Here is a 72,089-nt window from a genome sequence, read left to right on the forward strand (position 1 = left end):
CTTGTTATTTTTCACATCCCTCGCCAAGTGCAGTTCTGTCTGTGACTTTGCTTTCCTGATCCCATCTCTGCACGTCCAGGCAGTATCTCTGTATTCTTCTGGACTGACGCGTCCTTGTTTCCACTACCTGTGCATGTCCTTCTTGCCCCTCAGTCTGAAGAGCAGACCCTCGCCAAGCCAGGCCAGCTTCCTGCCTCCCCTACTTGTTTTCCTATATTGGAGGACTGAGGGCTCGTGCACTCTCACAAAGGAGTCCTTAAGGAGTTGCGAGCTCTGCTGCACTCCTTTTGTCTGCAAGGATGGCTTCCCAGAGGCTCTCACCCAGTAATCCCTTAAAAAGCCTTCAGTATGCTCTCCTGAAGTTCAGGGTTCTGAACTTCAGGGTTCTTTTTGCTGGGCCTGTCGCCCTCAAGATCTCAAACTGCACCCCAGCGCGTGGTCTCTGCAGCCCGGGATAGCTCCAGTCTTCACCTCTTGAATGAGCTCCTCTGCACTGGTGAGCACCACGTCCAGAAACACACCTCCTCTGGTCCTTCTGCCTAATACCTGCATCAGGAAGTTATCCCTACCATGCCTGGGAGTCGCTGGGATTGCTTGCAGCTTGCCTGAGTTGAGTATCCGTGGCTGACAACCGTGACCCTGCCAGAAATCGGCCCGGGAAAGTCATCGGTCTGGTCGGTGAACAGCAAGTTCTTAGCTTCAGTAGGATTCTGTAGCAAGGTTGGTAGCAGGTTGGTAGCAAGGGGGAAAAAGCTAGGGAAAGGTATTTAGGCTGTGAGCCAGCCTCCCTCTTTCAAAATCCAAAAGGAGAAGAACAAGTCAACAGACACTCAGAATGTAGTAAGATTTGGCCAGTTGTTTATTTTTGTTAATTTCTGCCTGATGGAAAGGGAGAATGGAGTACTGATGGACCGTTGGCCAAATAGGAGCCAGCAGATGGCATTCTGGCTTGATTGGGTCATGGTGTGGTGAGCAGGACTAGGGAAGTGATCCTGCGTCAATGGTGTGTGAGGAGCAGTCCCGGCTCCGTCCTCGTAGGAGAGATGTTGCCGTCCTCTCAGGAGCTTGGCTGCTGTTCATTGGGCTCTTGACAGCGTGCCCAGGTCTCTGCTGTACTGGAGAGCCCAGACCTGGGTGAAGGTCTCACCGGGGCTGAGCGGGGGGGAACGGAGCGATGACATGGAGCTGCTCCGAGCCCTTCTCCTGACACGGTGCAGGGAAGTGATGTCCGTCGAGCTGACGAGGAAGAGCCTCGGCGGCGCCTCGGCCTTCTCCCCCGCCAGCGCTTCCCCGTCCCCGCGCTGTCCCCAGGTGAGCTCGGGCCGCTCGCTCAGCCGCAGGGCTCGTCGCGGCCGCGGGGCCCGTCGCGGCCCCGCTCGTGGTCCCCGGAGCCCCACCCCCGCTCTCGGACCAGCCTCAGCCAGTCCTCGTCGTCCTCGGCATCCCCGCGGCGATCGCGGTCCCCGGAGCCCCACTGCCGCTCTCGGACCAACCTCGGCCAGTCCTCGGCGTCGTCGGCATCCCGTTGGTGCCAGTAGAGGCCGCGGACGAGCCACAAGGGGCGTCTGGAGGGGCTGCGCTGCGCGCGGCGGGGCGAGACGCTGCGGGAGCGGTGCGGGGATCTTTCCCGCGGGGATCTTTCCCGCTGCCGTCGGCTCCTCCGGAGCCTTCTCCGCGGCCGGCGGGCGGTGGCGGCCGCTGGAGGAGGTGGGGCCGGTGGCGGGATGCTCACGAGCGCGCCGACGAGCTGGCGGCACACTGGGCACTCGACCCCGTCGGCGGGCCAGTGGTCGGCGCAAGTGCCGCAGAAGCTGTGCCCGCAGGGGAAGGCGCGGGTCGGGGCTTGCGGTGGGCCGAGGCAGAGGGGGCACGTCTCCTCCTCCCGGGCCTCAGCCGGCCGCGCCTGTGCCTCCCGGCTGCCGCTGGCATCCGCCTCCTGGCTCATGCTCACGGCTGCCCTGGCACGGAGGTGCTTGGAGGAATGAGTCGCTGGAGGCTGCCTCCGGCCCCCGGCACCTCTCGTGTGGTGTGTGTGTCCCACCAGTGATGGACACCTCGTGTGCCTCTGGCAGGACGTCTGGAGTTCCTTCAGCTGGATCCTCGGTGACTCGGAATCCGCTCGCAGGACTCTTGACGGCTCACGTAAGGCTGGCAAGGTCTCGACGTCTCGTGTTCCAGCAGGAAGACGTTGACGCCTCGAAAGTCCCCAGCAGGACTGACTGAAGGTGGGCTGGGCGCTTCAGGCACTTCTAGGCGCCTGCCCTACTGTGAGGTCACGGGGTGACTGTGACGCTCGGGTGACATCACAAGGCACGCAGCTAGATGGACATTTGCTTCCCGGTAGTTGTGGCTTTAACAGCTCTGCTGTTTGCTTGCCAGTGTCCACCCAAGGACTTTCATGGGGCTCGCTTGGTACAAATAGTACAAACGGTACATGTACAAACTACATTTGAGTTCTGTCCATTTACTTTGACCCTGTACTACGGAAAGACACATTTGCTGTAGTCTGGTTGCTCGGTTTCAGTATATTTCACAGGATCAGAGAACTGTCTGGGGTTGGAAGGACTTCCAGAGATCATCAAGTCCAACCCCCCTGTCAAAGCAGGTTCCCTACACCAGGTCACACGGGTAGGCATCCAGGCGGGTCTTGAATATCTCTAGAGAAGTAGACTCAACAACCCCCCTGGGCAGCCTGTTCCAGTGCTCCGTCACCCTCACCGTAAAGAAGATCTTGCGCGCATCCGTGCGGAACTTCCTATGCCGTCCGGTTTCTGGCTGTTTCCCCTTGTCCTGTCTCCACACACTGCTGAGAAGAGCCTGGCCTCACCACTTTGCCCCCCACACCTCAGATATTTGTAGACCTGGACCAGGTCCCCTCTCAGTCTTCTTTTCTTCAGGCTAAACAGAGCCAGTTCACTTAGCCTTTCTTCTTAGGGGAGATGCTCCCGGCCCTTTGCCATCTTTGTGGCTCTCCGCTGGACTCCTTCCAAGAGATCCCTGTCTTTCTTGTACCGGGGAGCCCAGAACAGGGCATGGTACTCCAGATGATGCCTTAGCAGGGCAGGGCAGAGTAGAAGGGGAGGATCACCTCCCTCAGCCTGCTGGCCACGCTCTTTTTAATGCACCCCAGAATGCCACTGGCCTTTTTGGCCACGAGGGCACATTGCTGGCTCGTGGCCAACCTGTCGTCCACCAGGACGCCCAGCTCCCTCTCTGCAAAGCTCCTCTCCAGTAGGTCATCCCCCAGCCTGTACTGGTGCGTGCAGTTATTCCTCGCTAGGTGCAAGACTCTACGCTTGCTTTTGTTAAACCTCATCCGGTTTCTTACTGCCCAGCTCTCCAGCCTGTCCAGGTCTCGCTGAATGGCAGCACTGCCTTCAGGCGTGTCAGCCAATCCTCCCAACTTCGTATCGTAGGCAGACTTACTGAGGGTGGCCACTATCCCCTTGTCAAGGTCACTGATGAAGATGCTGAACAAGACCAGACCCAGCACCGACCCCTGGGGAGCGCCGCTAGTCACAGGTCTCCAACCGGACTCTGCACCGCCAGCGACAACCCTCTGCACTCTGCCGGTCACTAACTTCCAGGGTCTGGGATTCCTGAGGGAGAGCTCTTTCACTGAAGACAGAAGCAAATAAGGCGTTCAGTATCTCCGCCATCTCAGCATCCCCCGTGACCAGAACATCCCCCGCACTTAGTAGTGGACCCGCATTCCCCCTAGTCTTCCTTTTACTGTTAACATACTTAGAAAAGCCTTTTTTATTATCCTTTATCACTTTTGCCAGATTCAAATGCAGGTGGGCTTTAGCCTTCCTCATCGCACCCCTGCAGGCCCTGACGACGTTTCTATATTCTTCCCAAGTGCTCAGGCCCTTTTTCCACACTTCATGGACCTTCTTCTTTTCTCTGAGTGTGTGCATGAGCTCCTTGCTCGTCCACGCGGGTCTCCTGCCACCCTTTCCCAATTTCTTGCTCACGGGGACGCACCAATCCTGAGCTTGGAAGAGGAGCTGTTTAAATGCTGACCAGCTCCCACAGGCCCCCTTGCCTTCTAACAGCCGAGCCCGCGGGATGGCTCCAAGTAGGTCCCGGAAGAGATCAAGGTTGGCTCTCCTAAAGTCCAGGCAGCAATCCTACTTTTTGCTGTGCTTCTTCCACTCAGGATCTTGAACTCCACCACCTCGTGGTCACTACAACCCAAGCTGCCCCCGACCTTTACTTCCTTCACAAGTCCTTCCTTTTTTAGTGAGAATAAGGTCCAGTAACACACCTCCCCTCGTCGATTTCTCCACCACCTGCAGCAGAAAGTGGTCTTCAATGCATTGCAAGAACCGTCTGGACCGTGCGTGCCTGGCCATGTTGCTCATCCAGCAAATATCTGGAAAGCTGAAGTCCCCCGTAAGCACCGGCGCCTGGGATCGTGACGCTACTTCCAGTTCCTTACGGAAGGCCTCATCAACCTCCTCCTCCTGACCAGGGGGCCTGGAGTACGCACCCACAACAGTGTCACCCTTACCAGCCTGCCCCCTGATTCGCACCCACAAGCTCCCCACTGCTACGTCGCTCTCCCCCAGGTGGAGTTCAATACATTCTAGCTGCTCTCTCACATAAAGAGCAACTCCACTGCCCTGCCTTGCCAGCCGATCTTTCCTAAAGAGCACACCGCCCTCCGTGACAACATTCCAGTCCTGCGAGCTGCCCCACCATGTCTCTGTGATCGCAATGAGATCACGGCCTTGCGACCGCATGCACATCTCCGGCTCTGCCTGTTTATTTCCCATGCTGCGCGCGTTAGTGTACAGACTAACTTTAGGGAAGTAGCATTCCCCTGCCCCTCTCCATCCCTTTGAACTCCACCCTCTTCGCCCATCAAGCTCTGTTCTGAGCTTCAAACTAGCCACTCAACCCTAGTGGCCCTCATTTTGTCCCCTTCCCCCTGCACAACTAGTTTAAAGAGCTTGCACTGAGTCCCGACAGTTCCTCGGCTAGGAACCTCTTACCCCTTGGAGACAGGCTACTTCCATCTGCAGCCGTCGTGCCGGGTGCCAAGTAAATTGCCCCATGGTCAATAAAACCCAAATGCCTGTGTTTGCACCGACTCCTAAGCCATTTATTTGAGGTGGGTTCTTTGGATCCTCTCAGTACCCTTCGCTGCCACTGATGGTAAAGAAGAGAAAGCCCACCTGCACACCTGTTCCTTCAACTTCCCACCCTGGTCCCCTGAAGTCTTTCTCAATAGTCCTCGGGGACCGATATCTGCAGCATATTTTGCTGTATCAGATCTGGCATTTCCTTTCAAGGCCTGGAGTCTTCCCTCCATGTTTATCCTGCAGTGTGGTGGCATCTGGGTTTCTACATTGTTTGCTTTTTGGCAGTCTTTATACTGCTCTGCTCTGCTCCTGGCTGGAAAAACACCAGGGTTGTTACGACTTCATACGGCTGCATCACAAAGCTGTGATCGGCCTAAAGCGTCCAAGAGACCATTTTTAATGCCCGTGTTCCAGTTCTGCCATTAAAAGTCCTAGGACTCCTATTTCAAACAGTAGCAACTCTTAGACTACTAAATCTACTTCAAGGGAGATCGTCCCCACCTGTTTGAAAAGCACAAGCTCAGAGCTGGCCTGAGAAGGAGAGCCCCAGCGGCCCCATCTCTGGAGGTGGAGCTGAAGAAAGCTTCCCCAGAGGCAGCAATGCAGCTCAGCCCGGGCAGGCCACTGCAGCCTGGCAGGAGCAGGGCTGTCTGCAGCAGCTCCGGAGGAGGACACTCAGCGGCGCCCGTGGCTACCCTGCTCCCGAAGCACCTTAGCAAAGCTCCTCCCCGGGCTGCCAGTGGCTGTATTTCAGCTCTCCAGAGGAAACAGAAACAACTCTGCCACCAATTTCAGAATTCCCCGTCATTTATGGATGTACGTACTGAGTACCTCAGCCTTCCCCACGTCTGCTGTGGCCAGTTCTCCTTTCTCATTCTTCAGAGCTGGTAAGCTCTCTTTGCCCTGTCTCTTCTGACCACTGCATTTCTAGAATTCCTTCTTGTTATTTTTCACATCCCTTGCCAAGTGCAGTTCTGTCTGTGACTTTGCTTTCCTGATCCCATCTCTGCACGTCCAGGCAGTATCTCTGTATTCTTCTGGACTGACGCGTCCTTGTTTCCACTACCTGTGCATGTCCTTCTTGCCCCTCAGTCTGAAGAGCAGACCCTCGCCAAGCCAGGCCAGCTTCCTGCCTCCCCTACTTGTTTTCCTATATTGGAGGACTGAGGGCTCGTGCACTCTCACAAAGGAGTCCTTAAGGAGTTGCGAGCTCTGCTGCACTCCTTTTGTCTGCAAGGATGGCTTCCCAGAGGTTCTCACCCAGTAATCCCTTAAAAAGCCTTCAGTATGCTCTCCTGAAGTTCAGGGTTCTGAACTTCAGGGTTCTTTTTGCTGAGCCCGCGGGATGGCTCCAAGTAGGTCCCGGAAGAGATCAAGGTTGGCTCTCCTAAAGTCCAGGCAGCAATCCTACTTTTTGCTTTGCTTCTTCCACTCAGGATCTTGAACTCCACCACCTCGTGGTCACTACAAACCAAGCTGCCCCCGACCTTTACTTCCTTCACAAGTCCTTCCTTTTTTAGTGAGAATAAGGTCCAGTAACACACCTCCCCTCGTCGATTTCTCCACCACCTGCAGCAGAAAGTGGTCTTTAATGCATTGCAAGAACCGTCTGGACCGTGCGTGCCTGGCCATGTTGCTCATCCAGCAAATATCTGGAAAGCTGAAGTCCCCCGTAAGCACCGGTGCCTGGGATCGTGATGCTACTTCCAGTTCCTTACGGAAGGCCCCATCAACCTCCTCCTCCTGACACCCACAGCAGTGTCCCCTTTGCCAGCCTGGCCCTTGATTGTCACCCACAAGCTCTCGACTTCTACATCACTCTCCCCCAGGTGGAGTTCAATACATTCTAGCTGCTCTCTCACATAAAGCGCAACTCCACCACCCCACCAACCAACCAACCAACCAACCAACCAACCAACCAACCAACCAACGAGTTCTTAATCCACTGAACAGTGCATCCTTCTAATTCATACTTCTCCAATTTAGAGAAAGCAGATAAATATGAGGGATAGGAAAAGAGCAAGAATTAGGTAAATCATGGATAGCCAACACCAAGGGTCCAGCAGTGTCCCATTGCGCGCCATTCTGACAGGACAATGTAGGGCACAGGGGGAGGCAGCAGCAGAATGGCCAGTCTTTGGCAGCAAGCAGATAAACAGTGGGCAACCAACAGCAGGCCTGGGAGAATCAGGCAGCAGGCAAGTATCACGCCGCAAGACATCTGATACTGGGAACATGCTTCCTTAGTTGTAAAGGGCCTTTTTTTATCCCCTTCTTCTACCAGGGAGGCATTCCTGGGCACTTACAGGCAGCACCTGTGGGCGTGCAGGTACTCTGGATGGTTATGCACAGAAAGCTGCTTATCCGTCATTTAGCAGCTGCTCAAGGTTGCTTATCTCTCCTGGCCCTTGACCTTCAAGTATGCAGAAAGAAGATATATTGGACTTGCCAAAACTTGTCTGAACTTGTCCATCTGCTGAATTTGTCCAACAGCAAGCTTCGAGTCAAAGGTGCAGTAATAGTCTCTTGCACACAACAAGAATTATAAATATATAACTGTATTACACATAACATGACTGACAAAACTTTTGACAATTGGAAGAAGCTGAATGGAAGCTAAAGTACATTTTTAGAGTAGTATTTAGTATCAACCGCAAAATGAATTCAATTGATTAACTTCCTCAAAAAGTTAATTCATTGCTCTTTAAGAGCACAAGCCAGAATTTAAAAAAGAAAAAAAAAAATCAGCCAGTGATGCAGTCTGATTTTAACTGCACATGCAATCAGATATCATATTTAAATATTTTATTTAAAATTTAAAATTTTTTTTCAGTATGCAATGCTCACAAAAGGAAACTTGGTTCATTTGTGCTGAGCAAGAAATTACAGCTTTCATTTTTGTCTCACTCATTTATTCTCATACCAAATGGTCACATGTGTGAAACAGAGACAACAGTGAGTATGAAGTACCGAATGTCACTAAGGTGTTCTTGAAATTCACTAGAAAACACACATTTTAAAATGGAAACATTCTTCCTTGCATAGAAAAACTATTAACACTAAAGAACTGTCCAGACCACACCTTCCAACAGTGACATAACAGAAGTCTATATAAATCAATTAGAGAGAGGAAGTGTCATGACAGATAAAATTTGATGTGCGCCATCGTTTAATATGATGGGTATTTCACACCAAGAGTGTCAGGTAACAAAATAAATAAATAAATAAATAGGTCATCCTTCACATTAACATGAAGAACTCACTGCCGAACAATACCAAGTAAATAAATAATTAAATAAATATTAGAAGCTCAACAGCTTTACAGTCAGACTAATCAAAATCATGTTAACATAGATTCTGACAGGATGTGTGAGGATAGAAAATGTAAGCAAAGGGAGAAAACTGCTCAGTACTACTACCAATGCCAGGAATATCATCAGGAATATTAAGATCTAGGATTATTATCATTGTTCAACAAAGCAAGTGCACTCAAAATATTTTAAAATAATTTAATCTTAATTTAGTTTGCCATAGCTTAGTAATAATATACAGTACAGGCAATGTAAAATGTAAATCAAGGTTATCATAAATAGGAATTCATCACTTTGCCTTCAAATTTATGGAGGTATCATGTTTTGTTGCATATTACTGAAGTTGTACATATTTTAATGTTCATTTAACTAAAACAATTCTAGCACAACTCATGTAGAAAACTATCATTTTACTATATTAAAAGATGTAGCAGAAGATGGTTCATCTGAACCATCTGAACTGTATCTTTTCCATAGAAAGTTTTCATTTTCTTTCCAAAGAGAATTTTCACACACCTGTGTCTTTCCTGTCAGTGGTGGATGAGGTGCTCTTTCACATAGGTCCTCTATAACTGTCATGTCTGTGAGCTTTCTAAGGCTCTCTTCATTTTGCTCATTCAGCATGTCCCAGAAATCTTTTGGTCTATCCTTTGATTTTTCTATTTGCTCCAAAGGGATTCTCTGCGGTGACTCTGTAGGTTTTTTCCCACCATTTCTGAAGAGAACATTGAGAATAGAGGTATCTCCAAGTAAGTCCACAAAAGACTTCTTGTCAGTCTTAGCTCTTTTCTCCCTGTTTTCTGACAGAGACGGTGATCTTTTTCTTGGCATTTCTGCTACTTCTGGGTCCTGCTGTCCTTCAGAGCTTTTTACAGACAGGACCTCAATTATTTCTGATTTACTGTTTAATGAACCAGATGCCACAAAATCCTTGAATGCCTGATTGTTACTCCTCTCAGTATGCTGAGTTGCAGCAGTAGGTGACTGTTTATATTTTGCATCAACACACATAGTATCTTGCAAGCATGAGTTATTGCGAAGTTGCTCTATTTCACAGCTTTGCTGATTCTGCAGTTTTGTAGTTCCACTTGGAAGAAATTCTTCATCTGATGAAGGTCCAGACTTGCATCTTCCAGAAATAACAACACATTTTCTTTTCCTTGATTTTCTTGCAGCTGCATCTTCTTCTTCATAGTTGTGTGCAACCTGTGCTGGTACATCCACTGGAAACAAGGACTCAATTTCTGGATGCTTTGAAACATAAAATTCCCTCAGCAACTTCCGCCGTGATTCTGATGTAGCTTTTGCAATATGTTCCGCAAGTTCTTTCATTGATCCCATTTTAAAGTGGGATACAATTTCCTCAAATTGTCTCCTGTAATGAATCAGAACGGAAAAATGCTTTATTCTGAAACCATAAAGTAGGTGCAAAAGAAGCTTTTAAACAATTAATTACACTGTTCTACTTCACATACCCCAAGAAGTAATCGCTGAAAGGTAACTTCTTTATTTAGGAACCATATTTGTTTTTATTAGTGAATAAATAATAATGTCCTTAGAAGAACTAATTCTGAAACCCAAGATCTCAAGTGATTTCCTGAGCTCATGCTCTGAAGACACATCAGCTTTCAGTGTAGGTTAGACTACATGCCAAAGAGCCAGAATTCAGAAGGTATTCATGTGCTGAAAGGATTTAGAAAAACAGTTGGATTTCTAGGGGGAGGGGAAGAGGGCAGTATAGCTATTAAAAACTTACTGAATAAGAGCTTGGTGAATACCATCAAAGGAGGCAGAAACTGTCTCTGCCATTCTTTCTAACTAACTAAGGAGTGCTAAGAAGCCTCTCTAACTAAAGATCACCCTAATCAAGCTCAATCATAGTCTAGGGTCAAGACACTTGGCTTGAAGGCTGAAGGTGTGCATTTGTGCGTCCTTGTCAGAGACAGGATATGAAATACTGCCTTTCCTCTAAAAGGGCTCCAGTAGGCTAAGGACAATGAGATGTAATTATCCTTAGCCCCAAATAATGCTCTAGTGACTGGCTCCCACTACCTCTTTAAGCACAACCACTAACCACTGTATGCAGTTTCCCAATCAATCTTTACAGCTACAGCAGACCAAGCTGAGGAATCCTGTCATCTTAATTCATCATACAGAGGACTTTAAAGTATTACAGTGTTTAACTGCAACCAGGTACTAACATCTGACTCAACATTTAAGCAAGAATGTGTTTAGGCTTCCTGCTAGATTTGACTAATAAAGTAAGTCTATTCATTGCCTTTGAAAATTGTATCTCAATAAACAACGATAACAATGATTACAGTTTTGAATATTTTTAGCCGGAAGAGTTAATCTCTGCCTACCTCTTACATGTTTAAAATTTTCAGTACCTAAATAAGTCTGACACTTTATCAGTAATGGTTTTGGTAGCTATAATCAGTTTGCTAACAGGAAGAAAGTTGAACAACATTATCTGGATATTGACTATCATGAAGTAATTTTCTTGTCAAAAAGACAATTGAAAAATATGTATAAGATCTCAATTCCACAGGTTAGTCTGTAGGACAGCAGTTTTTTCCTTTTTCCACATATTACCTGGTTGTTGTTCTTGAATTCAATATATGCACCAGAAATTAAACATTATTATTATTAATAGCAACTGCCTGGAGAAAAAGGAAAAGTGAGGAGATAGAAATACTCTTATTTTTCCGGGGGATATTATTAAATCATATTAACTTGTTAAACAAGTATCAAAACCATTAAGTTCCACATTAACAAAAACATAGAAAATGTCTAATTTTTTTACAGTCTTTCAATGAAAGTGATGAAATCTAGACAAAACCAGTAAGCTGTCAGAGTCGGCTACTATAAAAATGTGTTGTTTTTGTACAGTTTAAGCATTAGTTTGTTGTATTGCATGGTGCATATACCATGAATACTGTGGTGATGACATCTGTACAGTGATGTAATGTGTGACAGATCAAACCAACAATTATTAAATTGATTTGTGGTAATTATTATTAAATTCATTTTGGTAGTCAATTATGCTACTTTCAGTAAAGTAAGAGTGGAAGTTCCCCATTTGTTCTGTTCTTGCCACAAAAAAACCAAAAAAACCCCCAAACAAACAAAAAACAAACAAACAAACAAAAAAAAAACCATCAGAATTCCCTGGGGAGAGCTGAAACAAAGAGAACATAAATTTTTCAAGCTTAGAATTTTACTTTCTTCTCACCAAAAAAGTCTCACCTGCGGATTTCTTTGGGCGTCTTTCCAATCAAGAAGGTGACCGAACCCACCCTATGTACTTTAGTGATTCTCTGGATCACTGGATGCAAAAGGTACAAGTTATAGCAGTTACTGTTCACCATAATTCCATGCTCTCTATTCATAATGTTCTTCCCCGCTATCACTTCTTCTGGCTTTTCTTTAGTTTTCTAAAACAAGAAATACAAATTGTCAAAACAGCTGTGTCTGATAGGATGATATTTTGTCTTCACGTGGACTTTACAGTTTGTGCTCTAAGACTGGGATTCAAAGATCCACTGAAAGCTCCCTATTATGCCACATGCTTCCTTGGGACAGTGAAGGGAAGTCTTAGTTCCCCAAGAGCAAAGAGGGATATTTTTCCAAATATGCTATGAAAGATCATTACATTCTCTAAAGCATTAACAAGTGCTATAAAAATACTTATTCTCAGAACCTCGAAATACTATTGCAAAATAGAAAGGAAGAGCATCTCTGTAAGTTGCACTCCAAGTAGATACATAGTATTTTCATGGATTTATTTAGTAAAACTGGTCAATTATTTCGATTCACCGCTTTGTGCTTACTAGTGTGTTTCACAATTTCTGCACAGTATATAATCATAAATAATTTTAGTAATTTAACACTCAAAGAAAAACTATAACCCACAACACTACCAAATGAATATCACTAACAATATAAGGTGCACTATTATGTGTAAATAAATCACTATGGATAAATAACTATAGTTATCAAAGTTAAGGTAAGAACATTTTTGTTAATATCAAAACCTCTAACAAAAATAATCAAAGTTGTAAAGATACCTTGGAAAGCAGTACTACACTTACTTGAAGATGAAGAAGAATCAACTACACACTGACTAGAATACAGATAAGATTAAAACATTTTGTAGCCGTTGTGATGATTCTTAAATGGAGAAAGTTCTAATTGTAATGGTCATCAAGAGAATTCAACAAGTCTGTGTTACATACTGATGCATGACACACTGACAGACAACTCAGAAACTCTTAAATCCTTGTAATTTTTTTTTTCTCCAATAAGTCAAGAAAAAAAACAGAACTGCTTAGCGATATCCTCTGTCCCCCTACAGATACTGTCCAAAAGATGAAAAAACAGGGTTCACACCTTGACACCTGCAGTTCAAAATTTTTGGGTTTTTTTTGGTTTTGTTTTTGTTGTTGTTTTTTTTTTTTTGCATCTACAATGTTTCTTTCCAATGTGCTCCTATTTGATCCACATCTATTTCCTTTAATTCCACAGGCTGTTCAAAACATTCTTCTGCTTTAGGGTCTCATAGCTGTTCACAATACCTTACTTTGGCAAATAACCTCATACTAGCATAGAGAAAAATGTCAAAACTAAGGGACCTACAGGCATAAATTTTCTCTGTTTAAGCTACATGAGCTACTCCAAACATCACAATTTAACTGCATTATTAAATTATAGTAAACAAAACTGAAACCAAGTTTACAATTAAGACCAAAAAAACTCCTGATCTTCCAGCGATGCTCTGATAATAAAAACAAAATTAACGCTGAAATAGCAGATATCATCTATAGCATACATTCTAGAGTTACCTCATTAATTCTGCATGCTATATGAACTATTAACTTAAGATACATACATATACATATATATATATATATATGCGTGGATAATATTGAACAAAGCAATGTGAGCATTAAAATATATTTTGATAGAATTTTTTTATAAAAAGTATTTCTAGCATTCAGACTTCAGTGTAATAAGATCTAGTGTACTTGTCACTCTTTCAGGAAATCAGGATTGTATCATTTTATTGTAGAATGCTATCCTAATCACGTCAGTGTCTGTCTTAAAACTATTTAAAATCCCCCAAAAAGTACATTTATCAGCCGCTTCTTAAACAGGACCAAAGTATATAAGGCAGCAATATATTTGTTTATACATCTTTTCAAGCACAGAAATTAAAAAGTGTTTTGAGGAAAAAAAGTTTTGTTAAAACGGTATTAGTCATAAAATCAGTTATCTTTGTAAAGAATCAAAAATACTGTCAAAAATCCTGATAATTACAAATAACTTCACAAATAACATATTCAGCTCTGGAGGTACAAAACTTTAGTGACCAGCATTGCCAAACCTGAAAAAAACAGCAGCAAAATTTCACTGTACACACACTATTCCTCTTCTTCTACCCAAATTAGCTGATCAGAGATTTTTCATGAAGGTAGAAAAGAATAAATTACCTGGTACAAGTTAACAAAAGTTGCAATAGCTAATGCTAGTGGCTCCTATATTTTCACTTTATCTTTTTGAAAATGAAAAAAGCTCTCTGAAACAAAAGACAATTACCATACAACAATGCTGAGTGACATGACAGGCTTGGGCGGAGTGGCTGGAAGACTGCGTAGAGGAAATGGACCTGGGTGTACTGATTGATGCACAGTTGAACATGAGCCGACAGTGTGCCCAGGTGGCTAAGAAGGCCAATGGCATCCTGGCTTGCATCAGAAACAGTGTTACTAGCAGGAACAGGGAGGTTATTGTCCCCCTGTACTTGGCATTGGTGAGGCCGCACCTCAAGTACTGTGTCCAGTTTTGGGCCCCTCACGGCAAGAAAGACATTGAGGCCATGGAACATGTTCAAAGGAGGGCAACAAAGCTGGTGAGGGGTCTGGAGCACAGGCCTTATGAGGAGAGGCTGAAGGAGCTGGGAATGTTCAGTCTGGAGAAGAGGAGGCTCAGGGAAGACCTTATTGCTCTATATAACTTCCTGAAGGGAGGATGTAGTGAGCTGGGAGTCTCTTCTCTTGTGTTATTAGTGACAGGACCGGAGGCATTGGTTTCAAGCTACAGCAGGGGAGATTCAACCTGGACATTAGGAAGTATTACTTGTCAGAAAGGGTGGTCACAGACTGCCCAGGGAGGTGGTAGAGTCACTGACCCTGGGGGTGTTCAAGGAAAGACTGGATGTTGTATTAAGGGACATGGTTTAGTGGGAGCTATTGGTAATAGGTGAACAGTTGGACTGGATGATCTTTTAGGTATTTTCCAATCTTGGTGATTCTGTGATTCGATAATTCTACTTAAAATAGCACACAGGCTGAAATACAAATTATTCTGTTGAACTTGAAAATATTTTTAAGGTTTTAATTTATTATTTAAATAATTTAAATACAGCCCCAAACTACTGACTTTTTATTTTTAATTTTAATTTTTAAACAGATAACTGAAATGTCTCAATGGCATCTTAAAGCTCCAATCTGAAGTTTGTTATTCTGAATGATATACGGCTAAGGTTCTAAGTACAGTTTAGATGAAAATGTTTCATTTCTTTTTCCTAGCGCTGTTGTTTAAAAAAATGAAAACTTCAGTCAAAACTTCCAGCACACCAATATTTTGCTTTCTTTTGAATATGACATCATGTGTTACTCATTTACTCTGCACTGATTCTTTCTACTCAGAAACCGCTTTTTTTCCTGTTCCCCTTTCAATGTCTGCCTTCTAACTCATCAACTGAAACCTATTTTATGATGAAACAATTATCACTGAAATAACATTCATAAAGTTAGTTTTATCCCACTTTCGAATTACTTAGCCAAAATATTCTGCCAGCACAGAAAGCAGGGCATACTCTTTTATGTTTACCAGAGTACGGAAAGATGAGTGTTTAGCTATACCTGCTGATATCAGAGTAATTTGTAGTAAGTTTCCCTTGCTTGTCATGGTCACCTTTTTTAGTCACCTAAATGTAGAGTAAGGACTCAGTGAACTCTATATTTTGCTTGCTAGTGGAAATTAGACTACTACACCAGTTGAGGATGGATTGTTCTCTCTCTGTTCCAAATCACACTGTTTCTTCTTCTTTAAACACTTAACTGCAAAAATTTCTCACGGTAGCAGTTTCATTTAATTTACTGACTTATAAACAAAGCAAACAACTATAAATCTTATCACCTTATTTTGCACTGAACACCTTACTGCAAATTAACTTACTTGTTACTCTTGAGATGAAATGAGATAGCCTGTCTCAGAATTCAAAACTAAGTCAACCATTTATTCCAGCAGAAATCTGTGGACTTGTAGCTACCTTCCTTTGTATTCCTACTCCTTCATTAAAAAGCACCAAATCAAGTACTCAGGCAAACACACCATGCAGATAATGCAATGACATGCCTCACAAAATATGAGATAGGAATGCATCCTATTTAAAAATACCAGCTGAAAACCATACTGAAACAGTTAATTCCATTGTAAACTGAAACAGTAATGTCAATAAGGCAGCATTACAGGTCAGCCATTTGGGAACAATTATTTTAAAGCCAAATAGACTTCCCTATCCCAGAAAAGCAAGGATAAGGGAATGTTATCTCCCAAAAGCCTACTCATTGTAAATAATCATCTAAACATGTTGAATCTGAAAGCGGCAGAACCAAACTGGAATCAGAGTTACTATAGCTGCTACAAAGTCTTTATTTAAACAAACTACAAAATGTCAGTGTAATACAGATATGATTAAGAGGACTTCTTAATAACACAACTTTTGCATTTACAGCATTCTCAACAGCACTGCACACTGGAAATACAAAGAGCATGTTTTTTTCTTAGACTGACAGCATGCTTAGTTCTCTCATTTACACCACATTGCAATAACATAAAGAAGGGTTTACCATTAATCCAGGTTTTACTACAAAGCATCTCTGTCAAACACCAGCAAGACTGCCAAACGTCTGTCATCCAACTCAGAGGATTAAGTTTTTTTATAGTGAGATTCTTGTACCAATTTACAAAGATACAGATATTGTTTCTTAGAGCTAGTCACAGTCTATATTTTGGCCTGAATTCATGCCACAGAGGTTGAATATGACAGCTGGCAGGAAGCAGAAAGGAGAATACTTGCTCTCCCTTTCCAGTCACCACATTACTGTTGCCACAGTGACTAATCCTCAATTGAATGGCTGTCTTTGTACATTTCTTTTCAGTAAAAACTAAGTGAACTTAAATTGATAATATGCATTTGACTAAAATAAAAGACTCCACACATTCAATAGGTACAGTAAAAGTTCTATGTGACTAACAGTTTTTCACATACTAGAGATTGCAAGTTAGCTCCAATGAAGGACATAATCAATTTTTCAACCTATTCAGTATACCAAGTTCATATTTTTGACTTCTTAATAAAATGACCAAGCCTTCTGTAAAGTCTTCCCCATAGTCCAACCCTCTCCATGTCTGCCAGATTCCTACTGAAGAAATAATTCATAAGTTCTGTTTTACAGGAAGTAAAGGATGTCTACTTCAGACTTCTGTACCTCCGTAAAATATTTACCATAGGTTGTTTTTGCCACTTAACAGGAAAAATATATGGTAAATTAAGGAAGGCAGTCATTTAATTCTGAATAGACAAGATACATTATAAGAAAACATTTAATCTTGGTCCTCAGAGGCTACTACTTAATGTATTTAAGAAAAAGCTTCTAAAAAACAGTGCAAGTTACCTAAAAGGCAAAGCAACAAGTTCCTATGCTACATGCAGCTTTGTTGCCTGGAACCCACTAGGGAAAAAACAATCTAGAAATACCTAAAAGATGATTAAGAACTTTGAGAAGATAAAACTTTCATTTTCTTCCACAAAATTAATAATGTCAAAAGAATCATTAAGAAAACACCATGTGAATGACTTTTCAGGCCTTTTGTTGTTATTATTTTTCCGAAGACTAAAGTAACATTACATCTACTCTAAAAATTATGTTGTAGCTTTAAAAGAACATGAAGTCTGGTCAACAGGTTACATTCCCATTTTTTATTTTACAAGTTTTTGTTTCCAATATCTTTCTTCAGTACCTTGTAGTTATCTAAGATAGATGAATACCAAGTATTTTCTCAATAGATGAAACAACACAGAAACTCTCTCACTCATTTGATAAGAGAGTTTCCAACCAAGTCTATTTGCACAGACTTGTAAATAGACTTGAACTGAAACTGAAATGCAGAACAAAAATGACTGAGTGTCATTCAATTGGCCTAAAAGTTTCACAGAAAATGGAAAGGAAAACCAGGTTGCTTGCTCTAGTATATCTAATATAACTTTCATCCTTTACATTTCTACAGAAGATCACTTATTACAAATAATCTTCTGTGAAATAGCAGATTAAATGTCTTCTGTGCTTAACTGAATAAGGAAGGAACAAAGACCATCTTGCAGTAATATTCACTGGAATATCTGTCACTAAATTATAGGCATTTTCTACTTTCAGGTGCTTAGAACACTGAAGCCTGATGTGATACTCTGTGCCCGATGGTACCAGACAGGTGACTCTCATTTCTGTCTTCCGTTTAGGACTACGAACTGCAACCCAAGAGGGAAGCCTGAATGATGAGAGTCACTTAGGTTCTGAGATGTACAACGTATTTTCAGAATTACAGAGGATAGATTTAGTGGAAATTACTTTAAATGCACTGTTATACTCAAATACGATTATGTTTCTCCAGAATTTTTTCAGCCATTTATCTTCGCAGAACAAAAATCCTTGATTTTGTCTACAATATTGAGGCTCTTTAGCACCTCTGTTAAACAGACATCTGTTCACTGATGCTCCTGCCCTTTCCACGTGAACAGCATTATGAGTTTAGGGGCAATTATCATACAACAGCAAGTTCCAATCTTCAGTCCCTTTTTCTCAAAATCTTAGTCATTGGCTGGTGAGCACTTGTGTTGTGCACCACATAATTATAATTATCATTAGTAATTATCATTACTATTATTTTTTTCTTCTTTCTCTGTCTTAGTAAATAGTTCTGTTTCAACTTACGAGTTCTACTTTTTTTTTTTCTTTCTTTCTTTTTTTTTTTTTTCCCCAAATGGCTTTGTGGTGCTTAGCTGCCTGTAAGTTTAAACCACAACATAAACTTCAAGCTGTATCTCAGCAGAGCTTTGCAACATGAAGCACAAAAGAAATAGGAAAGTAAGAATATTAGCAGGAACAGTTCTTTGTAAAAAAGAAACAAGACTTAATTCCCCTACACCATAGAGTTACAAAACAAAAGCAGGTTAACCAATTATGTTTCATCACTTCAGAGAAAAGGCTGCTGAGATATATGAACCCTAGCACAAGCAACATTAAGGACAGACTGACAACTGGACAGAAAACATGTTCAGCTGAAACCTCAACTTTAAAACTTGAGCCCACTGTTCAGCTCTAACACAAATCTTCTGAAGTCAAGGAAAGAAACTATCATCTAGGCAGATATTTTTTTCTGTCGTAAATTTCAAATCTTAAAATTCTTATGATCTTTTTAAATCCAAGCTTATTTTTAAATTAGCTACCCACGTTCTTAAGTAGGATTATCTACATATCTGCAAAGCCTTCATTTGACAGACAAAAACTCCCTTTCCTTCCCTTCTACCTTGGCTTCTTGGGAACTTCTCATGTAACTACTCTCCCTTTGAAAGAGGAGTCCTCTCATTTGCTGCAATTTGTAGGAAACTTAAGTTCCTATTTTAGTGTTCATGCTTCAGTGATAATGTGAATCTACTTTTATATACTGCAGGTAGAAAACAAGATTGCTTTTTTTAAATTTGGTTTCCAGCATCATAATTTTTCTGTAATTATTCACCTAACTTCCACAATTTTGTTTGAGTTCCTTAGTTTCAATGGTTAAGACTTGTTTTCAAGATTTGCAGGTAAAACAGTATTTCCAAACATATAACACATCCACATCAATGGAATATTCCACTGGTTTTTAGTGTTGCATCTCTTTCCCAGAGATCATTACATGAAAAAATGTAATTAGAGACAGAAACATCTCATTACAGATTGTAGTACAAAGCAGGAAGATAAAGTTGGCATGAACAACATGCACAGCACAAAGGATATTTTACTGTTGTCCAAAAGAGGCTTATCTATGAAATAAAAATATCCTTTTGCAAACACTCCTACTTACAAAATAGACAATTTTATTATGTATGCTCAAAATCAAATAAATACTATTAAAGCATCACTCACATACTATCAAACAGAGTTTCAATACACTAAAAAATTATTTAAGAATGTGCTAATTCAAATGGCTACATAACCATTTTAGACACACTGTTAGAATAATGATGCTACAAAGCAAAATCAGTAAGAAATTTCAGCTGAATAATTCTTTTAAGAACTATCAGGTAACAGTTAACATTCCAGTGTTTTATACTATAGTTACTTCCCTAAGATAGTGACATAATATTAAAGTGTAATTGTTTAAAATTCCACGTAATAACATTTTAATCTGTAAAGTTTAATTTTTAAAAAGAATCCTACTTGAAATCAGCACTCTCTTAAGGACAAAACTATTAGTTACTCAGACATGTTTCTCATTGGCTTAAGGTCAAACAAGTGAAAAGCTATGAGGAAAAAAGTGATGGCTGAAAGAGCAGAAATGATGTGTCTCTCAGAGGAATGTTTTTCAGAGAACACCTTTTGAAATTAAAATAATGAAGAAAGGAAAATATTAGCAGTAGCATTCTAGGTCGGTAGTTCTTCAAATACTTCTATGAGTCTGTAATGGCTTTTTTTCAAAACACAGAAAAAGAAATTCCAAAATCCACATTTAAGAAAAGCTAGCAACTTAGGGAATATTCCTAGATTAATGCCTTTATGTCAAAGTAAGAAAAGGAAATGAAATCAAGAGGCAAACTTTTCCATAATTACTGATGTTTTTGTTTTTGTTTTTTCCTGCCTACTTTGTTCTCCAACAGAATTGCTGTTACTGTCGCTTCCAAAATGCCTTAAACTGACTAACAAGTCAATCAAAATAAGTTAATTTGCAATACCTGTAAGTCATACAAACTTCAATAATAGAATCTAAGTTACACAAACAACATGGCTGAATTCCCACAAAACAGTTTTGGAGATATACAGATCAACAGACCCTTGCACAAAGTAGTCCCTTAAAAGTATTGATTTATTTATACTGAATTTTATTTATGTTGCTAGCCACTGCCATTAAGTAAGCATCTTTCTACAGCATTTCTGAGTATTTTTTACCCGCTTTTCTGTTAAGAAGGGACATTCTAATGCAAATGTGCTGGAACTGAAGAGGCTTCACTTTTGTTGGCTGGTCTGGTCTGATCTTCCCAGTGTAAAAATCCCTGCTAATGGCTCAACTAATTACAATACATCAGTAACATTCAAAGAAATGTTCACTGCAGATGATCAATACTCCAAATGACTAAGTCTACAATTTCTATGGTGATTGTCGGAATGTTCATAAAGACTGAACTGCATATCCATTACTTGTACATAGATCTGTGGTTTAACTTGTGAATCAGTCTAGAAAACTGCAAATATTTATCAGAAAGCAAACAACATCAAAGATAATTACAGTAAATTAAAACCACAATATAATAAGAACAAAATCGTACTAACTATACCTCAATTTATTCCAGATTTTATGTATTCCACATGTAATTAAACAAGATGCGTGACCATGAAAACCACAAAATTTATATTTTGTTGCAAGAGAGTACTCCCCCTGACCTTTAGTTTTATGTTTCAAACAGTAAGGACAGACTACAATGACCATTAATTTAACACATTATAGCAACCATGTTTCCAACCTAAAAAAAAAAAATAAAAGCTTCAACCTGACTTACATTCAACTTTTACGCCATAGAGATTCGCACAAGTGTTGAAAGTGGAATTTTTGTCTACTAGGTCCAGGTGAAAGTGAAGATTTTAAAGTTTCAAATCACACCAAGATGGTACAGAATCTGATTACAAGTTAGTATTTGTCTTCACTCCTACCATTACTCTCACAAAAATCAATCAGAGGGTGTTATGCTGCACAACCCCCATTCTTTCAGAGCTGACCAATGTGAAAAACAAAACAAAACAAAACCTACAAATGTAATTTATTGGACCACTATTTGAGCCTCCTCCTCCCAAGCCCAGCGACAATGAGCATTCATGGTGGCCATTAATGGAAAAACAAGTATGTTAGAACTTCTTACAATGAAAGATTCAGATAAATACAGAATAGAAATGTTTCCAAATACTTATCTTTACCTTGGCACTACAGACTGCTATATTAGCAGGGAGCTGGGAAAACTGCTTCAATTCAAATACGTCTCGCATGGCCCACCAGCTCAAGTGATTCTCAGCCTTGCTTGATCCAACCACATTCTGATTTGAGTGCATATATGCCACTTCTTGAACCCCATCTGATACAACAAAAGCAAAAGATCAAAGATTTGGGTTATTCCAAAACTTTCAAGACACGCAGTTAACTCAAGAAAGATACTGCAATTAATTTAATCAACAGTTACGTTTTATTTGAAACTTGTAACTTGTGTTACAATTTCATTCAACACTAGGTCTCTCAGCTCTATTAAATTAAGAACAATTGTTAGCTTTATCCAGATAGTTCAGTGCTGCTGCTGTCATTTCATTATGGGGCTTTTTCAAATAGAGAAAGGATATATTTCAAGCATCTATTATTTAACGGCAGCAATATCTGTGTTTGAAGATAAATCACAAATCAAACATAAATCTTCCACATGGTTTTTCAAACTCTAAGTCATATATATAAATTTAGGAAAATAAGAAATTCATACCATCCCAGTCCAGACTTTTCAGGTTTTACAGTTTAAGTATTTAAATCTGTGAATTCCTAATCAACCTCTCAACTTCACATCTTTTAAAAGATATGTAAACATTCAAAAAAATATTACAGAGAAGCCCAGTTCCTTGGAAGACAGAACAGTTAGGCTAACAGGTAAAAAGAGCAATAGAGACATATTTAATAAGTTAACAGAGCATTTATTAATGCATTTTAACAAAATAATATATAAAAGGAAGAACTTAAATCTGCAGCAGAGACATGACTATTTAAAATTAAAAAATAAAACAACCAAAAAAAAAAAAAAAAAGAAGAAAAAAGAAAAAACCACCAAAAAAAACCCAAACAAAGGAAGTTACACGACTAATTACCTAAATATCTGTCCATTGATCCCACATTTTGATTCTGACGGTCACACTGAGCTCTATCAGTAGAACTTCTATGCACAGCATAATCATTAGCTTTCATCTGTGCAACAGAGTACATCCTATCCTGAACAGGATGGAGCATTTTAGATATGAACTGACCTCTGCATCTCTGTCTTTTACACTTACACCTTTTTTCTTGGGTATGAATCTTTTCAACCTGTAAGTTATCTTCAGAGGATGAAAATTCATCTATATTACGAGCATCACTTTCTTTTTCTTTTCTCCAAGTCTTCTTCCTTTGAGGCGGAGATTTTGAGAATTTGCCTAGTGCACTATGTGTATGCCTTCGTTTCCCTTTCACGGAGTTGAATGTTCTTAACTTTTCTGATTCAGAATGACAAGGAATTTCAATATCATCAGACTCATCACTTACACTGCTTGCACCTTTCAAGCCTCTTGCACTGTTTTTCATGTTTTTAAAAAACACAATTTTGCTGAAATTTGATTCAGCTCTAGGCAATTTGGATTCCATACATTCTTCCTTAAGTACAAACTTATTTATTTCTTTTAGTGACTCTTCAAAATTTTCAGATGCTGATGTCTGACATTCAGTTTTTTTAGTATGCAGTATTTGGTCATTTGCTGGAAACTGGGTAGGAAAGACGACATCATAGTTTTCTTCAGAACTGCTTTCAGTTTCCATTACTACATCACTTTGCCTTGAAATGCTTAGATCTTCATTTTCTCTGTCCACTTCTTCAGAATCTGATAAAACAAGACAATCTGCACTATGCATGTCTTGTGTATCAGTTCCACTTGGTGAGTAAGCAGCTCTCTTGTGCTTCAAAATGCGCACATAGTTTTCACATTTCTGAACATCATTTCTCTTGCTGCTGATACATGTTCTTATAGTCTGACCATCAGAACCTGAACGATGAAAGTCATTATTACCACTTTTTTTGGTAGCTTCAATTTCTCTCTGCAACAAGTTAGAGAATCCACATTGCACTAAGGAAAGCTGTCTCTTTCCTTTCATTACATTATATGTGCTGCAAGGCTTCTTCCTATCACTTTCCTTCATGGATGATTCCAGAATATCATCATCACTAAAATAATCACGAAAATCAGTTTCTTCTCTTTCTAACTGTGCCTTATGGCTTGAAGGACCTCTCGCTCCTCCACAGTCTGGCTGTTCACACTGGAAAAAAAAAAACCACACACACACACACAAAAAACACTCATTTTTCACACCAGGTAGATAGTGGAAAGTTTAGCAGATCAAACTCTTACTAGAACAATAATGAACATAACAATAAAAAACTATGTTTTTACACTAGGTACGCTACTGACTGCTTAAACAACCTTCATTTTCCCAATTCACACCAGTATTTTTTTTATTTTTTTTTCCCCAAAAAGTTTGAAGACTAACTTCACGTTAATACTGTGCAAAGGCATTCATTAAAAAAAAAAAATCCCAGAGCACAATGGTAAACCTCTTTATATATGGTTGCTAATATTTTAGGAGAGTTCTAAGTACTTAAGACTCTGCTCTAAAATTACTCGGGGCACACTGTAATTTAACAGTTACCTCGAGGTAACCTTAAAACACTGAAAATACAGCTCCAACACTGAGTTCTGAAAACCGAAATACCAAATTTCTGCCTATGCAGAGAAGTTTTACAAATTAAAATAAAAATAACCTTGCTTAAGAGGAAATATTTAACATACACTAAAAAAGTTTATGTTTGTTACCAAGACTACTTCAAAGTCATGACCACACAGCAGCTGCATTCCCCCCTGTATAGTCAACAAAAATAGAGAGTGGTGTGGTCTATAGCAGGAAGGATTTCAATGTGACATTGCAAAAGGATAACTGGAAATAAACATAAAATGCCCATTGCTGTTGCAGGCTCACAAGAAAACTCAAAGAGGAGTGAGTGATCTCCAGAAAGAGATCGTTCCCCAGTGGCAGTCAGCCCTTAAACGGGGTCTAGGAGAGGTGGAGCCAGGCTCCACCCCTTCCAGTCACACAGGAGAATTGCCTTGCCTCAGGCAGTCAATCAGAGGCTCAGGCCCTGATTCAACAGTTCCCACACACCCCCCTTTATAAAGTAACCAAAAATCTTCCAAAACAGTAGGAGAGAGATTCTCAAGTGACTTCTTGGTCAAAAGCCTGCTACACTGTATCAGGTTTTGAGACACTACTGAGCTATTACTCAGTCAATAATGTTGCTCTGCAATAGAATATTAGTGAAATCTTCATTAAGAATAATGATACCCAAGTATTGTGAAGTTCTCAGAATACTGTAATGACAGATGTTAATACACAATTCTAAACACAGAAAAGTGGGACATTACTTAATGCTTTACAGTAATTAAAACAAAAGGTAGGCAGACAATAAAACATGGCAGCTGCAGTCTTAGACAAAAGCATTACTAGCCTAACAATATACTATAAGTATCTGCCACTGTTAGACTACATAGACTTTTATGCTCTGCTCTGTATCCCACAAAAATATCTCACATTTTCTGAACTGCTCTGAGGAGGTTCTTCTTTTAGCCAAGTATTCACTGTCATGATTCCAGCTTCTACTTGTCCTTCCCTCTAAAAGAATAAAAAAATACATAACTAAAACAGTACCTGTTCAAGATAATGATGGCAAGCTAAACAAAAAATAAATATATGTAATTTTTACTACAGAGGTATAAGTATCAAAATACAATCACCAAACCTCAGGAAAGGTTTGTGCATTCTGACAATAAATTTTCTGCTGTTTTAGCCCAACCCATAACCTGTAGAACTTACATACTGCATAAGTTGCATCTTATGTATACACTGTTTTTACACTTTTTTTCCACAGAAGAACATCTGCCACTATGTTCATACTAGATGCCATATCTTAATTAATATTTTACTTAGATAATTTTTGAGCTAAATATCCCCAAATCACATTTTCATGTCTTCATATTACTCTTCTGGCTTGTACAGTATTTTTGTACTGCTACTGCACATTATTCATACCCTAGCTTCTCTTCAGCCTCTTCATATGTACGTAATTCTGAAAGTAATGCCTCATTTATTTCCATGGAAGCTATAATAAAAAACACAATATTACAATCTGATAGAGCAGCAAATTCTCATCTACAAAACCCTATTTTTCAACATAGGCATCACTATTAGCTACGCATTTTTGCCAACAATGAGCAGAAGTCTGCATGCTATGCTTGCAAAAATCTGCACCAGCAGAGGCTGCTGTTGTTACCACTGCTGAAATGCACCACCCAGCACCTCACTGTGCTGGCATGTTTGGTCTCCAGAAACATTCAGCAAGTGTCAGTGAAGGTCAATGGACACCATTTATTCCCCACAGAGGAATTCAGTTACACAACTTTGCTCCATTTCCATGTCAGACATCACCTTTCTGCCAGATTTCCCCTTTGCTGCAATCTGTCACATGACAAAAAAATATAATAGACTATCGATAGGAAGGATCAACTTCTACTGCCACAACAACATTCATCTCTGATATTGCAAGCTAACAAAGTAACACAGGACGCATTACTTTCAGAGCAACCTTGTAATATAGGCAACTGAAAAATACAAGGGGAAGGATAGAAAAAAAGGCTAGAATAAAACTTCAAGAAGTTTGCTGCAACAAAGATGCAGAATAGACAGAAGAATATATAATACAAATACTTAAACTGAATTTGCGCTATATGTAATAGAACTGGGACAACATTCTTTTTAAAACATAGAGGCTCAGTTGTACATCTCCTTCCTGTATTTTTTCCTTTAAAATAAAGCCTTGTAAAATATATTTTATTAAGCAGTCAGTCTTCACTTAAATATAACAATATTTTACAATGGGAATTGTAGCTTAAAAGGCCAGTTTAAGCTACTGATGAATAACTTATCCATGCATGAAGTTTTTATTGTTTGTTTCATACAGGTAAGTTTTTCCTGCATAAATCAGAGAGAAATTAGGAGGTCTATTTCATGTAAGGCACTACACAGACAATTACTGTTTAAGTTTCACCATTCTGCTTTATAAAGCGCTTCCATTCAAAATTACAACAAAGTACTTTAAATGGAAATATAAAACAAACATTGAAAAGCAAAAGTGAAAGACTTCACACCTCCAGGATGTCTTTAGTAAGACAAGATCCATGAGTCCTAAGTTTGAAAAGGTTATGGATCCCAAAAAGCTCTCCTTGATGCTCCTTTGATCCTTGCACTGCCTCAAAATATCGCTTAGCATTTTCACTTCCAACCACTGCACAGTGAAGTTGCTAAAACAGAGCAACACAAAAGATCTGAGAAGAGTTTATTCCAATAATACATCAGAATTTCCTGGCATTCATGTTATATACAAATCCTCAGTTGGAGAAGGTGGAAATTCCTAAGAAAGGATATTTTGTTTTAATTTCCCTGGTAGATGTTGATACAATAGACTGTGGTATAGTATGAACATGCTTGGTTTTATAGTATAAGAGTAACAAAGATATCTTTAGAGTCTTTACCTCACTTTTATCTTACATCAGGAATCTACTACAGAAACTACTAACAAATCTCTGTATCATGACTACTTATCTTTCCTCAATACTAAATTCTCACTTTTTCTCCATAGTCACAGAATCACAGAATAGCCCAGGTTGGAAGAGACCTTGAGGATCATGAATCTCCAACAACTCTGCCACCAACCTCCACATTTAATGCGAGACCAGGCTGCCCAGAGCCCCATCCAACCTGGCCTTGAACACCACCTCCAGGGACAGGACATCCACAACCTCTCTGGGCAGCCTGTGCCTTACCACTTTCAGAGTACGGAACTAGTCATTGGCATTGTATGCTTACTTAGTAAACACTAAATAAAGCCACAAGATTATTTCTATTGATCCCTGAATACTTTAATTATCATATACTTTTCCAAACTGGCTTGAACACAAGATAATAAAAATCTTCCACATGAAACAAAAAAAGAGGTAAGTAAATAGTTTGTCAAGTAGAACTCAAGCACTTAAGTCACACAGGTTTTCCTTCATTCCAATAAATGCAGATTTTCATAACCAGTATTCCTGACTTTAAGAAAAAGAATTACTGAACTGTGGTTTTATGGATACCAGACCTGCAACGCTTTTTGTAACTGTCTCTGTGCAGTTGGTAGTTCTTGAGTTCAAGTAGCTTCCAGCTCTAGTACAGCACAGGCATTTTCACAAACAGTGCATCTCCTATATTATGTAGGCTAGTAACTACACTAATTATATGTTAACTTCAGCTAGGCACAGTTTACATCTGTCCTGAATTACACAAGGTATTTACAGAAGTCAAATATATATATATAATTTATTTGAATTTCTATATATTAAATTTCAATTTTATTGCAATTTAACTTTCAGCCATATGCAGGTTGGTCAAACAACCAAATGCCACTAATAAAAACTGAAACAGATTAAAAGAAACCCCAAACCTCCTGATTTGAATAGTTTCTGAACTTCACCTGCTTATAAACTTGTCGTAAGTACATCATCTCCTCCACAGTTCCCAAGGATATCAGTCTAAACACTTTAACATCTTTGCATTGGCCAATCCTGTAAGCTCTGCAGAAAAAGTGGATTATTTTAAAAAAAAAGTGGATTATTAAAAAATACTGTTTTTTTTTTTTAATCAGTAAAGAACAATGAGAACTTTTATGGCAGTAAAATAAAGATCACCAATCAACAAAACAGGAATACTTTAAATTATTTATGATTAAAAAAATAATTCAACATGCTCTTTTTTCTTTTACTCAACATTTTCCCAATATTTCATTTTCTTTTCCTTTTTCCTTAGTTTTCTGTTTTTCTTCTCAGGTCTATCTAGTTGCAAAGGGTTTCATGTCCTTTTATCACAATGCCTGTCTACTGAGACAACCTCTACTATTTCTTCAGGGTCTTTTTTTTCCCTTGAAGATATTACTACATTTGCATTACATATGAATTAGATCATGGGTTACTTGTAGCAGCCTGTTCTTTCTTAAAAAGCATTTTGCAATTTACAACATCATAAAAACAACAGGCAATAGAGAATCTAAATAGTGAATTCTGAGGATTCTAATAGATTATATTAAAAAACCTCATTTTTAAAAATTCATGAGAGGACTAACCATTTTGTGGCTTTGTGATCTTACTCTTGAAAGACAGTCTCTTTCAATAACAATTATTTCTGATATATGAGAGCACATAAATGTATCCTAGAGATCAGAAAAACCTCGTAAGTAGAATTACATAATTAGATGGAACAACATAACCAAGTTCATTTCTGCTCATAAAAAAATATAGATCTACTGAATTTTAAAGGCTGTCAATATTCTTTAACTTTAGCAATTCAAATGTTTGTCCGGAACTCCTAGGGAAAAGAAACATGCAGATTCCTAGAAATATTCCAGAATGGGATAAATTCAGACATGGAAGGGAGTGTTGGTAAAAGACTCACCTCCACAGGGATGAGGCAAAAAAAAACCCCAAAAACCAACAACAACAAATGTTTTTTTCTTAAAGGAATCTGGAATTCAAAACATCACTCAAACTAGGGTCAAGTGCACTACAATGCACTTGCTTGGAAGAATGTAGAAAAAATGTCATCTGGCTATACATATGCACTTGTTCTTAAGGGATCACAGAAAGTTACAGTAACTATATTTTTTGGAACCCACTGTAACAGTAGATTACTATAAAATGGAAAGTAAGATGAAATTCTGGATTAAAAACAAGAATATAAAAGCTAAAAAAATGAACTTAGTGTCATGTGGACATTAGAACTTCCTTTAAGTAAATCTTAATTGGACAACCGGGTTACATTTAAAAAAAAAAAAAAAAGAGAGAGAGAGAGAGAGCACAACAGACCAAATTGTGCATTTTGAGAACATACCTGTCAATAGCTTGAAGATCATTTGCTGGGTTCCACGTTGGATCAAACAGTATAACAACATTGGCACCAACAAAATTAAGACCTAACCCACCAGCCCTAATAACATAAAAAATAAAGAAACAAAAAACAAGGTTTATTTTAATGTATTACATACATACAAGCACACTCTTCCCTGACATAATATAACAGCACAAAAATAGTGGCGTACAGCTTCATGTTAACTCTGTTTTGACAATTTCGTGTTATGGAGAGATGATAATAAACAAGTACTGCTGTAAAATGCAAACTTCTCACCCAAGCAGCAAGACGACTGTGAACTACATGACTCAGCAAGTCACAACCAACTACCATTACCTCCACTACAGTACCTCCACTACAGTAGATAATACTGAAACTCACAACCATTTTAACACCAGTTAACATTATAGAAACATGACATGTAAGTACACTTTAAATTAAGAGATATTTAAGAGTTCGTATTTTGTTTTATTTCCTTTAATCCCAGCACGTAATTTTGAAAATAGCACCATACATCTTTCTCTACATTTATGACCATTTTAATGAGTTGCATGTAGAAAAACAGACTGGTGACAGTTTATTTGTACAGTATTAAAATAACTGCTAAAAACATAGTTGTTCACACAGCTGCATATAAGCAATACTTGTACAAGTCATTAAAAAGTCATTTAAGAAAATCTGCTACTGCGGGGTGAGAGTTGCAAAGGTACTAGTAACATCATATTCAAATATTCAATCCCTGTGGCATGCTTACAAGTAAAGCCTGCAGGACAGCAAAGAATAGAGCATATGCTTAAACTGAGCTAAGTACTTAATGCCCTTGCTGAATCCAACATAACTGCTCAATTACTTGATTTTGCATGCACATAGCTGTACCATTTGATAGAAACCATGGTGAAGAAAATACCACAGTTGCAAGACAAGCAAATACTGCAAATTCTTTTATACTGGTTCAGCCAGTATTAAAAAATCACATTCCTGTAAAAAGACAAAAGCTCTTCTACAACTACATGTTAAATAATAGTACTTAACTTCTACAACAACTCCTTACACTGTCATATGTGGCACTAATTTCATAAGTGCTATTTTTTCAGTGACATATGGCAAAACTGAGTAAGCCAACTCAATTTAATTTATAGAGCAACTGTTTTTAATAGATTACTTTATATTCTACTTATTTAAAGCACTGGGAGAGGTAAGGTTTACAAGGAAGTAAATGAGCAGAGACAAAAACCAAGACAGAATAAAGCCCAACCATCTCCTGGCTCTTGTGGAATGTGTTTTTTAAATGTAAATACAGTTGTGGCTTATCCCTACCAGCTGTGGTTTGGTGTATTGTTAATAAAGTCTGGAAAGAGGATAAAGAAATCTGACAATGGAGGACTCTGGAAAACTAGCATTCTTGGTTTTAAATGATGGATAAAAAATTTGTGTTTTTCCAAATAACTTACTGTGTTTGGGAATTTTGGTGTATTTCTTTTTTAGTGAGTGCAGAATTCAGACTACGATTTACCAAGCAAACTTTTCAGTCAGACTGAAGAATAAGTCAACTTAGCTTTCTGAACACTTTCCCAAGGAAAAAAAAATACAGTATTTGGAGTAAAATACTAATTAAGTTTCAGTGAAAAGCTCTACTGCAAGTAGAACAGACTCACTATAAAAATAACTAAATAGGATACTTAGTTTTATACAGATTTTATCTTTCAACACTTTTAAGTATGCCACAGAAATTCAATACTCCAAAATTGAAAATCCATAGAGTCTTCTAATGTACATATGCAGTAATTACTCGCTGTATTCAGGGACAAAGAAGAGGAATTCACCAAGGTCTTAGGGAAGCTGATGGCCATAATCTGCAGCTGAATGAGGCTATGAGCAAAGCTGCATGACCGGCACCACAAATCTCCTCATAACCCTACCTATATGCTTCAGAGGGTATCCAAAGACAGTTCTAAGATGTGTTCACAGTGTTTTTTAACATCATATCTGACTTCTACTTAAATGGGTTTATTGTGGACCTTTCTACATAACTCCAGACACACATGCTTTCATCAAAGGACAGAAACAGCAATACAGATAAACACATGACTGCGTGTTTCATGGAGTTCCATTCCCTGGACAGGAAGATTTAAGTTTCTCTTGGATCTCTTTATATATCTGTCTGGTAACAGACTTCATATAAGATGAAATATGGAGGTAACAAGAGTAACAAATCAATAAATAATAAAATCAAATATCTTTGATCATAGTTCCATTAATTTTAGTTGAACATATTGCTTGGTGTCAAAGAGAAATTCTTATCTACCATAAAATTATAAGTAAATTTGATGGGTAAAAACATTTCTATCAGAAGATCTATTGCGTGAAGTATTTTTACAAGCCAAAAATAAATTGGAAGAGAGAGAAACAGTCAGACCAAGTCTTTGTCAGCATGCCCCCACAGCTGGCCTCCCAGAAAAGATGAGAGAACTCTTCCCCATCACCTGGAATTGGTAATCATGTGGTACACCTCAGTGGATCTTCCTCTTAGAGAGTCAGAACTATGAGACTGCTAGTCTCATGAAGTACAGCTCTGCAGTGTGCTGTGCCTCTGCACCCAATAGCCTGTTGCATGGTGTCATAAAATCAAATAATGATAAAATCAGGACAGTCTCACTATCACGGAGTGAACATTCCCTACAGTACTCAATATACACTTTTAGTCAGAACAATAAGAACAAGAAGGTTGGGGATGGGTGAGAAAGGACAAGAGAGCACTGTCAAGGCAGCTGATCTAAACTCACCAAAAGGATATGCCCTTCCTAATGACATGATTAGCAATAAAAAGACTGAAAGGGGAAGAAGAAAAGGAGGAGGTTCTTGTTATGAAAGCATCTTCTCTCCTGAGCAATTGCTATGGGATTCACAATCTAATTCCAAAGATGCAGCCATGTAACACTTGCTGATAGGAAGTAGAGAATAATTGTTTTGTCCCTTTGCTTCCACACAGCATTTGCTTTATTTTTTTCCTTCCTTCTTTTAATTAAACTATCCTAATCTCAAATAGTTGCTAAGTTTCTTTGGTTTCTTTTTGTTGGCATTAAACTATCTTTATCTCAACTTGTGATATATATATATATATATATATATATATATATATATATATATATATATACACACACGTATATTTTGGCCTACATTAACTTCTCTCTATTCTTGTGAAGAGGGAGGAGTGAAAGTGTGGCACACTGGAGTTTAGACAGCCTTCAATTTGAAGGCACTGCATATTTATACTCCCTCACTCTACAAGTACTGTACAATAAAGTAAGACTGTCTACAATAAAGTACATCTTTGGTGGAACATGATTTGAGTGTTTCCTAACTCCCACAGGAATGGAAATTCGGAACTGTGATTCAGATGATACGCTTGTTTCAGACCTTAACCAGCAGAGGAGATGGAAAGGACAGAAGTTGCTAGAAAACATGAAAACAATTCACTCTCTCAAAAAAGCAATCCCCCATAAGATCATGAAGTAAAATTCAGAGCACCCAATTTTCTAGGTGGCAAAAAGGCAGAGGGAAACACAACGATTACAAGTTAAGTTTTCTTACATGGTAGATACAAGACATATGTTAATTTCTTGAACTCTGTTGAACTCTCTTACAATTCTGATCCTATCTTCTGATTTCGTATTTCCATCAAGTCTTCGGAAATCTAGCCCAGATGCCATACAGTATTGCTCCAGCACATCCAGCAACTGTGTGGAAAAAAAGAAATCAAAAACTTATTGGTGTCTTTTCAATTAAATGTAGTAATTGGAGGCATGTTTCTTGAATGTATTTTCTCATAAACAAAGAACTAAAAATGAGATCAAATCTTCTCCATCTCAGTATGAACATGCTCGACTCTACTGTTGTGGTTTTACAGCACTCTAATGTGATTATACTGGTCTGCCAGGGTTTTACTCTCTAACCCTGATGGCTCTCCTTACCTCTAAGTGATGCTGAATCAGTTCACCTGAATAGGTTGGTAGAAAACTTAAAACAGTTTCCTACCATGCTAGCAAGTTAAAACGGCTTTAGTAAACAAGTAGCGAAGCCAACACATAGAAACAGACTTGTATGCAAAGCAAGAGTTTCTAAGTATGGAATAGAAGTAACAAGTAACCAGCAGTTCCACTGGTCTTGAACACTTAACTACAGCTTAAATAATCTGAATACCGAAATCTTCCCTCAAGACACAAAATGATTCAGAATTGTCACTCACAATATTCTAATAATTTTTTAAAAAGTACTACTATTCAGCTAAAGAAATCTAAGTTATAGGTTGTTTCACTTCAGGAAACATAAAAAAACACAAAAAGAAAATCACAGACCATGTATCAATCCAGTTCCTATTAAACAGCATTAAAACTGAACAAACTGGTATGGCACTTTACTCTCAAGGCTGAGATTTAAGGAAATGTTAGTACTTCACAGTGCTAATGTAACAGTTGTATACTTCTGTCATAATCTGCAGTAACAATGCTCTAGGTGAAGTTGCATCAAGTGAATTTGGTATGAGACACATATATTTGAGTACTACAAAACCTATTAAAAGCTCTACAAAGAGGAGCAGAGTGTTACATCTGTTTTACTACCACCATTTTCATCACGAGATAACAAAAGGCTTCAACATACTTCTGGAGTAACGCACACTGTTCTTCCCATCATAATTTCCCATAGCACAGAAAGGAAACATGACTGATGGAAGCTTATGTCCTTAGTGCTTTACACTTCAGAACTTACTGCTGTGGTCATCTGATAAAAGTCATGAGGAGCTCACCTTCGTGGAAAAGGAGAAGAGAAGAACTTTATCCTTGTTATTTCGGAAGTGATTTAGAAGCTGCTGAAGGACCTGTAAATGAACCACAAAATGCAAATGAAGACATTTCATGTTATGCCAAGCAGAGTCACTCACTTTTGCAACATTTAAACAAGCTACATTAGCTAACTATTTGCAAAGCCAAGCAGAGGTGTAACATAATGATTTTTTTATATTAACAGAATGTTTAAGGTAACAGAGATGCTGCATACATTCATTTTATTAGTGGTCTCCACTGAAATCCCACTGCAACAATGTAGTTCCTAACAAACTGTTTCTACAGCAACAAAATGCTGTTTATCTCATGCTACACCAGAATCAGAGAATCACAGAATAGTAGAGGCTGGAAGGGACATCTAGAGATCATCAAGTCCAAGCCCCCTGCCAAAGCAGACTCTTTAGAGCAGGTTCCACAGGTTGGTGCCCAGGTAGGTCTTGAACATCTCCAGGGAAGGAAAATCCACAACCTCTCCAGGCAGTAGAACACGCTATGCTTCTGTTTATGTTCTTTATGTTCCCTTATCCTATAGCCATGCACCACTAAATGGGCATGTGGCCTCATCCCTTTGCCTCCCTCATCTTAGGTATTTATAGACATTGATCACATTCTCTGTCTTTTTTTCTCAAGCTTGAACAGACCCAGACCACTCAGCCTCTCCTCACAATAGAGGTGCTCCAGGCCCTTTGTCATCTTTGAAGCCCCCTGCTAGACTCCTTCCTCGAGATCCCTGTCTTTCTTAGAATCACAGAATGGCCTCGGTTGAAAAGGACCTCAAAGATCATCTAGTTTTTACCTCCCTGCCATGTGCAGGGTCGTCAACCACAAGACCAGGATGCCCAAAGCCACATCCAGCCTGGCCTTGAATGCCTCCAGGGATGGGGGATCCACAGCATCCTTGGGCAACCGGTTCTGTGTGAAAAACTTCCTCCTAATATCTAACCTGAACCTTCCCTGTCTCAGTTTAAAATCATTCCCCCTTGTGCTATCACTATCCACCCTCACAGTTGTATCCCCTCCCATTTATACGCTCCCTTCATGTACTGGAAGGCCACAAAGAGGTGTCCATGGAGCCTTCTCTTCTCCAAGCTCAACAAGCCCGGTTCCTCAACCAACCACCCTAAACCCATGAAACCTCTTTTGAGGTTCGTAGGCGTCACTGAGCAACTTCATCACTACCTGCCTGAACTATCAATAACAGGTAGTTATCAGAGGAGCAAACCAGACCTGAGTGTTTTTCGGTGATGTTGCTGACCCAGGCCCCAGTGAAGCAGCACACTTCCCTTGAAGTTAAACAAGACTAGCCCTCTTGTGGCTAGTCAACTGTCTGGTGGAGACCATGTATAAGCCTGTGGTCTCAGATTCTGCCAATAGGAGAGCTGGTCTCCTGAGAAAAGGACAGTGCTTCAGGTGCAGTTCAGGTTATGAGCATTTGCACTGAACAAATGTGCAGAGCTCCCCTGAAAAACGAAAGGTCTGCTTAAGTTTTCTGTACTACATCTGAGGTCAGAACTTCGTGGAACTTGTATTAAAATAACTGGTGACATATATGCCCCTCCCTGATCCCATTCCCATTCCATGTCTGTGGAAATACATATGTTATTATGAAGAGCTATTTCAAGTGTTTTGTCATTTAGTAGGCCTTTGCACTTAGAAAAAAAATACAGAGCCACTCTTATCCAGAATTTCAGCACAACTATAGAAATAATTGGATAAAACAGTCATGAGAATTACTGCAGGCTTTAAAAATACATTTTGTTTCATATGCATTAATTCTATTTTTTTTTTAATTTTTTCTTTTCCAAATAGTCCTTGATACTTCTCTGAGGGCAAATGACTATTAGAGCAAACTGCAACAGTCATCTGCCCTTGTACTTAGTACTTCAGTATGGGAAAACAGTGGTTTCCAAACAAAGCAGTTTACTCCTTTTAATTCCATTCTTACATATTCAACTACCTCAACTTAAAAAAAAAATAAAAAAAAATCTATGTTTGAAATTCACTTTAAAGAAGAAAACACAAAATAATCTTATGAAAAGTAAGTTCTTCAGTCTGATTGAAAATAAGCTTACAATTCCACAAATACAGCTGAATCTCAGGTCACTTCACTCTAGTATCTATCTCCCACAATAATTAGGACATACTAGAATCATATAATCATATGCTTGTATTTAGATTACAGTGACTCTTTTTTTCCAGACTACAGTTATAACATCAAATTCAGAATGGCAGACTCAGGATGCCATTTTGCCATGGTAGGACACACACCAATACACCACCATCGTATTTACACTTAAACAATTATAGCTTGACTTCTAGCAAAAAGCACTTCCCCTAGTATAACAACTTTATTATCTTGCCTATGCAGAAGGCATAGGAAAACAAAGTTCTTTAGCAAATACATTAACTTGTCTTAACTCAGGTATTTCTGCTTGCTTGTACTCTTTGCAACTATATCCAAAAATTACATAAGGAAAATGTCATGTGACAGTACAGGAGTGAAGTATGCAAAAGCCACTTTCTAAATAATGAAAAATGAGTTCAACCAATAAAAGATGAGCTCTGTATTCTTTCATTACCAGGGCTAATCAACATCTTTATCAGTAACATAGTCAGCAAGATCAAGTGCACCATCGGCAAGTTTGCTGATGACACTAAGCTGATGAAGTTGATACAACAGGGGGAAGAAATGCCATCTGAAGAGACCTTGAGAAGCTGAAGAAGTGGGTCCATATGAACCAAATAAAGTTCAACAAAATCAAGTGCTAGGTGCTGCACTTGTGTCAAGGCAATCCCTGATATGTCTCCAAGGTGGGAAAAAAACTCACTGAAGAGTAGCACTGACAAGAAGAATTTGGGAGTCCTGGTGGTCACAAAGCTGGACATGAACCAGAAGTGTATACTTGTGCCTTTGAAGGCCAACTGCAACCCCGTCTACATCAAAAGGGGTGGTCAGCAGGGTGAGGGAGGTGATCATTCATCTCTGCTCTGCCCTTGTGAGGCTCCATTTGGAGTACTGTGCCCAGGTGTGGGGCCACCAGAACAAGAAAAATGTGGAACTTCTGTAGTCCAGAGGAGGGCCTCAAATATGATCAAAAGGCTGGAGCACTGCTCCTGTGAAGAAAGGTTGAGATTGCTGAGATGGCAGGGAGAAACATCTGAACTGTCCTGTAGGATCTTGTGGGAACTGCTCAAAGGAGGTAAGGTTGCCAACCCCCCATCTGAAACTCTCTCATGTCCCCCAGGGAAGCAGTGGGGGAAGACTTCAGTTCTGAATGTTTGATGCCCCTCTAGAAAGGTGGTGTGTCAGAAAGCCCAGCTGAACTGCCTTTACACCAATACATGCAGCATGAGAAATAAGTAGGATGAGCTGGAAACCATGATGTACTTGGAAAATTATGATCTAGCTGCTAACACAGAAATGTCATGGTATTAATACCTTAACTGGAATACTACTGCCCCTTTTTAGAAGGGCAGAGTTGCCTTCAACATTACGTTTAAGACTGGATGGACTGTCGGGAGCTCCCTCAGAGGAATGGTGAGAAGCAGGTTGAGAGCCTGTGGGTCAGAATTAGGGATAGGACTAATAAAGCACATCTGGTGGTAGAGGCTACCTGAACAAGAGGAGCTTGCTGACAGGGCCTTCTTCCTTCAGGATGCCTTCCCAGGAATCTGCCCTTATGGAGGATTTCAACCACTCAGATATCTGCTGGAAAATCACACAGCAAGCTGCAAGAGATCCAGGAATCTCCTGGAGTATGTGGACAATAACTTTCTGGTTCGAGTATTGGACAGACAAGAGGTGAAGCACTCCTGGACCTGGTGCGCACCAATGCAGAGGAGAACATTAACAGCATTAAGATTTGAGACAGCCTAGACTGCAGCAACCATGGCCTGTTTGAGTCTGTGATCTTGTGGAACGCGGGTCTGGCAAAGAGTGAGATCAGGACCCTGAACTTTGGGAGAGCAAAGTTCAGGCTGTATAAGGAATTGCTGAATGAGATCTCCTGGGAAGCTGTCCTTAGAGACAAAGAAGTGGAAGAAAGCTGGTTACTCTTTAAGAATACTCTTCTGAGAGTATAAGAGCTCCACGTCCTTCAGTATAAGAAAGTGGGCAGGGGTGGCAGCAAACCAGCACAGCTTGGCAAAGACTTGCTGGTCAAACTGAGGGAAAAAAGCAGATTGTAGAAGCTGTTGGAAACAAGGGCATGCCACCTGGAGAGAACAGAGAGACACTGTCTGGACTTGCAGAGAGAGGATTAGGAAAGCCAAAGTGCAGACAGAACTGAACTTGGTGAGGAACGTTAAAACAAGGGACTGTAATAGGTATGTTGGCCAGAAAAGGCAGGACAAAGAGAACATAACTCCTTTGGTAACTGAGAAAGGAGCACTGGTTACAACAGATATGGAGAAGGCTGAGGGACTAAATGAGTTTTTTTGCCTCATTCTTTGCTAGCAGCCATGATTCTTGTATTTCTCACATCCCTAATGCTTGCATCCCTAGGCCACTAGGTGGGAACTGGGGGAGTAAATCCCACCCTTGCTGCAATGGCAGAGAAAATCTATGGGGCTGGATGACATGTACTCCAGAGCTGTAAAGGAGTTGGCTCATGCGGCTGCTGAGCTACTCTCCATTACATTTGAAAAGTCACGGCTGTTGGGTGGATGGAGTCCATGGAGACTGGAAAAAAGGAAACATCACTCTCATTTACAAGAAAGGGAGGAAGGAGGACCTGGGGAACAACAGGCCAGTGAGCCTCACCTCTGTACCTGAGAAGATCATGGAACAGATCCTCTGAGAAGTCACATTAAAGCACATAAGGGATGAGCAGAAGATACTAGAAAGCCAGGATAGCTTTACCAAGGGAAGGTCATGCCTGACCAATCTGGTGGCCTAGGACAGAGTGACAATGCTAGCAGACAAAGGGAAGGAGACCAATGTCATCTACCTGACCTTGTGCAAGGCTTCTGACATGGTCCCCCACATCCTTATCTCTAAATTAGAGAGATATGTACTTGAAGGGTGGAATATTTGGTGGATAAAAAATTGGTTGGCAGGCCATTTACAGAGGATTGTGGAGAATGGTACCATGTCCAGTTAGAGGACGGTGACTAGCAGTATCCCCCAGGAGTCTGTCTTGTAACTAGTGTTCTTCAACAGCTTCATCAATGACATCGATGATGAGCTTGAGTGCACCCTCAACAAGTTTGCCAATGATAGCAAGCTACATGGTGCAGCTGACACATTAGGAAAAAGGGAGCCACCCAGAGGTACCTGGGTGCAAAGGTGGGCCCATATCAACCTAATGATGTTCAATATAGTGCAAGGTTTTGGGTTGGAGTAGTCCTGGGTAAGTGCACAAACTGGGAGAAGAACTCCTCAAGAAGAGCCCTGTGGAAGGATGTGGGGGTCCCAGTGAATTAAAAGCTGAATATGAGCCAGCAGTGTGTGTTTGCAGCCTGGAAGGCCAACAGAATCCTGAGATGCATCAAAAGAGGGTTGGCCAGGAGGGACAGGGAGGTAGTTGTCCCGCTCTAGTCTATGCCTGTGAGGCCAGATCTGGAGAATGGCATCCAGGCCTAGAGCCTCCAGGACATGAAGTCAGTGGAGCTGTTGGAGTGGGTCTAGAGGAGGACCACAAGGACGATCAAACGACTGGAGCACCTCTCCTATGAGGACAGGCCGTGGGAACTGGCCTTGTTCAATTTGGAGAAGGCTCAAGGCTGACCTCATTGCAATCTTCCATCATTTTAAACGAGATTAGAAAAAAGGAGAAGAATCAGCTTTTTACTTGGGTAGATAGTGATAGGATGTGGGGGAATGGTTTTGTGCTCAAGGAGGGAAAGATCAGATTGTATGTCAGGGGGAAGTTCTGCACAGAGTGGTGAGGTGCTGGAACAGGCTGCCCACACAGGCTGTGGATGCTCTGTCCTGGGATGTATGTACTCAAGAACATGCTGGATGGGGTCCTGGTCTAGCATTAAGTCCAGAGGTTTGCGGCCCTGCCTGTGGTTGGAATTTGATGATCCTTTTGGTCCCTGCCAACCCAAGCCATTTTATGACTCTAAGCCAACAATGAAGATGACTTATACAAAATAATTATCAAACAAGTAATGTAAAGACCCTTTTCACATGTAATTTAATAGAAAACAAAGATGATGCTAGCAGAACAACAATCGTGCTAATAATCAGCACTTTAAAAATGTGGCCTCATTACAGCATTCCTCTAGTTCCAAACAACATATGTGAATATCCCAGTTTATATAGAGAGAAAACACAGCATGCTTCATTCTGCATAGCTTCTTACCCTCCGGTTATTGTCAGCACAGTAGAATTTCTAAACTTAGTATGTTGTTTGTTTTGTTCTTTTTTTTTAAATTAGCTACATTAGAAAAAGTTTTTCAGTTATTCATCCCGTAACACTCTGAAACTAGAGATGTTTCCCACAACAAGGAGTTTGAAAGGTTTACACTTAACATGTTTATTTCATTTGTTTTTAGACTAACTATTATGAACTTCAGTTGATGTTCCAAGGATTAGAAAAGACATTAAGTCCTCGATACACCTTCACTAGCTCCCTGTCACTCAATATTGTGTTAATCTTCATCATCTGACATTTTTTCCAGGCTGGAGAGTCCCAGCATACCTGGCTGCTTCTGATCCATAGCAGTCACCACCTCTGTCACCGTTCTTTGAAACTTCCCAAGGTGAACACATGCTCTTTTAAGATACAGGAATGGAGCTACCCATGATACTGAATGTAGCACAAGTCATTCAATTCATAACTATTTCCTTGCACTCTCTGGTGAGTTGATGGTTCCATCGAACCCCATGTTATAACCCCAATGACTCATTTTCATGTGCTCATCACTAAATATGTGAAGTTGGTACTTTAGGACATGAGTCTTAGCATCATAAAATATCCCTTTCTAGTCTTTGCATGATGGCATCCTGATCCAGTACAGCTTATCTCTGCAGTGGTACTACAACCGTAAACAGAATGATTAAAACAAAAAACCTGTTAGGCATGCATTTTCTTACATCCATATACTACAGCATATCTACTACTACTAGCAATATTTATTTGTATCTCTGAAGAATATATTTACCCTCATTTTTCCACTGTACTTTGGATCTGAAATTGTTTCAAAGGCTGCGTCTTTGCTTAACTGCACAAAATCTGGAAAACTGGAAAACACCTCATTGCAAACCCGTTTGATATGTGTTTCCTGAAAGAAAAGCAGAATTTTCAAAGGGCATTAAAAATCAGAACTATGCAAGGTAACAGTAGGTCATAAAAGGAGTTTAAGAGGCTGAAATGAGTAATCTGTTGAAGTAATTCAAATAGATTACTTATCTGTTTTAATTCAATCAGCATAGAAACACATGGAAACACATTTTCAGCGTGTTTTGGTTTGCCTTATTTGAAAAGGAGAGGTCAGAGCCTACAGCAGAACTGGTCAGTTGTCAGTATCAAGAGCCACTGGCTAGACATTTGCATAACCCAGCAGTTAAATACCAGCATTTCTCTTAACTCCCTTGCATAACTGCATTTCTGTAAGTCTTATTCCTACAGTCCAATTGGTATGACAAAAAAACAACACCGGAACTGGATTTAAACTACTCAAAAGTCGAATAAAACTTTACTGCTAGAATTGAGTAACTCAGAACTAGAATGCAACCACACATTTTAAGTCTCCTTTTCCAGAAGAGCAGAAAATCTGTCACCCAAGAATCACTCTGAAATGTTTTTACAGTAAAAACTGCATATACACAAAAAGAACAGTGAAAACATTTGGGTATCTACAGTTTATAACCCTGGAGCCCTAGTAGTAAAACTTCCTAAAAAGCAAACTTACTTTAATGGTTATTTTCCAGGAAAACAAGATAAATCAAAACCATTCTCTCCCTGTTTTATCAAAACACTTCTTATACTGTTTAGAGAAACTCTGCTCTGAATTTAAAATTCTAGAGAAAAAAACATATTGTTTATTATATATTTATATTTAAATTTGTTTATTATATATTTATTATTCGCACAAAGAACTACCTCTCACTAAGAACTTTACAGAAATGCAAGAAAAATGGCATTATTAAAAATCACTAAAAACAACCTTTTCCTAAAGCTCTCCATTGTTAAGACAAACTCCATTTTCAGATAGTCATCAACTGAAACCAGAGATGCGTTAATATTTCTATCAATTAAATAGAGGCTACATTCTCAATTACTGAGCAGAAAAATAATTTTGCAAAATATCTGAATTTCAGTAAGTTAAGACTGATAGAGAAGCCAACAGCAATTTTTATTCAAGAGCTTTCAACAAATTTTCCAAGGGTTCACTTTTTAAGTACTTCCAAAACTAACCTGCTGTTTGCTAGTGCTGTCCGTCTGCAGCAATGCAACATGATTCGCAACTTTCTGTAGGATCGTCAAATAACTGAACTGCAGAGACTTAACTGTTTCACCATGGGAATTAACCTATAAAACAAAACAAACACAACCAATAATATCCTTAATGCTTGCAAAAACAAACATTCCTAAAAAGTAAGAAATACAGTAAAATACTATTTCAAGATGATGCAGTGCATTAGGAATTCAAATAGTACAAAAATTGATTCCAAATGATGTATTTCTAATTCCAAATGATGTATTTCTAACAAAAATTAGGCAAATTCTTCTTCTCAACATTATGATTCTATCAATAGAAAACATCTTTCCAAACAACAAAAACAAAAAAATGCTATGTTCATTGCTTGATAAACACTTTAGACAGTATGATATACACAATATTTGTTACGATAGCCAAGAATTCCTTAGTAAGAGAAAAGACAGCAACTTTACAATTTAAATAAATGTAAAACCAACTACTGCTGTTTGAATGACTTAGCCTACAGCTGCATACTTTAAGGCAGAAATTGGTGTAGTTTCATAAAGATCTCCATTAACAACATTAAACACTGAATAATCAGCAACAGCTATTTTTCTGGTTATAGTTGATTGATTTATCAATACTTATTTCTTTTCCCTTCTCAAGTAACCAAATTTCACATTTAACTCCAGAATTACACTGTCCATAAGAGCAACACAGGTATCTGCAGGTCTGAATAGTGAACAAAACTCAGCAGCACTTTTTTTAATACAAAACGCAATGTTAAACTTAAGCCTACAAAGAACTAAAGCTACCTCCCATGGCATATTTCAACAGGATGATAGATTGCTTTCAAATAAAGACTAAATAAACTACACTGCTTGGGAAACATAAAAGAAAAAAAAATACACAAGTGTTTAGAAGTAAAAGAAATGGAAAATATTTAAAAGACATTCTGAGTCTACTAAGAGATATGCAGAAACAAAAACAAAGCTAGATTTATCAGTGTTAAAGAAGTCCAAAGAAGGAAGAAATCTGCAGAGCTGTTCCTAGTGAATAATGTTCTACTTGCATTATAAGATAGCAGTTGTTACAGCTTTCCCTTCAGTAAAGTAAATCAAAGCACATTTTTAGGAGCAAAGAAAGACACTATCCAACTGTAATTACAAAATAACTATATCCCTGACAATCTGCTGGGTCCAGGAGGTCCCTTATTTGCAGCTACTGTACTGCCCACCTAAGATGCATGGGAACCGTATACCTGACAAGTATCAAATGTCCCAATGTAAAACCCTTTCCAACACCAATTATATGACAGGTATATTTAATACAACATGTCCCAAATATACTGTATTAATAATGACCTTCTGCTTAGGGCATGCAAAGCAGTTATGCTGTAATTCTGAAGTGCATGACCTCACCACAACAAGATTTCACAAACAGATTATTTTTGACCAGTAAATCACTTCAAGCAGCTCCTCATCAGCAGAGAGCATATGGAGAAATGCCTACCTCCTGCTCAAACCAGAAAGTCTATGTTAAAAACTTCAGAAAACAAAAGTTCTTACTTTGTAACAACAGTTCTTCCTCACACGGCCGCTGTTGCAGCTGCAGGGTTCTCCTGCTCTTAATACTAGGCTTACATCCTCTGTCTTCAGCACAGCCTCATACACTGCTCTCTGGAATTCTGTCAGGGAACAGTACACCATCTGCAAATGTCCCAAATATACAGTTACATGCAGCATAAAATTAAAAACAGAGAGCACTGCACCAAACAAACAAAACAAAAAAAGAAAAAAAAAAAACAACCACAAAAAACAAAGAATGGGGCACTGCAAGTAAAGTTAAAAATAACAACATATATTTGCACAGACATTGATAGAAAGTTATCCTACCCAAATTAAAAAAAAAACACAACAACCTGCAAGCTGACACAGAAGTATTAGGAAACTGTATCAAAAATGTACGTAAATCTATCTTATCCTTTCCCAAAATTTTACAAAGATTATCAATATTAAGTTATAATAACCTGCTTTTAGGTTTCTACAAACCTCTCAGTTGGGCTTTTGTGGAAGACTAAGAGAAAAAAAGGAAGAGTGATAGAAATAAATGCATAATTGTAATACAGGATTCCCTTGTTTTGCCAGTTATTTAATTTGCCCGTTTTTTGGTTTTTTTTTTCTCTTTTTAGACTCTAGCTGTTTGCAGGGCAGTACCACAGGCAGGACAAACAGAGTAAGCACTGAGAATGCAATGATCTATACACAGCCATGGCCAGAACTCTTATCCCTCCTCTCAGAGACCATGGGTGGCATCTCCATGACATCCTTAGTCTTAACCAGCAGGAGACAGATATCTCGAGATCATCCCCTAACCTACACCACCCACACTACGCCATCATGCTGAGCTATAATAATAAAGCAGTAACTTGAACAATACACTCACACTAACAAGAGAATGAAAAGAATAAAACCTGCTAGATTTACAAAGGCAAATGACTAATGTTTGAGTTAATCTTTCCTTTACAAGGCAGTTTAGATAACATTATTAATTTAAGGATGAAGAACAAATACAAGATTTTGAATACAAAAACATCTGAAAATTAATGTGTTCATCTACTTAGAAGGAAATATATGTAATAAGAATTAATAGTCAACCTTAGCTATAAAGAATTATTGATTTATGTGATGTTTACAACAGCACAAGATGAAAAAGATGACAGACCAATTAATAATTATCTTTAATCTGGGGGGAGGGTTCTTCTGCTTACTGATTGAAAATGAAAGTTAAAAAAAAAATAAAAGCAAACTGTTCTACATACAAAATATCAAGTTGCAAATTCAGAAATCCTACGTCAAATTTCAAGAGATTTACACAAACTGAATTTGCAAAGATACTTACAAAAGTACTCATAAAATATACATGTAAGTCACTAGCCAGAAGTTCAGATGAGCATTTTCATGTTGAATTAACTCTATTTCAGTAAGCTATCATAGTAATTATACAAAGAAAGCATACAACCTTACTTGCCTTCTTTCTAAGGCTCTAGATTCTTCTCAATTTTGTGATTCTAAAAGAAAACCATAAACTAGCAGAGGTATGATGAAGGAGAAAAAACAATAAAAACAACAAAAAAGAGGACATATTGTTATATTTGAAATGTGCAAGCACTCTTACTCTGTCTTCTTTTTTTGGCAACTGATCACTGATAAGCACTTTTGTACGTCTCAGAAACCAGCTAGACATTTTTCTTGCTAGCTTCACCATCGCCTTACGACCTGTTGCTAGCTCTCTTTTAGTTGCAGTGTGCCTCTGGCCACGCTCCACTGGATCAGAAAACTTCTTCTTAAAGTTCATTCTACTACCCAAAAGTCCTGGTACAGCCCTATAAAAAGAAAACAAAATCAACAAAAAACAAACAAAGCACCAAAAAAAACCACCCCAAAACAATTAAACAAAAACACTGGGAAGGGGCTGATTATAAGGGAATTGCAACATTTTCATTACTCCAAGGTTACTTATGATTGTCCAGTGATTAAAAGCACATTATAAATTGTTTCTGGCTAACAATAAATGTTTCTGGACTAGCAGGAAACATTAAAAAACTAGCAGTAAGGTGTGTATAAATAGAGTATAAATAAAATAGAATATTTCCAAACATTCATTTTTTTCACTGTGATGATCTTCAAACATCAAAGAGGAATTCCTTAGGAAAAGAAAATGCCGCCTTCAGAAATACTAAAGCTCAGCAGGCCAAAAGAAGCCACAAGGACACAGAATGTCTAAAACTTCTGTTTCAGAGCTTAATTAGGAAGGCAGTCACATTTTCAGTTTTTACTATTTCTGCTACATACACATTGACTTCATATTGGAACAATCCATCAACAACATCAGCATAGCTTTAATGGACCAAATGCAACATTAAGCTTAGTATTAAAGACTTTCCACTCTGACATTTGACTTCAGCCTGCACTTCCTCATCCTCAAAGGAAGTTTGCTTTGTCTCTCAGTACTTAAGTGTCCCAATAAGACATACATGTTTAGATTTTTGCCTAGGGTTATTTCCACCTCTCACTTAGAAATTTCTCTGGCCAAGACTGTTGCTTTGTAAATATATGCATTTCTGCATTTTGAAAAACAGCTAAATATTACTTTTAACTTCCAAGGAAATCAGAATGACCTGCACATACTGACATACTGGACAAAACAAAGGCGCAATTTTGTCCAAAGCTGCTCAACAGATCTTTATCTATTGTGTGAGAAGAAAATAAAGGGGGAGGGAGGGGGGGGGGGGAGAGGAAAAAAATTTATTTACCAGTCCATCACACACCAAAGTTCCTTCATATTGTTTTGAAGTATGGTTCCAGTAAGGCCTATGCGAACACTGCATTTTAAGGACTTCATGGTTTGTGTTATTTGAGACTTTGGATTCTTGATTCTGTGTACTTCATCCACTATGACAGCAGACCAATCTACACTGCATAGAAGAAATTTTTTTTCCCTTAATTGAAATCACATATCTCATCACTCCACATACACAAAAACTGACATAAGTCACATGTACAGCCCTGATTATTACTATAAAACACAAAACATATTTTTGCTTTCTTATTTTCTATACATTACAACACCCACTTTCTTGTCTGTTTAGTGAATTAAATTATAATGACTAAACTACACAATAAAATTGATGAACTACTGTCAACTGTATGAAATATTTTCTGTGAAGAAAGTAGCTTTTCATTTCTGGACATAAATCTTACCAGTACCGTTGTAGGCATTAGCAAGGACTAAATTGCACACGGCAATACACTACTAATTACACACATAAGAAAGATTTAGAATAACAGAATAAATCTCTTAATGCACACTTCTAAACTGCAATTAGCACAGTTGTCTTTTACTTTTCCTAACAACATCCACACAGATAAAAACATCCTGAAGGCACTTCTAATTGTAGTTTACTACCTGAAAGCATCACTCAACTACTTTGAGACCTGCATGGTTCCAATACCGTGAAGGAATTCTAGTATTGTGTGATTCTGTAACCAAGAGGACCATAGTTAGAAGTAGAGATTAAAAGACACTTTGCCATCAGTTCAAGTAAAAATCTGGTGGAAAAATGAACTGTACTCTGTGATAAGAATTTTAAATGACTAAGTCCCTAGGAAGAAATAAATTTATGAGAGTGCTTTATATACGTGAATATTTCAGAACAAGTTCATTTCTATGCTAAGGTTACTTGAAGCAGCCACATTTAGAAAGAAAACTCTCTCCCGAGCAGGTTCCATGAATTTTAGATAATTATTTTGAAAATTCATCTTGTGACATATATAATGGCTGTTGACTAATTTCAATCAAATCTGAGTTTACGATATTGTTAAAATCTGCTGATTATTAGTGACAATTAATTAAAAATCAGTTTGAGGCCAACTCATAGTTCTATCTAAGCAAAATGCACAGCTTTTAAGAGTCGGATGAACACTGTATGCTTACATGGACACATGCTTGGCAGACTTAGTTGGTAAATCTTTACACTGAACAATGCATTCATTTACATGTAAGTCCTGCTTCACTGTCATGGGCTGTGCACGTGCATTTATTTCCCAGACAGCAGCTGTTTAATGTCTCCTACCTAAACTTCTTTTTCAGATGTGCATAGAGCTGGCAATCAGACTTTTTCTGGTGATGGCTATTCAAAATAGTAGGACACTCTTTGAGGCCCAAGACCCTTTCCAATCACCTAGCATGGGAACACTGAAAGACCAACACCAACACCAACTGATAGAGGCAGAATGCTATAGCTAACTAAGATGTCCATGCAACGTGTATCTATATCCAAGATGAAGCAGTCCTAGTGGTCCTCTTTCACTAAGTAAGGGATTTAGTATTCTTAAACATAACAAAAGGAAGGGCAAAACTCCTCCTTTTTAAAATACTGGCAGCTATGAGACAACAGGATTTATTTTTAGGACTTAGGAATTCAATAATTAGTAAATTAACAAATATAATTCTCTTCAGTGATGTAATGAGTCATACTTACTTGTTAAGTTCATCTAAATACAGGCGAAGTGTCTCGTATGTTGTAAGGGCAACTTCACATTTCCCTTGCTTGATGCGATTCAAGTCATCTTCCTTTTTACTGCCATGTAAGACAGAGACCTTAAAGTACCCCCATGTGTCTAACTCATCCTTCCAGTTATACAGCACTGAAAGAGGGGCCACTATGAGGAAAATCTGAAAACAAACAGCTGTTATAGTACTACTGGAGGATCTACAGCTCAGCACTTTCTCAATGTGGAAAGTCATAATCTTAGGATTTATCTTATTACTTCATAGACCGAACTATTAAATTCTTGTTGCTTCAAAGCACAGTATAGAAAATACCTGAATATTTATATAAATTCAAAAGTAATGAGTTTATAGAGTGTGTAAATACTACAGAAAAAATACACTAACACTACACAAAGTACCTAAAATAACACTGGTATTTAGTCAACTGCAGTAAGACACGACATACTATCACAGTGCTCTGTTACAACACCTATTACAAACACCATTTTAGAGGTGGAAACACCGTTTTAGAGGTGGAAAAGGTATAACAGTAAGGAAGTTCCTCCAAGCCATAAATCTAGCCAATATATGAGAAGAGGTATCAAAAGAAGTTTAAAAATTTAAGACAATCTGTACAATATTATCATAGAATAATAAAATCAGTTTCTAGTCCAGCTTCCCAGTCAAAAAAGGGCAGCACTGAATTCAGACATTTAGAGCCTTTCCCACTCAGGTCTTTCATATCCTTCAAGGATGAAAGACCCCACAACCTCTCTTTGTTACCTGTTCCAATACATAATTGTCCTCAAAGTAAACTACTTCTCTGAGTCAGTCAGAAGCACTCATGTTTTTTCACAGAAAGTGATATCCTTCCACATCTTCCTTCCACTTTGCCTGAGTTCACGAAGGAACAATTTTGTTCACAGAAATACAGTCACAGAATCATTCTAGCACTCAGATATTCCAATAACATAAAATACCAGTGGAAATCAGGAATTGCGTTAGTCCTCTCAAGTTAAATTAACCAAACATTGAAAATGAGTATATGTAAACTCCTAAAGCAAGCAAACAAACAACATTTTTTTGCTTTTTACCAAATTCTTGAAGTTTTACCTTCTTAGGGTTACATTTTGATTCTTTTTCCACTGTTTTCCGTAAAAATTCTGGCATATTATTTTCAATATCTTCACGTGTTCCTTTTTTGCGTAACACTGCAGCCAAAAATGAAATGACCTTCAGAAAGAAAACAACTCTCAGTAATTATGTACAAAAATGCAGACAGAAAATGAACAAGTTCCACTGAAAACACACATTTCAGACAAAATCCTGAATAGGATTTCATTTGTTAATATACTTTTTGATTTTTTAAAATGAATCTCATATTTAACTGAGAAACCTGTGTTTATGATAAGAGCACTTCATTGCTCTACACTGCACTACCATTTTCTATGTGGAAAATCTTAAAAAATACAGTATAGACAATAAAGGAGACAGGAAGAAACAAGGCATGTCTTGTATTTTTCCTGGAAATGGCAAACACATGAATCTTAGGTGAGGAAGCAGTAGGATTTCTGTATGTCCACTCCTCAAACTCTTGTTCTTGAATTCAAAAGCAGTTTATTTGGCTGTGTTCAAGTCCGTATTAATTCAACTGCCTCAAACCAGCCAGTGACCTTCACTTTCTTTTAATTAGGAGGAGATATTTATTGTAATACACCACAGTGGTGACAAATATTCTAGACAACATTATTACAAGCTCTCCCATGATTACTCCAAAGCAGGCAGAGGGCAGAGGTATCTGGGTAGAACCATTTTAATCTGTAAAACCCACTTGGGATAAACATGGAGCTAAGCTGCAGCAAGAACCAGTGGCATTATCAGACGTGTCCCTCTTTTGAAGTTCAAGAGGCCCCCCCTGCTCAGGATACTTTTCTGGAGTTGCCTCACAGATGCTTACTGCTGGATAGAAATAAACCTGTCAGCTGTGAAATCAAATAATACTTTTTCTTCTCCCTCCAATGATGAGAAGAAGAGCCAGTAATGCACAGCTGGTTGAAAAGCAGCTGAGCAGGAGAAAAGTATACAAAGAGAAGATAGGGAACCCATCATACAGGGCTATATGGGAAAGAAACACATGGAAGAAACTAGCGACATTTTAATGCACAACATTTCATATAAGCCGAGAGACTAGGAAGCTGATGCAAATTTGTATGCCTTGTTTCTTCAGTGCAGCTTTGCTGAATTTTATTCTTACTCTCAATAGGACCAAAACCAAAATCTGCATGTTTTTTCCAGATCTTCCACTTTTGGAAAAATTAATCACAAATCTGTAAAAACAGCAAAGGCTGTAAAGGGGCAACCCTAATGAGAAACCTTTGGCTTTTTCATATAAAACTAGGAGGCAATCTAAATGCGTTGACAAGAAACTTTAACTTACTGCAATCCTAACACAATATATCATTATTCTATTTACCCTCACCACAACTCAAAACGAAAGAGCCACACACTAAAGCAAATTCAAGCAAAAACCATTTCAAAAGTAGAAAGAACACTACAATACAAAAGTCTTAAAGAAAAGTCTCTTTCTCAGGTATCTCCCTGTAATTTAAATACCATAATATTCAGCGAAGTGATAAGCAAAAGCAAAATTTTCTATAAGACGGTAAATCAATTAGCTGGTACTTTGTGAAGTTTAATGAATATTTATTCCTTCACACATGGGAATTATGAAATAAGAAAACTCATCTATTAATTCACATCTGAGCTGCTATCCATACTACACTTGAGGAACATAAATACCATTTTAGAAAGGAATATTTAAGACTGTATTCAAGAAATGTATTTTTCTTCTCCAAACTTGACATCATGATTAAAAGAAACAATTATCACATGCAAATTTTACAAAGGAACATAGCCACTGGGTGACAAATGTGACCTGTTCACTGCAGAATCAGCCATGAGATTCAAGAAAAGAGGTGGTAACTGATTTCATCTCATTCAAATGTTTATTTTAATACTAAAGTGGGTACTGGCAGTTCTTTAGTAACTACTGAATTATTGAGCTACCATGAACAAGAATGCATCAGAAGTACGATGAAGCACAAGGTAAATGGAGTTAGTTTAGCTGTAACTAATAAGTTAACAGATCAGCAGCAGCTCTTTACACACTCATGGTACTCCTCTTAATGCTCTACTCAGGCAAGTTCTTCCAGTTTAGTTCACTCACTTCTCTTGTAAAGTTTGCTACAGAACAAGCATCTGCACACAGAAGGAAGCGTTATCAGCTGACATTCTCCTAAAAGGACACACAAGACATGCTACAGCCAGTATTTACCAGCAAAGAAATGAGCTTGCATATGACAAAAAGGAGGAGCAATGTGAAATGGACAAGAACTATTTGCTATAGGACTCAGGCTGCTAACTTAAAACCAAACATATTAAAGAGAATCATTTCAAACCTAAAATAACTGTAATTTTAGTAAAATAAGTGAATCAATTGGGCTGCAGTTATTCAAAACATAATGAAAAAAATCCAGCCATTCTTTGTCTCTTCATCAACAGAATTTGCATTTCCAACAACGACAAACATATTGTGTAACATCTAGGTATTTCTTTCAGATGGGAGAGTACATGCATCTTCTTCTAGTTCCTAGTACAGTCAAACTACTCATTTTCAAGAAAAAAAAAAAAGTAAAAAGACATTTTAAGACCTGTTATGTAGTGTATGTACTAATAGCATTCTCCAGCGCAGCAGATTTCTTTCTTGATGTGTTGATATCATTCCATAAAGGACATTCAAAGTAACACAAACACTAACCAACATTTAAACTACCACAACTGCCAAGCTTTACAGTACAAATGATTACATCCCAGTTTTGTGGAATGTCAGAAGCTTATCAGCAATCATTTCTGCCACTCAAGTATTGTCACAAACAGCCACATTCTGCCTCCCTCCAACTTCATGCCACAAAATGGAGAATAAGCTTGAACAACATGGCTTTTATTTAGTAAGTCAACTTAAAAAATAAATATTCTTCACAGAAAACATGCTGCCAAAAAGCAAATAAATTAAACTATTATGTTCTTATAAGTAATAAATACCTGTACTGTCTTTCCAAGGCCCATATCATCTCCAAGAATGCATCCCCTTTTATTAGCATAGTGCCAATAGAGAAATTGGGCTCCTTCCCTTTGATAACCACGTAGGTATCTATTCATTGTATATGGGATAGAATCACCATTATCAGATAACTTAAAAGCAACTGATGAAGATGGAAGATTTTGGCCAGGAAAATAAGGCTTTTCCAGGTCACCATCATCGAATATTACACTCTTCCAGGAACATCTACCAGTTTCAACTCTATAGAGCTCAGATATTAGTATTTTCTTATCTTCAGATTCCAAGAACGATACAACAGCAAATGGTTTTCCATTCTTGTCCTTTCCAATAGATGATATTGTTCCTTCGGAAAACTTTCCATTTTCAGGACAAGGTGCAAGGCATCTCTCCCCAACATGCCATCTATCTGTGGAAACAAACAAAACAACAACTGTGGAGAGTGTTTATGCAGAATGGCTTCATGAGAAAGGACATGAAGAGATTCCACTAGTTAAATTGTAAAAGAATGAACGTGATTAAAGACAAAGACGGTCTATTCTAGGGACGGTCACGGGCTAAGCAGCTGTGGAGAAATCAGTATGTGAAAAGACAGGGTATGTAGCTAAAGATGAAATATGTATCTAGAAGCAAGGACGGCCTAAGGGAAAAGCAAGATGTGTAGCAAGGTGTAGACAAAGCTGCAAAGAAAAAGTATCCATAAGACTAACCACAAAGGTCAGATGAAGTAATGTCTAATTCACCAATCCTGAGCTTAACTTTTGCAATATGCATGAACTTATTACTGATTGTATAAATGAGATGCTGTAACACCTAATAAACGAGACTTGTTGACCATGATAGCATGAGACTTGTCTCCCGCGGTTACTTCCAACAAACAACTAAAAACCCACAATGAAAAACTGGCCAAATGCACAAAGTATTACATTTGTAAATATTTAAATATTAGATGCTAACTTCCTTCATGAACAGCATATAACTTAAGATTACGTGTGTTTCAAGGCTCTTTTGAAGGCAGCACTAGAATTGTAATACTGATTGCTGGTTTAAACCAAATTCCAAGACAGGCATATCAAAGTTTGTAATGCTGTTTTTAAAATATCTGAAAGCTTGCCTGGAAAAAATCTAGTGTAAACACTAATTAGTAAGTTTCACTTGAGCGCACACAGACAAACCCACACTGACAGGGTTAGAATGCAATTAATTAATCACATAATCTGTTCCAAATACTATCTACAATAGACAACGCTTATTATCTACTCAAATTCAGTACTTCAGCTTTACCGAATTGTTTGAGAAATACAACTGAGTATGATGCGCGACATTTCCCCTTATAACTCTAGCATTAGGGGGAAAAAAAAAAGAAAAAAAAGTAAAAACAGTATTTCAGAAGCCAAAGAAGTGTACTCTGAAAACATATACAAGGTTGCGTATACACAACATATACAAGGTTTGCCCGCGTCCTTCTCCAGAGTGGGTAACTGGCTGAATTCCTTATGCAGATTTTAATAGTTGAAGACTTTACAGTTCTTTCTCTGTATTCAGTCCCTGTAAGCTCACACCCCATTAATACTACATATCAAATATTAACAGAGAAGACTAAGCTGCTTCTTTTCCTATGTAATTTTTATTTTTCATGTACAACCTTTAAATGGTGCATATGCTGCTCACAGAGAAAGAAAAATATAATACCAGCAGTGTAGAAGAGTTAAAAGAATATTAGACAACAAAATATAAGAAAAAGCAAGGCCTTCACAGTGAGGGGGGAGGGGAAACAAAAACAACAACAAAGAAAAAGCAGGCCCAATAAGTATCAACTATGTGCAAAGTGAATGCAAGGTGATTTGAGAAAGTGTGATTTGAGAAAGTGTGATTTGAGAAAGTGTTTCTTCAAATGACTTAAAGTATGAATAAGAAGACTTCCTGGGCTATATATGGTTACTGTGTTTACCAACACAGTAGGTAAGATAACTTGATAGATTTCCTGCACTTCTTGTCCTCCAACTAAAAGTCTGGTAGGTCTGATCTCTAATATGTGAGATTTAGTCTGATATAAACTTGCACCCTAAACCAATGGCCCACTACCTCTTACACTAATTACCTCACAAACTAGAGTCACTCAATTGGATTAATGTCTCCAAAGAACACTCAGACTATGCCTGCATCATCCTTGCTGAGACTAAGTTTCATCCCACACCCTATGCCCTGCACACAAGACACTACATACCTTCTCCAAAATATCTTAAGTTGAAAATAACATTTTGAGGTTAAGTATAGACAATACATTCACTAAAACATAGTTAACTATTCTCCTCTTAAAGTATTTGCACATCTACTGCCTCAAAAATACGACCAAATTCATGCATAAAAACCACAAAAACATATGATCTTCTCCAAGTACCATCTTAATCTTTAGGAAATTTCTCAAAATTAAGAAGCAATACAAAAAAAACCAAACCAAAACAAAACAAAAAAAACCCAAAAAACAAAAAAACAAAACCAGCAACATAAAAATATCTGTGAAACATTCAAAACTAAATTTAAAATAGAGAACATTTTCATTATTACTCTCTTTCACAGTAATATCTGAAGTGGCACGCAGCATTTAAACTTTTGGGTATATATTTTTACAGTGCCTTTGTTTCTTAACATTTAATTGAGTTTTATGAGCTGCATATGACTTGTCGGAATTGGGGTCCTAGGTGCAGAGCAGAATAAAGAGCACTGGACAGTAAACTCTGTAATAACAAACTTCAAACTAATAAAGAAGGAACAAAATGAGAAAAAAAAGGAAAGTGGCAAAACAGCAGTATTAAGTTTGACAGAAATACAAGATTCTGGAAAATAACACTGTACAAACAAGAGTTAAAAATGCTACACTATCTTCTTTTGAATAACCATCTATGTAGGATAAAACCCCTACAAATCAGGACACTTATTTATTGCAGTTTCCTAGCATGGCCATCAACAAAAACAGACGGCATTCAACATGACTGCTTATATCTAGTCTTTTACCACGAGGAAGTGCACCATGACACATCATGACCATCCTGGACCAGGATGATAATGGCCCACTGACACAGACGCGCTCATTTCACTACTCCTATGCAAAAATAAGCAAATTAACTACAGAGGTTTGACAAGTTAATGAAGAATTCAAGGTTTTTTACACTCTGATAAGTCACTGTAAAAGCAAATTTGTGATACCATAATGGAAAAGCATTACCTTTTTAAATTTGAAGCCTAACAGCAAAATCGCTAAACATATGAGACTAATCAACACATGTTCTAAAAGACGTATCTATGTCTTCTGTTCACTTTAAATACATACTTCCAATTTTGCCAATGAAAAAATGCAAAATGGGAGCATTTTTTAAGGGAACATTACTAAGCCGTGCACACCACGGCACTCCTCACAGCATCGCTTGGTTTCCAGGTGAGGTGAGGGGCTGCCAGCACATCCCAGAGGCAGCTGACCCATGCGAGACGCCTCTGCCCCACGGCCTACATTCTGTGAACGAAGGGCAAGGGGCCCGGTGACACCCAGACCGCTCCTCTATAACCTGGGAGCCCACATCAACCCACTTACCTGGCCACGCATCACCCATCTTAACCGACGTGGGTGCAGGTGCGGCGAGAGTCACTCCCGGCAGCGGGGCCGGGACTCGCGGGACGCTCACGCTCCCGAAGGGCAGCCGAGAGACGGGCACTGCTCACCGACCCCGCGGCGAGGCACGGCCGCTTAAGGGCTCGGGAAGCCGCCAGGACGCCGAGCAGCCGCCGCACGCTCCGCGCCTGCGGAGGACAAGTTACAGTGCTCCGCCTTCACTCAGCCTCCGGTTCCAGCCGACCGGATTCACCTCCCTCTCTAACACAGCTCCGCAGGACGCGCCGAACCAAGTAGGCAGCAGCCGGAACAGAAGCGGCGAGGCGGAAGCGATCCGCGAGAACAGCAGAGGTGCCGGGACCGCGGATCTCAGTATCGCGAGGCTTGCTCTACGTCTCACGAGAGCTACGGGAAGTGTCGGTGGGGGGCTGTGAGCCGTGGGGCTTTGGTGCGGAGCGTGCCACGTAATGGCCAGGGCGCGGTTCGGGGCCTTCGGGCCATTACGGTTTGTCATTGAGCTGTAGTGCCCTCATGGGCACTGAGCCTTAGGACTGCCATGGGGCTGTTGTGGTGAGGCCAGCGTCTGGGAGCAGCTCCTATCTGCATAGAGTGCAACAGTGTAGTGGTACCCACATGGACTTAAAGGCCCTTTTGTAGGATATGTGCAGAGTTGGACTGTGGTACTTGTAGCAATATTGCTATGCCGATTTATGACAGGTGAATTGTGTGGCCTTGCACCTGAAGAGCCCCTGAATGGATTGTTGCCACTCCAGCTTGAATGATCTTGATACATACTAAATATATTTTAACTGATTTTTCTCTTTATGCTGCTGTTGTTTATAGCAACATCCACTGGGGAAGAAAAAAGGAAAGAGATCGTGCTAGCAAGCCAGTAGGGGAATTAGTGGGTGTAATGGCACTTGCTGCTCCAAATAAAGCAATTCTAGGAGCAAAGCACAGCAATGGATTCCACCAAATGTGAGTCTGTGTGCCTTTCTGCAGGTAGTAGCCACTTGCCTACTCTGGGAGTAATGAAGACTAAAGCCAAAGCAAGATGAGGTTCCTTCTGCACATTATCTTGACTGTTAGCTGGAATTTTGTAGTAACGAGTTAACAAAATACATGTGGTGGTTTATGAGCAAGTGGTATTACACTAACAGGAAAATGGCAGGTACGAAAGCACTGATAAAGCAATAATAAACTACTTAAGTATTGGATGCCTTGTATGTTCAAGGAGGTTCTTCAAAATACAATATCAAAAAATTCAATTGTTTTTAAAATATATATGTAGTCTTGTTGTAAGGTAGAATGATACAAAGATTATAACAAATATTCAAAAGGTTATTCATAAGGAAAAACTCATCAATATGGATACCTTCACTGGGAAACACTGATGCAATCTCCAAGAGATGCTGCCTTAGTGGTGGTCAGCCCTTAAATGGGATCTAGAGGAGGTGGAGTCAAGCTCCACCCCTTCCGGGAGCACAGCTAAATTACTCTCACCTGTGCTCCCACAGCTGACCCCACACTTGCCTCAGCTGATTAATCAGAGGTTCAGGCTGTGATTACCAATATCCCATACACATGTTTAGCTACATTGATTCTAAAGGAATGTGACAATAGCCATACCATCATAAAGACAAAGCTGGAAACAGCATGATGTTTTGAAAATATGACAAAATAATCAGAAACTTTATGAATTTCAGCAAACCATGTTAGATAATTCTGTAATAACATATAAGTTGTCATTCTTAGACAAACTTTTAAATTGGGTCATGTTTGAAGATAAATGTTTGTTCATACCACAATGTGTTTATTTAATGAATATTATGTTGCATTTGATTATTACAGAGATAGTTCCACTTAATGAGTATTCTCTCCTGTGGGTTGCAGCTGCTATTTCCCTTTCATAAACACAGTATTACAACATCACAATAGAAGGAAAAAAAAACACATTAAGTTCTTGCTTAAACACTTTTTTTTTTTTTTTCCTAGTATCTGGGGCTAATGTTTTTGCCTATGCTCCAGTGGTCCCATTCTGCATTTAATTCCATGGAGAGGTGTCAGTAGCTTAGCTGGAGACCGAACTGAAAATCCAACAGGTATTACTAGGATTTGTCTCCTTTTCAGTCAGGTATACTCTTGTAAGTCTTTCCCTCAAGCAGGGGCAAAAGAGGGAGGAGCATATACTTAACAAGAGCAGTTGTTTTTATGCCAGTAGATACAATTCTTGTCACAAATTACAAGCAGATTCTGTATCTTTATACAACTTGGGGGGGGGGGGGGGGAGGGGAAAGGCTAGAAAATGGAAGTTGGCTCAGGGAGATCAAAACTTATTTATTAAGGACATTTTTAAAAGACTGGGCTCATAATGAAACTGTTTTCAGAAGTCAGTGAATTACTTAGTTCTGTAATTTAGATTTTAAAGCTTTTAGAATAGAGAAGTCCTTTCAGGAAATCATTCTAGCTCAAGTTAGAAACTGATCACTAAGATACAAGAAACACCTCACATTGTGTATCTGAAAGAAAAGATTTGTGAAAAGACTTTATTTTGAAAAGCTGTTGCTGTTACTGAAAAGTTTAATATATCTAAACTCCATGTGAAAATTTGAAGTTTGCTCATATTGACTTTAGATTCAGATTTCATAAGAGAAGTGTTACAAAGCAGACAAAATGAATAGGAGAATGGGGATAAGCACTTTTAAAAGATGTGCTGTATCCCTGAAATGTTTGTGTGTAACATTGTGAAAGAGATTGTTCAATTTGGTGACAAAAATTAATCATGGCAGTATTAGAGGAACTTGGTAATATGATACACACTGAACAGTTGTTTTGGAAGGCCTTTTTTTTCTGCCCCAGGTATTTGTCACAGCATTTAGAACATTTCCCATAAGTAGTATTTAAGAAGCTCTCAAATCCTTAGCAGTAATCAGCCTAGCAGGGTACTCAGAAGTGTCTGTACACTAATATATGCACCATAAGGTATCAAAAAGACAAATTAGAGTTCTTGTGTATAGCTGTATGGCTCACAGCCTGATTGGGATCATAGAAATGTGGCAGGATGGCTTGTCACTGATCTACTGGTGAGGATAGATTTGGGTAGTTCAGGACATACCGGCGAGGAAATGAGGAGTGGGACTGACAGTTAATCCTTGAGAGAGCTCTGCCTGGGGACGTATCCCAGACCAGCTGAGACTTTATAGATTAGGATTGGAAGGCAAATTTAAGAAGGTAGCATTGCAATGGATGTCTGCTATAGTTCTTCAGGTCAGAAACAGGTAGATGAGACCCTTTTTAGATACCTTGAGAAAGTGTTCTGCTAGCAGGCTGTTGTCCTTTTGGGGTTTTCATCCTCTGCAGAAGTATTTAGAAGAGTGAAACAGATGAGTGTAAGCAATCCAGGAAGTTTCTAGGACAGGTTAACAACAACTTAAAACAGGTGATCAAAGAAGCAAGATAGAAATGCCTTGTTGAGTCTGATAGTTGCAAAGATCTGGTCAGAAATGTGAAGCTTCCAAATAGAATTGCCTGTAGGAGTCATGAGATGGTGTAATCTGGGATTATGAAGGAAGGGAAGAAGGTAAACAGTAGGATTATAACCCTGTACTTCAGGAGATCAGACCATGTTTGACTGTTGTAGAACGGCGGGAGAAAAGCAAACGACCACACCTGTCATTGACATATGATCAGCTAATCTCATTTATTCCTTGGCTGCGCATACATTTATAATACGGATAATTAGCTCATACATATTGCAAAAGCGGAGCTCATCATTGGTTCCCAATTACATACCATCCCCAAGTATCTTTGCAACTTGTTGTTATCATCCTGAAAGTTACTCCCTTGCTGAGTTCACAAAACCATGGCTAGTTTCTCACCATCACAGGGCATCCTGTTGTTCTTGCTGTCCTTGCAGGTGGTATGGCTGCTTGTTTAGCTGCACTGTGTTTACAACCCTTCTCAGCTAACCAGCTTTAAATAACACTCTCTACATTTGACCAACCTGTTAGCTTTCTGAAACAATTGGCTTGGTGGACTAGGGGAGGACAGCATTGCATATTGTTTATTTTGAGGTCAACAAGGCTTTTAGCACTTTCTCCCATAAAATCCTTTATAGATAAACTGATGAAGTATGGGATAGATAAATGAACAGTGAAATGGAATAATAACTGGTTGAAGTTCATGGTTCAAGGGATTGGTATCAGCAGCGCAACATTCAGTTGCAGTCCTATTACTAGTGGTATAATGTTGGAGTCAATACTGGCATCAGTACTGACCAAAATGTTTTCATTAAAGATTCAGATGGTGGGACAGGGTGCATCCTCAACAAATTCACAGATGATAAACAATTGAGAGGAGTAGTTGACAGACTAGACTATGCATGTCCAACCTGAGGCCTGTGGGCTACATGCAGCCTGGCCAAGCCCATCCTGCCGTGCACCATCATGCCAGCATCTCTGCCTCTCCAAGTGGCCCAAAAAAGAAAAAGAAAAAAAAGCAACTGTGCTTTCCGATTTGCTAGAGGAATTTGAGAATAGTTGCCAAAAACTTATCAGTTTTGTAGTATATTTGCAACTCCATTTGCAGTTGACTTAATACCTGCAAGTTTTCACATGGAGTGCATGGAGCTGCAATCAGCTGTCCAACTTAAAGAAAAATCTGATGATGTCTCTTTACTAAACCTTTATAAGATCTGTCTTAACAAAGAAAAATGTCCTTTGCTTCACAATCACACCTTACTCATGAGATTGCTTTTTGGTAGTACATGCATTTGTTAGCAACTGGTGCCAGGGATAAAGTACAGAAATAGTAGAAGTTCATGAAAAATCTCTGATCAAAACCTTGCAACCACTTCCCTTGAACCAAACTGATGCATTAGTTTCACAGAAACAAGGCTGAATATCCCACAAAAAAAAACCAAAAAACAAACATCAGGAACAGATGCTGTTGGGATGGCAATGGAGGTTGAGCCTTCTCACCAGTATTCCCTTGCATTTTGTTGCTGTGTGACAAATGGCAGCAGAGGGGCAATTTGACTTGGAAGTACATATAATGCAAAGGTCATTGAATTCTTTCATGTGGAAAAAATGGGACCCAGTGACATTCTTTGATGCTTGTCCAAACAATGACAGTACAGTGAGGCAGTTGGTGGTACATTTCATCAGTGACAACAGTAAATCACCTCTGCTAGTGCATCTGGTTTTGTTTCTCTGGAAATAAACATGAGACATTATTTTCAGAGCAGTTTACATATATGTGGCTCAAGACAATTCCTGTTCACTCACTGCAGCCCTGGTAAGCCAAAAGGTTGGACACCCATGGCCAAACTGCTTCTTCTGTCCATTCTGCCAGGGCTCTGGAAGAGATGGTTGATGTGGTTGCTGAGCTCCACTCCATCATATCTGAAAAATCCTGGCTGGCTGGTGAGGTCCCCAGAGACTGGAAAATTGGAAATATTATTCCCATTTTTAAGAAAGGGAGAAAGGAAGACCTGGGTAACTACAGGCTGGTGAGCCTCACCTCTGTGCCTAGGAAGATCATGAAGCAGATTCTCCTAGAAGCTATGCTAAGGCACATACAAGGCAAAGAGGTGATCTGAGACATACAGCATGGCTTCACCGAGGGCAGATCTTGTCTGACAAATCAGGTGGCCTTCTATGAAGGAGTGACGGCTTTGGTGGACAGGAGAAGGGTGATGGATATCATCTACCTGGACTTCTCCAAAGCTTTTGTCATGGTCCCTCACCACATCTTTCTGTCTAAATTGGAGAGGTGTGGATTTGAAGGATGGACTGTAAAATAGATTAGGAATTGACTGGCCGGATGCAGACAAATGCTTGTAATTAGTGGTGCTATGTCAGGGTGGAGGCCAGTCACAAATGGTGTCCCTGAGGGGTCAGATCTGGAACCTGTGCTCTTCAACATCTTCATCAATGACATAGATGATAGCATTGAGTGCACCCTTGGCAAGTTTGCAGATGGCACCAAGCTGTGTGGTACTGCCAATACACTGGAAGGAAGGGAAGCCATCCAAAGGGACCCGGACAAACTGGAGAAGTGGGCCCATGTTAACCTAGTGAGGTTCAATAAGGCCAAGTGCAGGGTGCTGCAGTTGGGTCGGGGCAACCGCAGGTATTTATATAAACTGAGGGAAGATCTCCTTGAGAGCAGCCCTGCGGAGATGGACCTGGGGGTCCTGGTGGACGAGAAGCTGGATATGAGCCAGCAGTGTGTGCTTGCAGCCCAGAAGGCCAGCTGTGTTTTGGGCTGCATTATAAAGGGAGTGGCCAGCGGGGAGAGGGAGGTGATTGTCCCCCTTCTACTCAGCACTTGTGAGGCCCCATCTGGAGTACTGTATCCAGGCCTGGGGCACCCAAAATGGGAAGGACATGGAGCTCTTGGAGTGGGTCCAGAGGAGGGCAACTAAGATGAGCAACGGGCTGAAGCACCTCTCCTGTGAGGAAAAGTTAAGGGAATTGGGCTTGTTTAGTTTAGAGAAGAGAAGGCTCTGGGAAGACCACATTGCGGTCTTCCAGTGCTTGAAGGGAGCATATGAACAGGAGAGGTACAACTGTTTACAAGGATGGATAGTGATAGGACAAGGGGGAATGTTTTTAAACTGAGACTGGGTGGTCTGGGTGAGATATTAGGAGAAAGTTTTTCACACAGAGGGTGGTGGCACACTGGAACATGTTGCCCAAGGGAGGTTGCGGATCCCCCATCCCTGACGGCATTTAAGGCCAGGCTGGATATGGCTCTGGGCATCCTGGTCTAGTTGGTGGGGGAGGTTGAAGCTGGATGATCACTGTGGTCCTTTTCAACCCAGGCCGTTCTGTGATTCTATGATTGCTTGGAAATGAAGAGCTTTCAGTACTGAGCATATTGCTTAGCCCAAGTCCAGTTTGTACTGCAGTCCAAAGATAAAAGATGTGACATTGCTACTAACATAACTGTATGCATATTTCTAGTCTCATATTCCTGGTAATAACTCACAAGACCTTTAAATCATTCTTCTCTTTCTTGCCTTCTGTCATAAAATGAAAGCCTAAAAATGCTAACTAAGCAGGTCCAAATATGCTGCACTTCCATGTGTACATAAAAATTTGTAACATCTTGAGAGTTTAGCCCAGTAAATCACATATAACTTGTATTACTAACTTTGTTCTCAAAAACAGGACAGTCCTAAATCTTCCTTGCTATTAGAAGCTAGGGCAGTATAATTCTAGTAACATGCTACAAAATTGTCCATTAAAGTTTGTCTGCCAGGTGATGCAGTAGTCAGTTTGAATAAACCTGAGACTGATTCCACAAGTGTTACAATGTTTTGATTTGTTTCCTTCAAGTGTCTGGTTAAAGGTTGACTTGAGAAAAGTTCTGTCCTTAGACAAATACTGTATATGAATGGATCATGTCAGCAACACTCAGATTTCATGATTGCCAGACTGGGATCTGGATAATGAGACTTGTCAGCTCTATTGAATATGTAGCAGATACTTGCATTGAGCAGTTCTGAATGTTTCAGAAAAATAATTGAGCATTCAAAAGGCTTGTGGAACAGTTTCAGGTTTACTCTGGGCCTGGTTAAACCAAATCAGTATAATTGTTCTTCAGAGGATCATTTATTATGTGTTACCCATTTCACTTTACAAATAAAAACTATTTCAGAAATGGTGCAGAGCTCTCCATTAGGAGCAGTAGTCATAGAAAAGGTTTATGGAGAGTTTGGTTCCCGTAATCCTTTCTTTTCCTTCAGGAAAAAATAAAAAATGTTGCTTCCTGAAACTTGATTTCACTCCTTTCCTTCCTTTTTTCTTTCTTTTCCTTTGCCTTCCCTTTTTCTAGGGGAGGGGATGTGGGGGTGGAGATAGCATAGTAAACTGTACTCAGATGATAAGGAAGTCATTATTTAAATCTCCTAAGCAGATAAGATGGAAATACAGTATTGTGTAGGAGAGTGGACATGCAGCTTTTGTAACTAAAATCACTTAACCCATTTAAACAGGCCTCTGACTTAATCATCATGTCAAACCTACCCAAGGTATTGCTAATCAAATAAAACTGTACAATTGCTTTTCAGATGTGATACCATCTGTGAATTATTAGGCTCCCATGATGATCAAAATGAAGAAAAACTGCATGTGACTATCACCATAAAGATAAAGCCTATTTTCTTTTTGACTTCTTTTAAGGAATTTGCCTCAACTGTGTTAACCATAGTCTGATTACATTTTTAAGTAAAAGTGCAGAGACATTTACTCATACAAAAACAAAAGAGAAGAAAATAAAGATACTGGAAAACAACTCTGGAGCTCCACTAGAATACATGACTTCCATTTAAATAAAAAGTCTTGTTCCAGTACTATGAGTAGAATGCAGTGCTTTATAGAAGTTATTTCCTGTGTTTCTTCTCTGCGTTATTCATATGGAACATCTATCAACATGGGGTGCCTTGATGAAGTGGCACTTTTTAGGGGAACATTGCAGCTGTGTACAAATATGTTAAAAGATGCAAACTGAAGATGCAAACTGGACAAGTTGAACTGGAGTCTTGTCAAACAGTTCACCAGTCATGCCCCTGAAAAATGTAAGAATGCTATGTGTCCATGCAGAAGGCAGGGATATTTCTGTTTATGGGGTATTTTTACCTGATAGTAAAGTCAATCAGCTTTTTTTAGAATGAGGATCTGACTGCCACTGCTGTCAGAAACCACAAATGTCCGAGACAAGTACATCTGAGATTATTCCTGCTGAATCAGCTTTCAATATAATAAATCTATTAAACCAGTACCCTGAACACAGAGTCATTTTACAATACAATGGAAACTGCACTGCAAAGTATGCCTTTGACTTCAGTAAATTCTGAGCCCTTTTCCAATAATTGCTGTTAAATGAAGAATACAATTTTTTTTAATGACATCACCAGCAAATTAAAATACTATTGGAAAAGGAAAAGGGAAAGGGGGACGGGGGAAGGGGGAAGGGGGAAGGGGGAAGGGGGAAGGGGGAAGGGAAGGGAAGGGAAGGGAAGGGAAGGGAAGGGAAGGGAAGGGAAGGGAAGGGAAGGGAAGGGAAGGGAAGGGAAGGGAAGGGAAGGGAAGGGAAGGGAAGGGAAGGGAAGGGAAGGGAAGGGAAGGGAAAGAGGAAGGGGACAAGAGGGGAAGGAAATGAAAAGGAAAGGGAAAAGGAAAAGGAAAGGGAAAAGGAAAAGGAAAAAGAAAAGGAAAAGGAAAAGGCTGGTATTTAGTCAGATGAGGCAGTAAGCTGTTTTGACAATGTCATTATCCAGATTTTTGTATGTATCTTTCAGCTTCACTCAAGGTCTAATTCTTCTGTCACTCCGAAGGCTCAAAGACTAATAATTTTACAAGTCCTCCACAGATTATCCCAGTCCTGAAAGACATGAGAGCAATTTCAAACTGACTTCCAAATACAATCATGTAAACTGTGTGTCCTGTCTCAGAAAGAATAATCCACTACATTCACATATAAACAGAAGCCTTAAATATGCAACAGATGTTCCATTTTTTTTGTAAAGCTCTTGAATTCATTGACAGGCCTTTGGCTAAACTGATGAATTAATTTGTTCAGGGCAGATTTCATAAATCCTCTAATAATTCTTGCCCTTACACATCTTGACTTGATTTCTGAGATCTACAGCATGTGTTTTAAATGTTTTAACCTTTACTACTTTAATCAGGTAACATTTATTTCAGGACTAGATGATGATCGGTCACTGAAAGATATAGTTGACTGGGAAATAAAATCCAATTTGTCAGTTAAACAAATGTCTTCTACATCTGAATTAAGAAGAAATCAGTCTGTACTGCTGGACCCCTGAGATGCTTAGCGGTTTTGACGTCAGTCTCCTTTTCAAGTATACATAGTGCTGGATTGCTAAGTATTGCTGAATGCAGTACTGGTATGCAGAAAACCACTGTCACTGTGCATATTATTTAAAGCTGATTCTTTTGGGTTAGTTTCAATGTAAGTATTTAGCTTTATGCTGAGATTTATTTGTAACTTTTAAAGTTATACATATTTTTAATACTCTGAGGCTACCAATTTAAACAGGAATAAAACTAGTCAGAAAAACAAGTTTTGTTTAAGATACTTGCTTCATAGAGGTCTTTTTCTTTAGCAGCGCCTCTGACATAATTATATCAAATATTTCAAGGTTTCATTGACAGATACACAATGTGTATGTATAAAGTTTTTTTGTCTTTCATTGCTAGACAACTGACATGCTAGCTGTCCACTCAATAAATCTTTATATATTTTCTATAATGGACATCCAGAGGTACAAATCTGCAGTCTTTAAGATACGATAGGCATATATTACATGTACAGTAATTTTATTTCTGATGAAAACCTTTGACAGATCAAAAGGTCTTTTCTTTTTTCTCTTCCATAAGGTTTGTAACTATTTAGAATAGATGTTCCATGGACTTTTCTGAATCATAAAAAGCAGCCAAAAGTACACAACTAAGCATCTAGAAACAGGAGACCTAACAAAGCTTGTTCATTTTTCCATTGATAATTGTCCATCAAGTTCTTTCTTGACAGTTTCTCCTTTACAGTCAGAGGTCCTTTAAAGGCTGCAATCTGAAGAGGTCAATCAGAATCTTCTGATGTGTGCTTTATTTCATATATCATATTTGGCACAATGCTTCTAATCTAGAAATGCCTATATTTCAGAAATGAACTGCTTTTGTCTTATGCACTACAGGGAATGTCCTGCAGGGTGCATCTAGATTAGGTTTCCAGGGAATTGGGACTGATGCTAATGTTCTATCCACATTACAGTAAGAAGGCACCTTTGAATTGCTCTCCAGAAACAAATCTAGCCACTTGGGAATAATGCCTAGAGGAGTTTTCAAATTGTTATCAGACAATGTAGTCTAAATTGACTTCAGTATGTTGTAGAGACAACTCTGCAATTAAGCAATTGCTATGTTACCAAATTTGAAACATATTAATGCAAAATAGGTGATAGGATAAACCTGTTGCTGAAAACTGAATACAACATGTGCTGCAAGAATTTGTTAAATATACGTATAAATTGAAATATTTTACTTAACATTAACCATGTCTCCCATCACAGCATTTCTGATACTTAATTAGTAACATATTGCTGGAGACACTGAGGACAGCAAAGCATTTACAGCTAGGCAGCCAAGTGTGGGGAAGTTGAGTGAAAGAATTGTTTCAGAGAATAAAGAATTCTTAGAGCAACAAAGAATAAAAAAATCCTTTGATTCTTAGTTTCTCATTTCAAAACTCCAGATTCACATTGTTAAACTCAAACTCTAATATCATTTTTTTTTGTTGTGTATTACTTTCTAATAAAAATCTGAATTTAAGACAAACCTCAACAAACCCCAAAAGAAAGGCATGTTTAGCTGCAGAAATATGAATCTTCAATGAAATAGCATAATTCATGCCAGAAGGTGGTTAAAATAATTTCATACAAACACTGAAGTCATTTTCTTTATCAAATGCAGCGGATGTAGTCATTTGCAAAAATCCATAGTTCGTATTGGCAGTGATTGACTCAGTGCTCTTAGTTTTGAAATGACTGTTCCTCTAAGCAGAGAAGATGAAGTACTGTTTCAGTGTGCACAGCACTTTCAATGGAAATACAGTACCACAAGCAGCCACTGTCTTGTAACACAGACAGTTCATCTGACAAAACCAGCTAGTCTGCATGTATGAAAAGCTGAAAACCTTTGCAGTATTGTGATATATAAAGTATGATATCAAACAATACATTTAGACTAAAAATTACTGCAACAATTTGTCTAAGTGAATAGGGCAAGTTATACAATTCAGGTCCTCTGTTGTCAGTGCAGACTGTATATAACTGAGAAGAGTGTCTTTGTGTAGCTTTAAAGATAAAAGTGCCTGGAATCAAGCCTTTCAGTTTACCTTCAGTGACTAAGATTTAAATGAGTCAGTTTGGATATCAAAAAGCCAAATCAGCTGAGTGAGAGTGGGCTTTTGTATTTTTTTTTCCAGGTAGCTTTGCAGTTTGTATTGTGCTTTATCTTGTTGAAGAGATAACCGGACACTGCACACAAGCAAGCCAGTTTAAGAGCAGGTTGGATTTAGAATCCAATGTTAGCTGAAACTCTTAACTGCGTATGGTTACAGTTTAGGGTGCATAATTTCATATGCACCATAGCTGTAGCCTCTTAGGATGAGCAACAGCGCACAAATTGAGACCTGGAGAAAAGACTTGTCCATGTGGTTAGTTCCTGTATAGTCAAAATCCCGTATTCAAAAGAAAAAGCAATATTGTAACTTCTAATACATATATATATATAAAATAAATATAAAGCAGTTCAGACATCTAGGATGCCAATGTATAATATGATTTCACTTTTATTTCCTTCTCATCTTCCCTTTTCCCTATTTTCCTATCACTTCAGAAAAGATTCCAGAGGGCAGATAGGATTAGAGGCCTAACGGGTAAACTCCGGGCTTTCAAAAAAACCTGGAAGAAATACTAGAGCTGACACAGAAATACATTTGCATATTTTCTGATTCACAAAATTATTAATGTCCAAGCTTCCTACAGATGGAGCTACATTGCAGTTTGTAAGGGCCTGTTATCTTTCATAACAGATTAAGTCCTCTACAAATGGAATCCTTGTTTAGACGCCTTATGTTCTGTTTCTAGTTTATTTTTTTCACAAGTAAGTACTTTTCAGAAAAGGTTAGTTTTTGCTAAGTCAAGTTTCATGTTAAGTAAGTGTTTTTTCAAGTTGCTGATAGCAATTTTCTCCTCATTTAATGCTAATATATTTAGCTTATTACTTCTTTCAGTCCCTTCTACAATATGGCAACTAATGCAGAAAGAGGAAAAAAAACAAAGAACATATTTGAAGTAAACAGAGAGAGACAGGCTCATTCTTACTGATACATCATTTTGCTACCGTTGTGTGCCTTCTTACACTATGCCTTTTTTGTTCTCTGTCCATATTATTGGCTTCTTGGATCAAAGCCATTTTTTCCACACATAAAATTATATGAAGAATATTGTAAAACCTTTAGTTTCAAAAAAGGACAAATGTATGTAATTTAATTTTTCTCAGACTTCTCCAGAAGACTAAAGAGATGTATTAAATAGTACCTTTCAAATTCCTCAGATGTAAGTATTCATCCTGTCTTTTTGTGTGTGTGACTGTGTGTGTGTGTGTGCCACTTACTAGTAGAAAATAAAAAAAGAAAATGGCTCAGCTGGCACTATGGACAGAGACCCCCTATAACAGAATTAGTTCAAACTTTTAGCATGGGGCTAGTAGCCTTTTTTTTTTTCCAGGTAGCAGTATTCTGCCCTCCAAAATATGCTTTGGTTCACTGCAGTATCTCCCATTGCTGCATTTCATAACCACACACAGCACTGGCACAGAATCCACAGAATCACAGATTGAGGTTGGCAGGGGTCCTTGGATCCATCTAGTCCAGCTCCATCCACTGCCCAGACAGGAGCACCCACAGCAGTTGCCCAGGACTATATCCAGGCAGCTTTTGAAGGTTTCCAAGGAAACAGACTCCACAATTAGGGAGGAAGACTCTCTGGGCAACCTGTTCCACCACCTGCACAACGCAGCATGGAATTAATTCCTACTGCTCAAGAGGAATCTTCTGTATCTCAGCTTGTGTCCATTGCATCCTGCTCTGTCAATGGGCACCACAGGAAAAAGACTGACTGCATCCTCTTTACAGCCTCCCTTACATCCAGACACACTTGATGAGTCTAGTAGAAGCTTCTTCCATATTTATTTTCCACCAAGATAAACAACAACAACAATAACTGAAGCTGGAAGACACTCACTGACAATGACAACATGATTCAAACAACTGCTGGAATTTCAGCACTGCATTGTAATTCACCATTCTCACTGACATGAAAGAATAAAACTTATCTGTGCTTGTTTGTGTGCTGGGGGGGACAGGAGGGGACGGAGGGCACATCAGGGGGTTGTCCTAAAAATGTTTGTATCATCCATTTCATGTTCAGCAGTTTGTCATACTGTCTGTAATTGCAAACTCCTTATTGATATGAAGGGATTAAAGAACTCTCTCCTTTACTTTTGAACCTGGTCACAAATAGCTTTACATCAGCCGCACCTACAGGACTTGCTCAGGGAAGTTCTCAGAATCAGATACATATACAGCTTGGCTCTGAGCTTTGCATCCTAATACAGTAACAAATCTTTTAATGTATGAATTCAGGATCCAGTTCTTTAGTGTTGTCTTCTACAATATTGCATTTTGTTCACCATATACAGGATAAAAGAGAATAAATTTTCTAGTGGGGGCCCTGCAAGTCCTTGCAAGGGTGGGCTGTTAGTTTTGTCTGAAGTCTAAGTACTGAGAAGAGATTCTGAGAAGAAAAGGCGGTTCTTGCTGGGCAAAATGTAGGCCTGGAGACTCAAGAATAGCAGAGAGTATAATTTATAACTCAATTTATGACACAGTGGAGGAAATGTCAGGCTGCAGTCTTTGCATAGTGTTTATAAAATTGAGATCACTCTAAAGTAATGCCTCCTATTAACTCACATGGAAACTACGACAGACACAAACAGCACAGCAACACTATTTGACAGAGCTAATTCTCAGCTACAGAACATTTTTTTTCAACATTGACACCAATATTAGCTATGCATTTTTACCAACAAATGACAAGAACAGTGTGCTGCACTCATAAAAATCTTAATAGCTACCTGGAATGGAAATTTAACTGTATTTTCCGTACATAGTGTCAAGATAGAGACAATAATTACACAGTTATATGAAACACTTCTTGAACAATGTTAAGTTAGCCCTGGGCTCAAATTAGTTGTCCTCATGTCAGCTAAATACCAGATCACATACAAATAATTTTTAATGGCTATTCATACCTAGGTCTACAGAAAAGAAACAGATGCAAGAACTCATCTGCCCTGTATAATATTTGAGGCTATACTCTCCCTATGCCCTGGTTGTATCCCAGACATCTTTAATAGTGCTCTGACATTTGGATGCTGCTGAGGGATCAGTGTGCTCATGGGATAGGGCCAGGCCATTTGGAGGAGCAGAGCTGCAGAGGCAGTGGGAGGCAGACAGTGCAGCCCTGCACTGTCAGCTGCTCTGGGCCACATGCAGCCTGCATGCCATGAGTTGGACATGCCTGCCACAAGCACTAACCCTTACCTTAACTCCTAACAATAACCCTAGCAGTAACCCTAACCCTAACAGTAACCCTAACCCTAACAGCAACCCTAACCCTAACAGCAACCCTAACCCTAACATTTTCCATGGCCCCTAACCATAACATTAACCTTAAATCCTAACCCTAAACCTAACCACAAACCATCATGCTAGCCCTAATTCCTAACCCTAACAGTTTCCTCTAACCATAACACTAAACCTAACCTCCAGCCCTCAAGACAACCCTGAAAACCCTAAACCTAATCCTAATATGCAAAATCTGACACCTAGTCCTAACATAATTCTTAATCCTAAATTCTAAACATAAATTTAATCCCTATTTTAACATTTTAATCCCTAGCCCAA

General features: G+C 39.1%; 1 protein-coding gene across 6 annotated transcripts; it reads right to left on the reverse strand.

The window, feature by feature from the left end:
* Positions 1-8,585: 8,585 nt before the first annotated feature.
* Positions 8,586-56,864, reverse strand: ERCC6L2 (ERCC excision repair 6 like 2). Of its 6 annotated transcripts, none has more exons than XM_015849301.2 (19): positions 56,511-56,864; positions 52,906-53,330; positions 49,918-50,037; positions 48,794-48,892; positions 47,066-47,227; positions 45,928-46,135; positions 44,319-44,459; positions 42,747-42,860; positions 41,491-41,610; positions 34,344-34,415; positions 33,131-33,276; positions 29,522-29,617; positions 28,113-28,212; positions 26,752-26,904; positions 25,139-25,219; positions 22,618-23,812; positions 21,694-21,848; positions 11,651-11,838; positions 8,586-9,776 (listed from the first exon to the last, which is right to left on the reverse strand). In XM_015849301.2, exons 2-19 carry the CDS (start codon positions 52,962-52,964, stop codon positions 8,807-8,809), a joined length of 4,179 nt encoding a protein of 1,392 aa, XP_015704787.1. In that variant the 5' UTR covers positions 52,965-53,330; positions 56,511-56,864; the 3' UTR covers positions 8,586-8,806. The 6 variants fall into 6 exon arrangements, with proteins under 6 accessions (XP_015704787.1, XP_015704784.1, XP_015704785.1 ...); XM_015849298.3 differs by having other exon boundaries at positions 48,794-48,987; XM_015849299.3 differs by lacking the exon at positions 25,139-25,219 and having other exon boundaries at positions 48,794-48,987.
* Between the last annotated feature and the right edge of the window lie 15,225 nt (positions 56,865-72,089).

This window comes from Coturnix japonica, chromosome Z (assembly GCF_054131305.1).
Source record: "Coturnix japonica strain WE chromosome Z, WE-NBRP24, whole genome shotgun sequence".
In the NCBI taxonomy this organism is placed as follows: domain Eukaryota; kingdom Metazoa; phylum Chordata; class Aves; order Galliformes; family Phasianidae; genus Coturnix; species Coturnix japonica.

What these genes read in the sequence shown, in the direction of transcription:
- ERCC6L2 (XM_015849298.3), bottom strand. An exon ending in GCCTTGGAAAGACAGTACAG is followed by an intron (nt 50,038 to 52,905) that starts GTATTTATTACT and finishes TTCTTTCTGAAG; the next exon opens with GTCATTTCATTTTTGGCTGC. An exon ending in ATCAATGGACAGATATTTAG is followed by an intron (nt 21,849 to 22,617) that starts GTAATTAGTCGT and finishes TTGTTGTATCAG; the next exon opens with ATGGGGTTCAAGAAGTGGCA.